Source organism: Notamacropus eugenii, chromosome 5, assembly GCF_028372415.1.
Source record: "Notamacropus eugenii isolate mMacEug1 chromosome 5, mMacEug1.pri_v2, whole genome shotgun sequence".
NCBI classification, from domain to species: domain Eukaryota; kingdom Metazoa; phylum Chordata; class Mammalia; order Diprotodontia; family Macropodidae; genus Notamacropus; species Notamacropus eugenii.
This window is the reverse complement of record NC_092876.1, coordinates 74,277,248-74,340,276: the sequence shown is the minus strand read 5'-3', so window position 1 is coordinate 74,340,276 and position 63,029 is coordinate 74,277,248. Positions and strand designations below refer to the sequence as shown.

At 43.2% G+C, this 63,029-nt stretch overlaps 1 protein-coding gene across 1 annotated transcript; it reads right to left on the bottom strand.

The window, feature by feature from the left end:
• Positions 1–24,713: 24,713 nt before the first annotated feature.
• On the bottom strand, positions 24,714–50,839 carry SLC2A1 (solute carrier family 2 member 1). Its single transcript, XM_072609704.1, has 10 exons — positions 50,446–50,839; positions 38,352–38,447; positions 29,641–29,801; positions 29,085–29,325; positions 28,290–28,452; positions 28,015–28,202; positions 27,592–27,696; positions 27,111–27,212; positions 26,154–26,357; positions 24,714–25,842 (listed from the first exon to the last, which is right to left on the bottom strand). Exons 1-10 carry the CDS (start codon positions 50,461–50,463, stop codon positions 25,645–25,647), a joined length of 1,476 nt encoding a protein of 491 aa, XP_072465805.1. The 5' UTR covers positions 50,464–50,839; the 3' UTR covers positions 24,714–25,644.
• Positions 50,840–63,029: the final 12,190 nt, after the last annotated feature.

Sequence of the window (63,029 nt, the reverse complement as noted above, 5' to 3'; positions counted from 1 at the left end):
TTAGTCTTTGAATAGGGGGTTTTGCTAAAACTGGGTGCCAAATTCTTTAAGGGGACTCCTTGCATCTACAATTCTAGAAGATTCTCTGGAGCAGTCAATATCCCAGAAACTAGACTTAGCTCAGGTAATAAACTATCAGACTGGCAGTCACATACACACAAGGTGCTGATTGATGGCAGAGGCTAATTTAACTCAGCCAACCCCAATCTGGGAAAAAAGCAGCTAAATCAGGAAGGATCAGATTTCCAACTAGGACAACTGTCAAAACCAAAGCCAACTGATCCTGAATGCCTTAACCAAGACAAGCAACATTAATACCTACCTAACTTCTAGAAGAATGCATTCACCATTCGCTCTGTACTTGCCTTATGTCCTACCCTCAGGTAGGTCTCCCATGGGCTAATTTGCCCCTTCTTAATTCTGAACCATGAACTTGGAGGCTTAGACAGAATCACTGCTAGGGCCATCTCACTTATTAGCTATATCTAGTAATACAAAACATAGGTAACGATGGAAACAAAATGTAGAAGTCTGTGATGGGGTCCATAGATCCCTTTCTCTCCTCCTCCATCATCCTTACATCTGATCTGAGGAGGAGGTTGTTGAGGAAAAGGATTGAATTTTGATTTCAGAGTGAAAATTCCCCCAGTATTGTGTTCTGGAAGAATAGGGAAGGGTTGGGAGGGTGGGGTGGAGGAGGGAATAGAGCTTTTGACTGGACTTCCCTTTCACCAGCTGTCATACAGCCCTAACTGCTGGCCTGGCCTGATCCCAGCTCTGGCTCAGACCTCTAATACTGCTGAGTACCTCTTTTTTCCTCTTCCTCTCCAATTTGTGCACTCGACTGATGAATCAGAGACTCATCATGGGAAAGGGTTAGCAGACTCTGTCCGGAGTGCTGAGTAGCACATACAACATTGCAAACTACTTCTGTCTCTCTGTATTGGACTGCTGGGGAAAGTTGTGGAGGCTCTCCTACAAAGGCAATGACTCTCTCTCTCTGACCTCTTTCCCTATTATTTTTCTCCTCTCTGAATAGGAGACCCTGCTCCCTCCTTCCACCTTTCAGATTATGGCTGAACAATAACCAAGTTTTCAATGTACAAATTAGCCATTCCGAAAAAAAAAATCTTGGTCTTTATCCAGGATCAACCAGAACTGAAGGGGGTTTTGTTTCAGCGCAAAAAAGCAAGTTGATAATTTTCAAACCCAGACCTGATGGAATAAATTTAATGTTGTTACCACAGTGTTACCTACTTCCCAGAGAAATGTCTCTCAATAAATGTTCCTAATGCAGGAAACATACTCAATACCTCATAATGAACCTCAGTGTCCCTGTGCATCCATCTGTGGATGGAGAGTGATAGGGGTAAAGGGGTGGAGATGTACTTTCTATAAGAGCCAGTTGCAAATCAATATATGTATAAATGTTCATTGATTCTTTTTGTTACTATGGTGGTGTAGAACAGTGGTGTGAAATTCAAATAGAAATGTAGCCACTAAACCAGGAATAGGAAACCCTATGGATCACATATTGACTTAATTTTAAAAAGTAATATTATCTATGTGTTATTATATCTTTATTAAATTATTAAATTCAGCAATTAAGTATGAAACAATGGTGTGCAACAACTAATTATTAAATAATTAAGTTTAATGAATAATTAAGCCCACAAATTATTAAATATTAAGTTTAATAATTAATTATTAAATGATTGGTTTTAATAATTTATTATTTTATAAGTTTCTTAATTATTCAGTAATTGAATCACATAAATGACTATTAAATAATTAGATTTAATCATTAAAATTTCATTGTATTTTATTAAATATTTCCCAGTTACATTTTAATCTAGTTCACATTCATTCTAAAATGTTGTGAGCTGCATCGGGTGTTTGACACCTGTAGTGTAGAGTCTATGCAAAGAAAATAGTGGTGAGCTTTGGTTTGTGAATTAATTCAGAGGACCTTAAGAGTCACTGCAAAAAGAGCTATAAATATTTTTGTACATCCTCAGAGTTCATTCTTCTTAGAACTAATCCCTTTCTTGATGTATTCACCCTCTATTTCTCCCTTCCCTCTTTTTCCCTTTCCCCATTTCCCTGTTGAGTAAAATGTATTTCTATACCCAATTCTGTGTGTGTGTGTGTGTGTGTGTGTGTGTGTGTGTGTGTTTATCTTCTTTGATGAGTTCAGATGAGGAGGAAGTTCAAGTGTCAGTTGCTGCCCCCACTCCTTGTTTGTATAGATGTCTACTTGTGTACTCCAATTATATTCCCTAACTTTCCTTTCTTGTCCCATTCCATCCCTTTCTCTAGTATATTCCTCTTCCCCTCTCTTTGATTCTTTCCTTAAGATTATCAAGACATTACAGATTTACTCTAAGGCCTGGTCTTATTAGATTCCCTTTTGGACCCCTGATAATGATAGGATTCAGAAGGTACATGCACCATCTCCTCATGTTTGCATGCTTGCAGTTTATTCACAGTCCTTTGTGATTGTTCATTTGTGTCTACCTTTTTATCCTTTCCTTATTTCCTGTGTTTGACCTTGAAAGTTTCTACACGACTCTGGTCTTTTCATCAAGAATGCTTGGAAATCCTCTATTTCATTAAAGAGTCATTTTTTTACCTGTAGAATTATACTCAGTTTTCCCAGGTGTACCATTCTTGACTGTAAGCCTATATCTATCTTTTCCTTTCTGGAATATCATATTACAAGTTGTAGGCTGGCTGCTAAATCATGGGTAATTCTGACTTTGGCTCCATGGGACTTGAATTCTTTCTTCTGGCTCTTTGTAATATTTTTTCTTTGACTTGAAAGCTCTAGTTTTTGGTTAGGATGCTTATGATGATATGGTTTTGGTCATGTTTCTGAGAATTTTCTATTTTTTTCAGGAGGTGATTAGTGAATTCTAATTTTACTTTGCCCTTTGGTTCTAAGAGATCAGGGTAGTTTTTTTATTCAAAATTTCCTTAAAATGACGCCCAGGCTTTTACAAGTCTTAATTTCCTCCTTCAATCTGTTTTCTAGATCAGTTGTTTTTGCTATGAGATACCTTACATTTTATTCTATTTTTTTCAGCCTTTTAATTTTGCTTTGACATTTCTTCTTGTCCCATGGAGTCATTGGCTTCTGTTTGGTCCATTCTAATTTAAAGGAAGTTTATTGTTTAGACAAGCTTGTGTATGTCTTTTTCCAAGCTGTTAATGCTCTTTCCAATTCTTTCTTCTATAACTCATTTGTTTTCCATTTTTTCTACTAGTACTCTCATTGCACTTATAAAAACATTTTCAAATTCTTTTTATAATACTTGCTTCATCTCTTCCAGGAATTCTAGTTGAATTAGTGCCCAAACTGTGTTTTTCTCTTAGACTTTACTTTGAGGTGTTTTGGAGTCATTCTCTTCTTCTGGATTTGGATCTTGAGCATGCCTATTATCATGATAGCGCATATGAAATATGGTGGGAGTTTTACTTCCCTTCTTCAAGTCCATTTCCTAACTTTGGACTTGATGTTAGGGCTGAGCTGTATACATCAGTGGAGTGAAGATCTGGGATGGTCCTGTTACAGCGTTTTTGTGGTATTGAATATTGTGTTGTACCAGGATTTCTGGGTGGGGCTAGAGACCTTGGAGCTTTCAGGGATCCCAAAGTGGTTTGATCCAAGGCAAAGTCTGATGGCTGACCCCCTGATCTCACCTTTGCAAGTACCTAACCTAGATTTGGGTCAGAGAAAGAGAAAATGCTGCTGGACTCAACCAGTTTCAGCCATCTGGGAATCTCTGTTGATTCAGAGTGATAGACCTACATGCTACCATTTGGTCTAGCATTCTTATCCTGGTTATTCCTCTGCAGGCTTCAGACTGGGCTGGAAGCTAGACCTGCTTCCTGGGTCTGAGATACGCTATAGCTACTGCTCACTTCTGAACTTGTCTACTACAAAAAGTCACCTCCTGGTGAAGAGCTCCTTCTCAATCCACCCTAGGTCTGTGACTCAGTACTGGATAGTGGAAGATGAAGTAGCCAGTTGGCAGTTGGTCCTTCACTTTGTATGTGTGCCTCAGTATGGGGCCTCCTCTTGCCCTGGTGCATAGCCTCTCCCTAGGTGTTAGAGTGTTCCATGCAGCATGCTTAGTACGAGGCCTGGTCCCAAGTATCCATAGACCTCTCTGTCTGTCGGTCTCTGCTCACCTGGGCTGGACAAATGACTCATCTTGACTTTTTTCCTTGGATTTTCCCATCAGGATTCAGTCTGGTGAGTTCTCTTGACCTGTTTGTAGGAGTTTTGAGGTAGGAGAGCTCACCATACTCTTCTTCCTGCTACTCTGTTATCTCAACTCCATCTCTTAGGTGTTATTATCCTTATTTTAGAACTGAGGAAAGTGAGGCAAAAAAAAATTAAATTATTTGTCCAGAGTCATATAGTCAGTAAGAATAATCTGAGACAGGAATCAAATTCAAGTCTTCTTGGCTTTGTGTGCTGTGCCACTTAATTTCCATGAAAAGATTTAATAAATAAACATTTGAGGCCCTTCTGCTAAAAATAAAAAGCCAGATATGAGCAGAGTATTTGATGTGCAAACACACCAAACAACAGAAAAAAAAGAAAGGTGAGTAATTATAACTACCTAGGAAATAATAAGTAATGACATAAATTGCCCCATCTCTAGAGAGTCTTCTAAAAAGAGAGAAAATAGAAGATAGTGCAACGTGTTAACAACAACAACAAAAGGTGCATCAAGAGATTTTTAAAAATTATACAAGGATTTGCATAAACAAAACCAATGTAACCAAAATTAGAAAGAAAGTAGAAAGGGGGAAAATTTTTTATAGCAAATATTTCTGATAAAGGCCTCATTTCTCAAATATACAGAGAAATGAGTAAAATGTATAAGAATACAAGTCATTCCCCAGTTGATAAACAGTCAAAGGATATGAGCAGGTACTTTTCAGACAAAGGAATCAAAGCTATAGTAATGTAAAAAAGGTTCTATATCATTAGTGATTAGAGAAATGCAAATTAAAACAACTCTGAACTACCACCCTATACCTATAAGATTGGCTTATATGACAGAAAAGGAAAATGATAAATGTTGCAGGGAATGTGGGAAAATTGGGACACTAATGCACTATTGGTAGAGCTGTGAACTGATCCAACCGTTCTGGAGAGCAATTTGGAATTATGCCCAAAGGGCTATAAGACTGCACACACCCTTTGATCCAGCAATGATACTACGGGGTCTGTATCCCAAAGAGATTTTTTTAAAAAAGGAAAGGAGCCTATTTGTACAAGGGTATTTATAAGCAGCTCTTTTTGTGGTGGCTATGAGTTGGAAATTGAAAGGGTGTTCATCAATTGGGGAATGGCTGAAAACGCTGTGGTATATAATTGTAATGGAATACTATTGTGCAATAAGAATGGTTAGCAGGGTGATTTCAGAAAAACCTGGAAAGACTTACATGAACTGCAGAGTGAACCTGGAGAACACTGTATACAGTAACAGCAACATTGTACGGTGAACAACTGTGAATTACTTAGCTCTTTTCAGCGATACAACAATCCAAGATAATTCCAAAGGACCCAGAGAAAGAACTGATAGCGTCTGAATACAGACTGAAGCATCCTGATTTTCTCTGTTGCATATTGCTCTTAGAATTATCGATTCATAAGAGAAGTAATGTGCCTAAAAGTAGTGTTACATGGCAGACACTACACCGAATTCCAAAGCTTCAAGTCAAGTTCTTCCTCCTGCCTTTCGTATAAGTATTCTTGTTCCCACTTACCACGTGATCTCTTCTCTGGTTCCATGTTTTCCCAAACATTTAGGTGCCAGTTTTTCCCAGGAGCTAGTCTCTCTCTCTCTCTCTCTTTCTCTCTCTCTCTCTCCTTCCTCTCTCTCTTTCCTTTTTTTCTTTCTTTCTTTCTTTCTTTCCCTTCCTTCCTCCCTCCCTCCCTCCCTCCCTCCCTCCCTCCCTCCCTTCCTTCCTTCCTTCCTTCCTTCCTTTCTTTCTTTCTTTCTTTCTTTCTTTCTTTCTTTCTTTCTTTCTTTCTTTCTTTCTTTCTTTCTTTCTTCCTTTCTTTCTCTCTTTCTTCTTCTCTCTCTCTTTCTTTCTTTCCTTCCTTCCTTTCTCTTCTTTCCCTCTCCCTCTCTTTCTTTGTTTGTTTCTCTTTTTCTCTCTTGCTTGCTTTCTTCCACAAAATTACTAATATGGAAGTGTTTTACATGATTGCACATGTAGAACATATATCAAATTGCTTACCTTCTCAGGAATGGAGGAAGGAGGGAGAGAGGGAATTTGGAACTCAAAATTTAAAGAAAAATGTTTATATGTGCAATTGGGGGAGAAATGGAATATTATTTTCAAAAATTACCCAAGGGAATAAAGATGAATGCAGAATTTAAAGAAATAACAGTTGTGAAAGTGGAGAACTTTAGTACCATGGACTAAACTCAATAATCAACCTACAGGCAAATCAATGTATTTTATAGGTCAAAATTGTAGAATTGGTGGGTACATAAATGGAGAGAAGGGTGAAGGACAGCAGAGAATGTGTGATATATCCTTTTAAAACCTATGGTTAGATATCAAATGGAAGATAATTTCAATAGTCTTTCAGTAAAAAGAGGGATTGCAGGAGAATGGGAGTACTAATGGAAGTAAGAGACTGAAAATGGAATGAAAAGGGAGATCTAAACCCAATGGGGGAAGGGGGTTCCCCTGAAGAGCACTTCCATGACAGAAGAGGTAGACTACTTCAGTGTGAGATGGGGACTTTACAACAGATTTAATCTGAGAGATATCAGTATACCAGGAGATCACCTCCTCTGGGATAGTATGGTGATTCCATGGACAACATTCATCTTGCTTCAGGAAAAAGGGAAGTGTAGCTCCCTACGGCAACTGGAAGACATGGTTCCAGAGAAGAGATGACATTTTTAACAGGAATGAAAATAATTGTAGGGAAGGCAGGGGGAAGAATTTGACTTCAAGCTTTGAGATTCAGGGCAGTTTCTGCCATAGGACACTGCTACTGTCCACATTACTTCTCTTAGGAATTAATAATTATAAAAGCTAGTTCAGAATAGACAAGGAAGAGAATTGATGAAGAAAGTAAGTAAGGAAATCCTTTTTTTAGAAAGGTGCATTAAAAAAACTAAAGGAAGGAGGGGGATTTTTAAATTAACCATTTGCTGAGATGGGAAAAAATGGGGGAACAAAAGAGAGGATGATAGCCAAATGAAAGAAAGAGAAATCAGTAATTGAGATAAAATCCCAAATTAGAGAAAAGGTTGACAAATAGAAGGGGAAAGGGGAAACTGAGGTGAGGAACAGAGCATATGGAAATAGGATTGATTCATATTCAGAGGAAGATAGTAAGATCAGAAAAACTATTCCTACACCAAAGAGTAACATCAAATGGTCATAAGGTTAAAAAGTTATTGGAAGAACTTAAAAAGAAATTCAAAAAATCAAATAAGAGAGATTGAGGAAAATTTAGGAAAAAAATAAAAGCATTCCAAAGAAATTATGAAAAGAAAGTTAACTAATTGGAAAAAGAGGTCCAAAGTCTTAAGGAAAAAATAACTCTTTGAAAACTAGAATTGGGCAAGAAAAATCAAATGATGTAATAAGGCAAATAATAAAAAATAGAAAAGAATCTGAAACATCTTATTAAAAAAACAACTGATCTGGATAACAGAACAAGGAGAGAAAATACAAGAATTATTCGACTACATGAGAGTTATGATAAAAAAAGAATCTGGATACAATATTACAAGAAATTATTAAGGAAAATTGCCCTGAAGTTTTAGAACAAGAGGGTCAAGTAGAAATAGAAAAAAATCTACCATTCACCACCTGAAAGAGATCCTAGGAGGAAAACTTATAGAAATATCATAGTCAAGTTTCAAAACTCCCAGGTTAAGGAGAAAATATTTCAAGCAACAAGGAAAAGAAAACATTTAAATACTGCAGAAATACAGTCAGGATTTCGCGAGCAGCTCCTACTCTAAAAGACCATAGGTCTTGGAACATTATATTTCAAAGAGCAAAAGAGCTGGGATTGTGTCCAAGAATAATTTATCCAGCAAAGTTGAACATAATCCTGAATGGAAAAAAAATGGACTTTTGACAAGCTGAAAGACTTTCAAGTATTTGTAACAAAAAGACCTGAACTCAATGGAAAGTTTTATATAAAAGATCCAGAAGAAATATAAGAAAACATTAAAGACTAACCGTAAGGCACTTCTTAAGGTCAAACTGTTTATTTATTATGTATACGAAAATGTTCTCTGTATTCTTAAAATTGCCATCAATCCTAAGGTAGATTGAAAGAAAAGTTAGAGCTGAGTTGTATATGAGGAAGTGCTTCTAAAAAAATCAAAATTATGTAGGAAAAGATAAAAGGCAGCAATTATATTATAAATGTGAGATGTGAAAGGAAGGGCAAATAGAGATAGCAAGTGTGGGTGAAGGGCTGGTAATGTTGGAACCTTACTCTCATCTGTGTTGAAGAGGAAACAACATGTACATCTGGAAAGGCGTAGAAGTCTTCTGAATATGTAGAGAGATGAGAAAACTGGGGCACAGGGTGGGGGAGAAACTTTTACAGGGGGTGTATGGATTGGGATTTAGGAGGGAGAGAAGAGGGAGCCTTTTGGAGGGGTGAGTGGATTGAGGTTGGGAGGGTAGGGGAAGGGGATGGGAGGGACTTTTGGAGGGATGGGTGAAGTGGGGGGAGTGAGAGGGTGCAGGGAGAAGATAAGGTAAGAGGGATAGGGTAAAAAGGGAGGCTGAGAAAAAAAATAGTGAATAAAAATAAGATGGAAGCGATGTGGATACAGTATGCAGTACCCTAGGGATTAAGTAGAATATTAATGGTTGCTTTTCCAGTACTTTGTGAGGCCCCTCCTGAGGGGCACTCATCCTGTAATTTGAGAGCATCCTAAAGTCCTTTCCTCCTTATCTTGAAACACAATAAAATTCCTCTTTATCCTGTCCTCCTTATCCTGGACCATAAAATTTCTTCTTTCTTCCTCATCCTGTACCAGAATTAATGGATATAATCTTTTCTTTTACAGTGCTAAGAGTATTGGGCCTTAGAAATTAAAATATTACCACTGGTGATTATGAATCCAGATCTGATTTGCTCATCCAACTCAATTAAGGTTGGGAATGATTGGTAATTAATTGGTTTTGTTTCAAGTTTTAAATATATGATGATTGCTTGTGGTATGGTTATGTTTCTACATTTTCTTCTATTGTGTAATTTGATTAACAATTGTATCACCTGTGTTGTTAGAAAAGCAACCCTTAATATTCTCCTTAACCTTTAGAGTGGCATATATTTGTATCCATATCAGAGGGAAATTCAATGTCTGAACAAGTTGTCATGTATCGGTGTGATAGAATACTATTGTACTGTAAGGAATTTATAGCTCACTGATCTTAGAAAGGCATGGAAAAACTTGCACAAAAGGATGAAGAGGAAATTGAACAGAAGCAAGAGGACATTGTACACAGTAATAGCAATACTATTTTAAGAATGACTGAGCAGCTAAATTATTTTGACTATTATAAATATACAAGTTAAAATAAAGGACATATAAAGAGGGATGCTATATGTATCCAGAGAAAGAACTGATAAATAGAAATATGGATAGAATAATTTTATTTTTATGTGTACACACACACATATGATGTAGATGCAGCATATGGTACCCTAGGGATTAAGGAGAATATTAAGGATTGCTTTTCCAACAACACAGGTGATACAATTGTTAACCAAATTACACAACTTAAGAAAATTTATACATATAACCATATCACAAGCAATTATCATATATTTAAAACTTGAAACAGAACCAAAAATATTGATAACCAGTCAGATGATCTTAATTTAGTTGAATGAGCAAATCAAATCTGGATTCATAATCACTAATGGTAATATTTTAATTTCTAAGGCCCAATACTCTTAGTACTTTAAAAGAAAAGATTATTATTCATAAATTCTGGTATAGGATAAGGAGGAATTTTATGGTGATTCAAGATATGAAGGAAAGGGCTTTAGATTGCTCTCAAATTACAGGGTGAGCCCTCAGAAAGGTCCTCACAAAGTATATCTGTCTATCTATCTATCCATCTATCTATCTATCTATCTATCTATCTATCTATCTATCTATCTATCTATCTATGTATCTATCTATCTATCATCTATCTATCTGTCTGTCTGTCTGTCTATCTATCTATCTATAGATATAGAGATATGGATATGGATATAGATATATATAGATAGATGTACACACATATGTATGTATATGTGTATGAATGTACATATATGTGTGTGTGTGTATATATGCATGTATGTATTTGTGTCTAATGGAAGCTATTGGAAGGGGAAGAAAAAAAGGAAAAAAAGAAATTCCCATGATAACTGTTGTATATTTGGAGGAATAGCAAATTGTACAAGGCAGATTTGCAGTTTCATGTGGAATCATCTTTTTTTATTATACTGTGTTATGGAAATGCTTTTTTTGTTTCTAGAATTGAAAATAAAATAATTTTTTTAAAAAAGAAAAAACAAAATAATTTAAGCAAAACTAATCATAGGGAAAATAGAAACAAAAAATCCTTTCAAAAAGCAATACTAGAAACACAAATGGAGGAAAACATAAACTTAATTCTCATGACTTCATTCTCATATGAAAGGATTAAACAATCCGATAAAATGAGAGTATCAAGAATGAATAAGAAAACAAAATTCCACAATTTGTTGTTTAAAAGAAATACATGTATAAAGCAAAGATAAAGGGGCTGGAAAAAAACTGACTGCATCTGATGAAGCCAAAAAAAAGTAAGACTTAAAGTCATGCCATTAGGTAAAATAAAAAATTAAAATGTACAATATCAAGATATACAAATAAATTACATTATGCTTCAAGGAAATACAAACAATGAAATTCAACATTAATGGCAAGCTTATATGCTCCAAATATCATAACATCTAAATCTATAAAGGGAAAACTTAGTAGATTGCAAAAAAATATAACAAAAGAAAATAGAAGAAGAGTTGGAAAATGTAGAGCTAAAAAATTAATGGTGCATTCCGAATGAATCTATTAAAAAAATTCCTATTTTCTTAGCACCACATGGTACTTTTAGACAAATAGACCGTATATTTGACTACAGAAAAATTGCCAATAAATGTTTTTAAAAAGACAAAAATGCTAAACGAATCCTTTATAGATCATAATAAATTCAAAACAGTAATCAATTCAAAGGCTATAAACAAAACACACAGATCTAAATGCAGAGTCTACTAGAATCCTAATGATCTAGTTGGTCAAAGAACAAATTACAAAAACAGTTACTATGAGAAAGACAATGAGGAAAGAAACCAACATGTCTGGGATACAGCTAAAGCAGTCTTTGGAGGAAAAATGACATTCCTGAAAAGATACAACAATGAAGTAGAAAAAGAGAAGATTAATGAGCTGAAATAAGGTAGCTAGATGGATAGTGGATAGAGCATGGGACTTGGAGTCAGGAAGACATGAATTTGATTCTTGCCTCACACACTTACTAGCTGTGCAACTGAACAGGTCTCAGTTTTCCTGCTTGTAAAATGGAGTTGACAATGTCACTTCCCTGGGTTGTTGTGAATATGAAATGAGATAAAAGATGTAAAGATACACAGATTTAAAGTACTTTGCAAACCTGCCACTGCTATAGAAATGCTGGTTATTTTTATTCTTAATAAGAAATTTAGAAAGTTAACAAATAAACCCAAAATAAGTACAGGATAAAAAAATTACAAGAAATCTTGAAAATTCAAGGAAAAATAGATAGATTGAGAAGTTAAATGGCTCTAGAATTGATAACATTAAAATTTGATTCTTTGAAAAGACAAATAAAATTCATAAAATTTTAGCCAACTTAATTAAAGTGTAAAAAATTAGATTAAAATTTAAAAATGACCAAGATAAGAGTCTAGCATTTAGAAGCCACTACTAGGGATTTACAAGGGCTGGGCACCTACCTGTCTCTGTCATTTATCAAACCATTTTGTCCTGTACTAGGTTCAATGTTATGGAAAGCCCGACATCATCTTAGGAGACTGAGCTTCCCATTCCCGTAGTTGTGGGCTCATCACCCCTACTCTAGCTGTTTAAGGCACACATTTATCTTTAGTTCTTGTCTAGACTTTCTCCCACCAAAGGGAAAAGCCAAAGAGATACCCAATGTGCAGTGTGATTTAGGTGTGGTAAAGGTTACTTACTCACACACAGAAAACAGTTATAACTATAAGGAAGTCACAGTGGGAATTACAGTATAATTAGAACTGAAACTCAGCAGCTTAAATGAATTGCTGTGGAGATGTAAACTGGTCCAGCCATTCTGGAAAGCAATTTGGAACTATGCCTCAAAGGCAACTATTCTGTGTATACCCTTTGATCCAATAATATCATCACTAGGCATACAAGAGGAAATGAGCATGTATGAAGTGCCTACTATGAATAGGCACTAGGCTAAGTACTTTACAAAGTTTATCTCATTTGATCCTTACAACAACCCTCAGAGGTAGAAGCTCTTATTAACCTCATTTTACAGTTGAGGAAACTGAGGCAGACTGAGAGGTAAGGTGATTTGCCCAGGTCATATAACTGGTAAGTGTCTGAGGCTGAATTTGAACTCTAGTCTTTCCAGCTCTAAGTCCAGTGTCTATCCAATGTGTCACCTGTTACCTAAAAAGACCAAAGAAAGAGACAAAACACCCATATGTACAAAACTATTTAAAGAAATTGTTTTTGTAAGAGTTAAAAACTGGCAACTAAGTGTGGAGGATGGGGTGTGGTTCTACCTATTGGGAAATGGTTAAATAAACTGTGGTATGTGAACAGGATGGAATATTATTAGTCATAAGAAATGACAAAAAGGAGAGTTTCACAGGAAATTGAGAATATCTGATGCAAAGTGAAAGGAGTAGAACTAGGGGGGTTGTTGTGGTTTGTCTTGGCTCTCAAAGAGGACCATGACATCAGGGAGGTGATATAATGACTTGCAAGTGAATTGAATTTAAGTGAGGGAGAACTGTGCAAAGTTACCAGCCTCACTTTCTCCTCTGGAGCTATCTGGGTCCAGTGGCCAGATATAGATCAAGAGGACTGGAAGTAGCCAGAATTAAGGGGAAGAATTTGACAAGGACCTAGCAGAGACTTTTGAACCTGAATGCCAGGATAAATCCAGATTACTAAAAATGAAGAGTACTACTTATCTCCTGGTAGGGAAGCGATGGACTTAAAATCCTGGAGACATGAGCAATTAGGAGTTTATTTTACTGGATGATATGTATTTATTGCGAAGATTTTTAAAAAATTGTTCTACTGGGGAGTGATGGGAGGGAAAGATAATAAACAAAAAATTAAATTTGTTCCACATCAAAATGTTTATATAGAGTATGCACTTGTGATCCACTCTGCTCTGCATATATATGAAAACATATATATATATGTTTATATATATAAATATATATATACATTTTATACATGTATATGTATTTTATATATATACATAGATATGTTTTATATATATGTAAAAACAAATATGTTTATTTTAAAAACATTTTTAAAGCCCCATTAAAAAAAAAGTTCAGCAGTTTAATCCATACCTACTTTTGCTATAAAAGTCATCTTATCAAAACATAAAACAGCAGTTCTACTAATTAGTCATTTAACATTTCATCTCTCTAGAAGCATATTTAAAACCTCCTTTGAAAAAAATCTGGAAATATTAATAAATACTATACTTTCTGGCTTAAAACCTTTCTAGACATTTCTCTTTCAGAAAGTGGGTAGAAGAAAAGATGAAACCTTTCTTGGGAAATGTATTAAGGGTGATAACAAGTTGTCGTTGTTCAAATATGTCTGACTCTTTATGACCCCATTTGAATTTTTCTTGGTAGAGATACTGGAACAGTTTGCCATTTCCTTCTCCACCTCATTTTACATGTGAGGAAACTGAGGCAAACAGGGTAAAGTGACTTGGCTCTAGTCACACAGCTAGTAAGTGTCTGAGGCTAGATTTGAACTCAGGAAGATAATTTTTCCATACTCTATCCACTACATCATCCAGCTACCCCATAATAACAAGATATCTAGGCAAATAAGATCCTAACCTTCTGGATTCCAGAAGTGATTGGGATATTAACTTATCTAAAAGCAGGCTCCCACTTTATCCCAGAAGGGACTGGCCTATGAAATACCCACTGGAATTCCATTCAAAGAGAGGGACCTTCTACTATTTAAAAGAATTCTTCACTGGTATCTTTGGCTAGAGATTAAAAGACTAGGGGCAAGAGGAAGGTGTCCTCCAGGGAATGGGAAAATGACTGGAATGACTAAACTACTCAGGAATGTTAACCCCAAACTGTATTTTTACATATTGTGATTTTCTTCTTGGAGGATTCCAATAAATGTTACCTTAAATTGTCTTGGGAAAGGGGAAGACTGTTAGTTTGGGCATCTCTCTCTTTAAACAAGAAACAGCTTAGATAGGATATTAACATGAAATAAAATTATTTCTGGAAGATTTGTGTCTAGATCACAGAAATGAATATTAATATTTGTTTTTCAGCCTCTGGGGGGGGGGGGGGGTTGTCTAATCTGCAGCAGCTGAAGCCACTTAGATGGGTGCTGCCCCTTGCTGCTAGCAAACCTCCAGGCCTTTCCAGCTCATCAGGCCACCTATCAAAGGGATGGATGGAACCATAAAAAGAAGCAGCTAGCCAGGGGCCCTGGTGCAGGTTTTCCTGATTAAACTTTCCAACTCTACTTACTAAGTAGGTAGAATCTAAACAATTCCTCAAGGTACTCACTCCCCAACTAGAATTGTATCTTATCTTGAGCACCAAGAGCCAAGAGCTAGCTGGTAAATGGCCTTTTAGAAAGGTCCCCTGGGTCCTCAGTTCTTGTTTCAGCAATGGGTTAAGGAACTCTCAGTGAATGAGTCTGAGGAGCCAGAAGCTGGTCCCCAAAGTGCCTTCATGGTTGATACCTGCACACACTCGAGGGGACAGTGGGAGTTCCTCATTAATAGTGACTAGCACTTGTATTTTGCGTTGAGGTTTGCAAAGCGCTTTACAGATATTCTCTCAGTTTATTCTCATAACAACCCTGCGAGGTAGGTGCTATGATTATCTCCATTTTACAGATGAAGAAACTGAGACCGATATTAGTTAAGTGGCTTGCCCAGGCTGCCCAGCTAGTAAGTATTACAGACTGGAATCGAACCCAGGTCTTCCTGACTCCAGGCCTAGCCCTCTATCCCCTGTGTCATCTAACTGCCCCTACAGAGAGGTTGAGGATAGTTATTAGAAAAGATTATCAGTGTGAATGATGAAGTTGCCAAAAAATAATCACGCAAGATGAGATGCAGAGAACAACTACTAAAGACTGTGAAAAAACGAGTTGGAGGTCAGTACAGAGTGTCACTGAGGACTGGGAGAGAGTTCTATAATCAGTCGCATGAGGTCATCTTCCAAGGTGTTCAGGTTGTTGAGGGATAGCAAGCTGGCAAGGTCTTGAATTGGCAGTGGGAAACAAGAAGTGTTCTGCCACATCCTTCTGGTCCTGGAGATAGGGTATTGAAGGGTTGGGCATCCTCAAGGGACTGACAGATTTAAGTTAGTTTGAGGAAAGAGGGGTGTAGAAGGAGAAAAAGTGGAGAGAATTTCTAGTAGGAACCAGGGGTGGGGAAATTGCAGCCTCAAGGTCACATATGGCCCTCTAGGTTCTCAAGTGTAGCTCTTTGACCGAATCCAAACTTCACAGAACAAATCCCCTAAAGAAAAAGATTTGTTTGGTAAAGCTTGGACTCAGTCAAAAGGACACACCCAAGGACCTAGAAGGCCACATGTGGCCTCCAGGTCAAAGGTTTCCCACACCTGGATTGTTAAGGAAGAACTATTTTCTTTCTTGCAGGAGTCCTTAACAGAAGAAGGGAGAGTGGCTGTGTGATGGGAAGGAGATTTGAGGACCTGTTTTCTGAAATATTTTGATAACTGTATTTCAATAGGATGGATTTCCTTTGCACTCCTTTGTATTTTATACGTTTAAAATATAATTCTGAAGAGTCTTCCCCAGACTGCCAGGTGGGGGAGGGGGTGGTGGTTTATGATACAAAAAAGGCCAAGAACCCTTAGTGTATTGCACTGAGCCCAAGGCAGTGGGTGTACTACTGCAGAAGATCTTGCTTCCCATAAAGCCATGGTACATGTGTAATAGGAAGTATAGCAAGGGCTTGGCAGAAGAAAAAGCACAGGCATGTATCAGGAATGCAGAGACTTCTGAAGGTCACCTGTGGAGTAGGCCATGGACTCACCCTGGTGAGCCGAGTAGATTTCCAGACAAGCAGCAGCAAGTGGGGGAAAACTGTGGCCATCTGTGTGCTGCCATGCAGAGAGTATGGCTGCTACAGGAGTCAGGGCTGATGCAGGTACAGCAAGGTTCCACAAAGATCCCTGAACAAGTTGGTTTTCACGGCTTTTCTTGATTTCCCCCATTTTTAGTCTGAGATTAAATCTCACATATGGAATGTAGATTCCCCTTTTCCTTAGTCACTTCCCACAAGCTATGAATGTATATAGTCAGGAGGCCTCACCAGCCTCACCCAAAGAAGTCCACCACCTAATGATTTAGGAAATGACTAGATGTGGGTGCTTCCATAGGGAAGCATTCAATCTATTTCCTTTCTATTTTATTGAATGTCGAATAAACTATATTGTTATAGCAGTCGAATTGAATTTGAGGGATACAGTGCATTGAAAAAAGGGAAGCCCAGACAGAATGGGGTTTCTTCCACTAAGTACAGGCAGATTTCATACTGAAATTCTTAAAAAGATCATTAAAGAGATGGTTGATTAATATCTAATTAAGGAAAGGAAAGCAGTGATCACAAAGAGTTAGGATGACTTCATCAAGAACCGGGCATGTCAGACTAAACTCAGTCCCATATTTGAAAGGATTTCTTAACCAGTGGAAGAGGGAAATTCTGTGGATATAGTTAGCTTGATTTTTAGCAAAGTTGTTGATAATGTGTCTTAACAGTTCCTTTGGAGTTGTGGACCAACAATAATATAATCAGATGGTTTCAGAATTGGTTGGATGGCCAGAATCAAAAAGTGGATTGGCTTTTGAATCTGACCAGTGAGTGCTTATCTAAGCAATAAAACACCGGTATTGAAGTGTGGGCTTGGCTATGCAGGAAAGCAGTCTATATATTTGTGGGCTGAGCTATTTAGGGTTACTGTAGCCTCTTAGGAAGGCTATCCCATGCTTGTGTCAGACAGAAACTGAAGAGACCCCTGGCTTTTGCCTTAACTAAAGTACCATCTGGTGTACTACACACATTTTGCCTTATCTTAATTGGATAATTACCATAATGACAAGCTATTTTCTTGTGGCCTTCAGGAAGGCATTTCTGTAGCCCTATAACTCAAGGGCACCAGGAAAAGGGCCAAGAGATCACAATTATAACATTGGAATGTGAACTAACTTTCTGGAGAAGGGCAGGGAAGAAAAACAGCCCTACTCCTTTACTAATTGGGTTTGGGGCCATGTCCCATTTCTGTTCTTTATATATTTTGTAATAAATATACTTTATGAATGACAGACAAACATGGAATCCAGAGAGAAATAGAAAGATGGGTGTATGATGAATAGGAGCAGACTTCAACAGATAACAAAAGAGGAACTTCAAAGAACAAGAATAAAAGATTTAATTAAGGAAATGTATGACAGGGAGAGAAGATGGGATGGTCATGAGAAGGACAGTCAGAATGTTCCACTAGTATCTTCTCCCTCAGAAGGAACTGAAGATTTCTAGCATGTTTGATGGACCTCTGCTGGCAAACTTCCAAGAGGATACAGGCAAAAGTCACCCAGTATGGGCAGACACCAATGGACAATTATTAGGGATATAAAGAAAGTAAAAAAACCAAGCAAACAAAAACAGTTCCTGCTCCCAAGGAACTTACTGTCTAATGGGAAAGATGACCCACAAGTAACTGTATGAACAAGAGATATCCAAGATAAATTGGGGGTAGTTTTAGAGGGAAGCTGCTGAGATTAAGCAGGACAGGGAAAGACCTTGGAGAAGGACTCTAGCTGAAACCTGAAGGAAGCCCAGGAAGCCCGGAGGCAGAGAAGAGAAAGAATAATATTCCAGGCATGAGACAGCCAGAGAAAATGCTTTTTAACTTTAAAAAATGATTTTTATTATTATTTTCTGTTTCTTACATCACCATAAATATCCCAAGTATTCCTCCTTTCGCCTCTCCCAAAGAAACAGCCCATGTGACAGACAGCATTTTTTAGAGATCAAAAAAAATCAGCACAATTGACTGATACTTTGAAAAAGTCAGAAAATATCTGTAGTGTGTAACACCTGTGGACTTCTGACCTCCATCAAAGGTTAGACTGGAGAGATTTCCTCATATGGTTTCATGTGAGTCTCGCTTGATCTTTATAATTTTGTTACATTTATTTTTTTGGTGTGATCTTTGCATTTACTTTGTTGCAATTACTGTGTACATTGTTTTCTTAGCTCTGCATACTTCACTCTGCATCAGTTCATACAGATCTTTCCATGCTTCTCTGTATTCATCACACATTGTTTCTTACAGAGCAGAAATATTCCATTACATTCATGCTCCATAATTTATTTCACCATTTCCCAATTGATGAACATCTGCTTTGTTTTCAATTTTTTAGCTATCACAGAAAGAACCACTATAAATATTTTAGAGTATAAGGGAAATTTCTTATTAATGATTTCTTCTTTCTGGGTATAAGCACAGTAATGGACTCTTTGGTTCAAAGAGTATGGACATTTTAGTCACTTTATTCGCATAATTCCAAATTGCTTTCCAAAATGGTCCTACCATCATTTTACAGCTCCATCATCTGCATCTATTGAGATGATCATATGGTACACTTTTCTTTTTTTGTTTAATATGAGTTATTAACTTTTTCTCCACCATTTTCTTAAGTCTAGGGGATTAATAAAACAGTAAATCAAGCCCTGACTTGTAGTGATTGCTGATTTTTGAGGTGTAAATGCTCACAATGAAAATTTAACAATAGACTCTCTGGAGTAGATCTGGCCATGGAAAAACTATAAACCAGAGACACTCTCCCCAAGACGGAGATCTCTGGGAGGGTTCTCATGGATTTCTTAGGGGATAATGGTCCAGGGCTTGGTGGTATGGAACCTATGGCCCTTGAGGCCACATCCTTTTATTACAGAGATTTGTTCTATGAAGTTTGAATTCAGTTAAAGGCTGTACTTGAGGACCTAGAGGGCCACATGTGGTCTCTAGGCTGTTGGTTTCCCATTCCTGACAGGGGATATGGGTTAGTAAATCAGTTGTTCAATTTCCATAATGTTAATCCTTCATTGTTACAAACTGTAACAATTTTTAAGATGCCTATAAATGTTACCTGAAATCTTGGGGCAAAGAGTCACAAAACAGGACATGGGGAACTATGACAGTTTGGAAGTGGATTGGATATAGATGAAAAATATATTATTTGAAAAGGACCATAATTTGATGAATTCACTCCTTGCCTTTTCATGTAGATCTGAGCAGGCTCTTTTTGATTGCACTTAAAGTGATCAACAGACTTCTGCCTGAAGCTATCAGCCTTGGTCTCCACAACAGAACCAATTTCTGTGAAATCAAGATTTTCTAAATTATACTTGGTTTTAGTGTTTGGTATGTAGTAGACAGCAAAATCAGATAATTATATGGCAATTTATTAATTCTCCTTCTGATATTTTGTTTAGAAAGTCCAAAACACAGAATACAGTATTAGTATAAGTATTATACAGGGTTTTGCTGAATCCAAATCCAGCACTCTACCTTCTCAACAGTATGGGTGGGGAGAGATGGGAAAGTACAAGGAATAAGCATATAAAATATATATATATATATATATATATATATATATATATATATATATATATATATATATATATATATATATATATATATATATATATATAGTTCCTAGTGCGTGTTAGCTGTTGTGCTAACCACTTTACAAATATCATGTCATTTGATGGTAGAGTGGGTTTTCCAAACATCATAATGAAGATGGGGTTAGAGGAGGACAGGTAGTGACTGGTAGAGAGGGAATTTTGAACTTGGAAAGGATGAGAGTATTGGGGGGAGGTGTTTACATCTGGAGTATCATTTGTTTAAATTAGGGGAGCAGGAGGATTAATGGACAGGCTGTAGGGACTTGCTAATCAATAGGGCTGTACTGGAGAAGGTGATGGGGATATAGATGGGGTGGAACTGAGACAGACAGGAGGTGGCAAGTGAAATGAATATATACCTATATGTTAATGACAAGATTCAGAGAAGCAGGAGGTTGGTAAATGATAAGGTAAAAGGGTGCTTGGCAAGTGCAGAAGATACTGAGGCAAGAGTGCCCTGGAATGCATCAGGGAGTTAGAGGGACTTAGCCATAAGGCGGGGAGAGACTAGAGGAGGCCGAAGCTAAGAAAATCAACCAACCTCAGCCTCATTTTACAGATAAGGAAACTGAGACCCAGAGAAGTAGAATATGTTAGGAACCTCAAGAAGTGTGTGAGTGTGTGTGTGTGTGTGTGTGTGTGTGTGTGTGTGTGTGTGTATCAGAAATCCTGGGTTGGAACCAGGGGTGTGCTAGAGTCAGCTTAAAGCTGATTGTTAAATTTTCAGTGTGATCATTTCCACATGGGAAATTGGCAAACTACAAATTAGGGCTTGATTTATTGTTTTGTCTATTGTCTGGAAACAAGAAAGTGAAGAAGAAAATGTCAATAATGCAGATTAAATTTAAATTTATAAGTGTTATCTTGCTTTTCATTCATCCCCCTACCCTTACTCAAGCTGCTGTTAAACATTTATCAGGTTGGAGCCTTGGAGCGCAACCTCTTCCTGGCTTATGTGATAGTGGACATTGCCTTACCTAAGTAGACAGGATAGGCAACCACTTACAGAGGGGCATGCCTATGACTGATGAGGGAAGCTTTTCAGCATTTTCTACATTTCAATCGATCTATCCATGGGAGACCACAATTCATATTTGCAGGTCAAGACCTGATACCTTCTCCTGTGTGCTTTTCATCCATATCTTTCCACAGATCCTTCAGAAAAGTTTGACTGGTGGTGATGGTGGTGGTTATTTTAAATATTTTGCAGCTATTCATGTGAGCACTAGGGCTGTTCATTTGTTTTTCCTCACTCTCATGATCTTTTCCATTCATATGCGTCCAGGTTAAAGTCCAAAAATAAAGCTATCTTTCACAATGAACTTATTTTAATGCTAATGATTCCCCTCTCTATAACCTGTGGGTATTCATTTTCTTCTAAGTCATTTTACATGTGCTACAGCATTTAGAACTGGGAGGATACCTTAGAGATAATTTATTTCAACCACCTCATTTTACAGATGGAGAAACACTGGCCTAAGGAAGTGAACTAAGTGGCAGAGCCTGGATTGGAATTATATGTCTTCTAATTCCCAATTTGGCAGGCTTCCCTCCACACTTTAGCCACTGCAGTAAATTTAATTCAACAAGAATTTATTAAACATTTACTATATGCAAGGTACTGATACAAAGGAAAAACATAAAAACTAACTTTGTCCTTAAGAATTTCATATTTTACCAGCATGCGTAACATAGACACTAAGAAGTAAATGCAAAGTAGGGAGTGAATATGGGTGGGGTTTGCATATTTTATTGGGATAGATAACAGACACAAGAAGTAAATGCAAAGTAGGGAGTGAATACAGGTGAGGCTTTCGTATTTTATTGGGATACATAACATAGACGCAAGATGTAAAGGCAAAGAAGGGAGTGATTAGGGAGTGGTGGGTGGGGAGTAGTCAAAGGAAAGAGCCAAAATGGAAGAGAGCCCGGAGCCTTCTGTGGACCAGCCAGGCACATGGGACACCATTTTCCAAAAAAATGCCTTTTCCACGGACTTGCTGATTTAGCGCTGGGATCTAACTCCTCTGATTGGGCACTGAAGGAGACCGAATCCCAGGGACGTCTAAAAGCGGCTTCCCATCCGCACAGAAGTGGGATTGAAGTCAGGCCTTCCAGTTCCAAACCCAGCTTCTCTCCATCCTCACCACGCTGCCGGCCACTTAACCTCTGAGCGTCGTTTTCCACTTCGCACTGCCTCCCATTCAGGGGTATCGGGAGGAAATTGCTTCCTAAGGTTTTAAGCATCATAGAAATACGAGCTGCTGTAATGACTAGTATTATCTTGAACTCGCTCGTGGAAACTTCCGGACGCCAGAGGTCCAGTTCATAGGCTCGAGTGGGCAGCTTTCCACTACACCCGTGGAAATCACCCCAAGTTGCCCGAACTACGGGTCCCAGCAGTCCTTCTGCTCCATTCCAGCCGAACTACAACTCCCAGAAGGCTGAGGGCGCTAATAGACGCAGTCACGGCGGGTCACGAAGCGTTGGGTAGGGATTGGTGGAGAAGTGCGGTTTGTTTCCCCCGAGTCCTAGTTCTGTCTGCACATGCGTGGGATCTGGTGAACAACGGGATTGGTGGAGAGATCTCGCCACACGAGCCCTGGCTGTCTGCGCATGCGTGCGTGGGGGGGGAGGGGAAGAGAGATATCAATGGAGTTTCTGTTCGTAGAAGTAACCGGGTCGGTGCTTCTCTTACGTATATCATGGAGGCGGGGCACGGAACCGAAAGCGGAAGTGATATGCCTCTTGGGGAACGAAGTCCCCCCACCCAGGCTTTGGCTGCGCTTGCGCAGTGCTGATCCTCTATATATGTAGGTGTTGGGTGGAAGATTGGGCGGGGCAGCCATTTCCGGCTCCACGTGGGAAGTGGAAGCGCTCAGGTTTCCCACCGGTAAATATCACAGCCCCTAGGTAGGGCTGAATGACTGGGAGACCGTGGGGTTCGAACCCCGAGCCACTTTCATAGTGACAATAGCCAACATTTCCATAGCACTCTGAGGTTTGCAGTGCACTTGTCCTTGTTCTTGGATCCGTACCACCCAGAGCTTTGTGCTGTGACCATTCCCATTATCCAGACGAAGAAACGGAGGCACACAGTCAAGCGACTTAGCCTAAGGTCAGAGGTAGTAAGGGTCTGGGGCAAGATTCGAACTCGAGTCTTTAAAGACTGCCAAGCCCAGGGCTCTCTGCACAGGGGCTCCCCCGCACCACCCTTTGCCCATGGGGTCATCTACAGAACCTCGAAAAGAAAGGGAGCCCTCAGCTTGGTGAAGACTGTGGGAGAAATTCCTGGGGGAATCCGTCTCTTTGGGCCCTCTGCTTCATCTGTAAAATGGGTGCAAAAAGATCTCTTCCTTCCCTTAATCCCTCCTCCCTATGAGGACGAAGGTCCTCGGAGTGTTTGGTAACTGGGAAGGCGGTTCAGATTTTATCACCCAGTTGATCCTGGGGCAAATAATCTCCCTGTGCCTCATTTTCCTCACTTGTAAAATGAAGGGTTCTCAGGTCCTCAAACACCTGTGTATAAAAGGCACATCTGGACTAACACATTTTGGAGTAAAACACTTGTACCTCCTATGCTCATAAGCGACCATCTCCATCCTGCAGGGTGATATACATGCCCAGATAACGGTAACAATGTTACCATTTCCCATTCACACCCATCATCCATTTCATTTCCCTGAGGCCCATTGTCCTGCTTCTACTGCCCACCTCCCTCTACACGTTTATCCTGAGGATGAGGCCAGAATGAGCACAGAACACCTGAGCTGTTAAGGATGGATTGAAGAGGGCATGGCTGAGACTGCCCAAATGTTCAAGGGCATGTCTCAGCCAGATCCCAGTGGGGAGCGGACGGGACCAGGGATAGCCAAGTTAAAAGGTGAGGGGCTGGATTTGGAGTCAGAATTTGGGATTCAAATTTCGTCTGCCATTTTATGACTTCTGTGATGTTGGGCACAATCCTTTCCTCTTCCTGGGCCTTTCAATTTCATCTGTGAATGACAGATTTGAACTAAATGATCTAAGGAATGGGGAGGTTCAGAGGATCATGTGCTTTTCAAGCTGAAAGGGGCCCAAGTCCCTTTCAAACCAGTACTCTTTCCAATGTACTTGGAGATCAGCCCTTAGACTGGGCCTTGTCCATAATTATTAAAATTAAAATCTATGGACTTTCCTTCTCTTCCTTCTCCTAGCTTCATCTTGGCTCCCAGTCCCATAGCCAGTTAGCACCATGGTGCCTTAGATTACATGACTTTTCAGGTCCTTTCCAGCTCTCTTCACATTCTGTAACTGGCTCTGTTGCCCCGCCTCTAGGTATGTGAAGGATCTCATAGGATAATAGATCGAGGTGGAATGACTATAAAATCTGGCAGGAAGGGACCTTGATTCAACCTCATCTTATAATGAAAGCACTGAGGCCTGGGAAAGGAAGGGATTTGCCCGACATCACCCAAGTAGCAGGCTCAAGTGTGAGGATTTGAATCCAGGCCTTCTGGACTCCAGGTGCCAGTGCTGGCACATAGATTGATGCCATATTTGACACTGGTTTTCTAGAGCCAGAGTCAACTGAAGCAAGGGACCCAAGATGTAGGAGAAAGGATAGCTTCGCTTGTGAAAAACAAAAATTTCATGCATGTCGCCGGACTGATGGACGGACAGACAGCCAATGTAGAAATCAGGCTTTATAAGTGCACCTTTCGGCTCTGGATACTGGGGAATGGATGTGCAGGGTTATTTACAGGTTGTCCTATCCACCAGAAATACTATAACTTACAACAAACAAAATATATATATAATACATATAAATATCTTCTGATCTATACACGACAGGCTAGACATAGCCATGTCCCCTGACACTGTCAGCGCCCTCAGGCAGCTAGTTCTGTATGTCACCCCTCCCTCCAAGGTTCCATTTGGCAACCACCTTCTGGTTTGGGGCTGCTGGTGGCAAGGTGGCAGCCTGGGAGCCTGTGCCCCTCCTCCCAACCCTTCCCTGCTCCCCAGAGTGTGTCCAGCCAGCCCCTGAACAGAGAGATTCTTCTGGGGGTGGAGGTGGGGAGTGGGAGAAGAGAGCCTGTTTGGAAGGCTGTAGCAGGGAAGGGGGGAACTCATGCTGGGTTAGTGTGTCTGTTCTTGGTTGTAGATCCAGCCCTATAGATTAGTGTAGTGGATAAGAAAGGAATAGGTCTGAGAATATCTCCTCCACCCCCCTGCCACAGGCACTCTAGTTCACATGTCCCATTGTGGCCCAGTTAGGGTGGGGGACTCAAGTGGATTTAATGTTTAAAAAATTAAAGTTTTTTTTTTTTTAAAGTTTGCTAAAGATTCAGCTCTGACTTTTTTCCTCCTGTGCACAATCTTGAAGGAGAGAGCTCCAGCCCTAGCTTGTCCTTGGCCAGTGCTTCTGGCCGGATTTTTATGCCTGGAGATCCAGGGCAGGAGGGCAGAGAAGAGGAGCCCCAGTAATCTGTTCTTGTCCAGAATGGTGAGGCTGGGGAGGGCCAGAGAGGGATGGGGAGGAGAGAGAAAAGTCCTGGGGCTCAGGAAGTCCAGCAGGCAAACCCTTGGCCAAGAGACGATAGACTGCCATCCCACTCCTCACACTTGGGAATCAGCTCCCAGGCTATGGAACTCATCAGGTGTCTTGTCACTCTGGCTGGCTCCACCTTGCCGGAAGCCAGAGGCAATTTCATCAAAGGTCCGGCCCCTTGTCTCAGGGACTTTGAAGTAGGTGAAGATGAAGAAGAGGACAAGCAACACAGTGAAGATGATGAAGACGTAGGGGCCACACAGTTGCTGAAATGCACAAAGGGTGTCTGTGAGAGGCCTGGCCTTGGAGAAGGAGGGGTTGGCCATAAGCTAAGGGGAGAGCATTGTGGGGAGAGGGGTAGCTCAGCTGGTTGGAGAGATGCTTGTTCTGGTTTGGTGGGTCACCCTGAGCAAGCCAAGCTCCTCTCTAGGCCTTAGCTGCCTGATTTCTAGGTTATGGGAAGACTGAATGTAGCCATAGATTCAGAGAACAAAGAACAGGTCTGTGACCTCTACATCTGAGAAGGCATGGGGTGATGGCAGGAGGTGGGGGAGTGACAGGGCACAAAAGGACTCACCTCTACATACTGGAAGCACATTCCCACAATAAAGTTGGAGGACCAATTAGACAGGCCAGCCACAGCAAAGGCGGCTGGGCGAGGGCCCTGGCTGAAGAGCTCAGCTACAATGAACCATGGGATGGGGCCAGGGCCGATCTCAAAGAAAGCCACAAAGCCAAAGATAGCAACAATGCTTATGTAGGACATCCAGGGGAGCTGGTCCTGTTCAGAAGAAGAGGGAAAAAGGGCTGCTCTAGTGACCTTTGCTTATAAATCACCACACAGAGACTTGGAGCTGGGAGACTCTGCAGAGATTGACCTCCTCAAAGTCCCAAACAGGGTCAGGAAGTTTCATTCCTATACTCTTTTCATCTTGTCATTCCCACCAGTCATGTTCCCCACACTTGTCAGTCTGGCCATAGAGAGGACACTTGGTCCTTATGTACAAGCCCAGCGTTGGTTGGTTAGTTGAGGGATACCTTCCCTATACCTCCCCTTTCTCCATGGTCCATAACCATGTGGGAGGTTGGAGGGTAGTTGCCTGGTAAGAACCCTACCCTTCAAGGACTAGTTGAGGACATGGTCTAGCCAGCACATTTCCCCAGGCCTATCACAGAGGGCTCAGCCTTTCTGGCTTTCCATCCCTTGGAGATGGGGAAGGACCTTCCTGGGCTGTTATTGAGAAGGACTCTTGCTGTCTGTGGGATGAGGAATCCCTGCCAAGCAGCAGGACAGAATCTGGCTCTGTGCCATCACAGGACTTGGGTAAGAGCTTGTTTCTAATGCAGAGAACTGCCACTTGATGTCCGTAGAATCTTGGGCAAGTCAGTTTCTCTAGGCCTCTGCAAAATGAGGTCCCTCCCTAATCAAAATCTCTTCTAAGGGGACCCTGACCGGGGACTCAGGAAATCTCGATTTCCATACTGGGGGCTTTGATCCCCATCCCTCCTCAGGGGTAGGTAGAGCCTGACTCACCAGCAGGGCCAGGGCGATCGTCATGAGCACAGCACAGACTGCCATGCCTGCTAGGCCAATGAGGTGCAAAGTCCGGCGTCCAGCCCGCTCTACCACAAACAGCTGCAGGCAGAGTAGAGGCATCAGAATCATGTTGTCCCACATCTTTCATCCTATCCCACTTCTGTGGTTCCATACCAGCCATAGCCCTCGACCCCCCTTTCAGTCTAGTAGGGCCATTAATCCCAAGTTCAGGACCCCCAGATAGTGCAGGGAGACATAGCTTCCTGTTGCTGTCACACCATTATCCTGTATTGGGGATGGGGGATAATGTTAGGCTTCTGGGCTGGTGCTGGGAAGATGGAGGAGAGGGATAGGGAAATAGGATCCCTTCTCCTTGGAACAAGCAAAGCTCCCAGTAGAAATATCCATTGGGAAAAGGTCCTGTGGGGCCAACCCTGGGATAGAAAGATTCCAAGAATGGGCTGGCTTGGAAACTCACCGACACAACAGTGAATGCAGTATTGACCACCCCGGAACCAATGGTGGCGTAGACTGGCTGTTCCACTCCAGACTTCTCAAAGATGCTGGTGGAGTAATAGAAGACCTGAAAAACAGAGAGCAGCCATGTAGGTCATTCCACTACAATCCCCTGCCTCTATACAGCAGGGTCTGAGACTGTCACACAAAGAGGGGAAGAACAAAGATAAAAGGGAAGCCCAGACTGCCAGGAAAGGAGTCAGGCTTAAATTTCACTTGAATCCTTTCTGGCCAAGTTGGATCAGTGTAGTTGGTTTTGGGATTCAGCAAGCCCACATGCACTGTTCCAGTGTTGGGCTCATGGTACCATTCAAGGTCCTACAAGGGAGCCTGGGAAAGAGGTCACTGAGGCTAGCTACTGTATTCAAGGTGGGTGACCACTCACAGCATTGATCCCAGACAGCTGCTGGGACAGTTGGAGCACCACGGCGATGAGGACTGGCTGCCGGTACATGGGTGAGCGGAACAACTCCAGAATGGTCACTTTCTTCTCACGCATCATCTGCCGGCTTTCCTCCTTCATCTCCTGAAGGTCACTACTCACATCAGTGGTTCCTCGAAGTTTTTTCAGGACTAGGAAGAGAGGTTAGAACTATGAGTACGCAAGCAAGGTCCGGAAGGGCAGGCAAAGGAGAAAGATGGCAGCAGGTGGCTACTGACCGCTCTTGGCCTTGTTCTCTTCATTGCGGTTGATGAGCAGGAAGCGTGGGCTCTCAGGACAGAAGGGAAGTATGGCGCACTGGATCACTGATGGGATGAAGATGAAACTCAAGAGAAGGGGCCACAGTTCTTCATTACCCATGATGGAGTCCAAGCCAAACACCTAGGGGAACCAAGAATCCAGACCTGAGACACAGGATCAGCTAGAAGGGCCCATCAGAGACCATTTGGTCCCATCCCTTCATTTTACAGGTGAGGAAATAAATCTGAGAGGTGTCACTTCTCTGGGGTCACATAGTGAGTCAATGTCCTTACTGGGCAAATCTTGCCCTCTACTCCCAAGTACTTGGAAATAGCTGGGAGGAGGAGAGGAAAGGCCTTTGTTAACTTTATGCGGCTTCTGCTCTAGCCAGGTCATTTCATCCTTCCTTCTGGGAATACAGCCTAACTCCCAAGCTGTGCTCAGATTTGAGCTCCCCTCCCTACCTAGAGAGAAGGTCTTATCCTTTTCTCTAATATATCCAAATCTTACTTACCTTAAAGGCCCAGCCCCAGTCCCACTTTCAGGAAGCTCACTGACCAGTCCCAGCCCTTGGGTCTAGACTGGTTTTGGAGTAATACTTAAAAGTCCATAAAGGACAAAAAAGTTGAAATGGAACTGGAAGGATTCAGATTAGATTTTAGCAAGAGTTACCTGGCTCAAGGGGTTAGGTGAGATAGGATTGTGTTTCTAGGGAAGGCTCAGAGGCAGAGGGATGGATAGGGAAGAGGTAATCCCACCAAAGAAGGACTTACCTGAGCGATGAGGATGCCAATGACAATGCCTAGCTGGTGAAGGGTGCCCAAGGCTCCACGCAGGGCTGTGGGTGACACTTCTCCTACATACATGGGCACAAAGCCTGTGGTGAGGCCACAGTACAAGCCAATAATGAAGCGCCCCAAGATCAGCATCTCAAAAGACTTGGCCATTTTGGAGAAGCCCATGAGCACAGCAGCAATAAAGGCCAGACTGTTCATCATTAGCATGGAGTTCCGCCTGGGAGACAAGAGATCAGGGGTCTGGGGTTATGAGGGTAAGGGGACGAGGTGGGGCACAAAGGGTCAAAGTCTAGGATAGAGGCCATCAAAGGGAGTGATTCTCACAGAGGTGGTGGAATATGGGTGGGGAATGGGGCATACGTTGTCAATCATGGTCAATTTCTTGTTTTCCTCTATTACTCTGTTACAAGGGAAGATTCTATGGAATGGGAGAAGTTATTAGAAGTATCCATGAAAGGTTTAAAAAGAAAGCAATAGGCAGACAGGGAAGGGGATAGAACTGGGGTGTCTTAAGTGGATATTATTTTCTTACCGGCCAAAACGATTGACAAAGAGACCCACGGAGAAGGAGCCGATCATACCACCGACGGAGAAGATGGCCACAGAGAGGGACCACAAAGTGGTCAGGGTAGTGGATGGAATGGGTTCATTATATCGATTCACCCAAGTATTATTGTAAAATTCCTCTATCACCTGTGAAGAAAACATCCCAGTCCTTTGAAGGAGAGCCTTGGCTAGGAACTAGAACAGGTAAGCCACTCCCCCTTTCCAAAACCCCAAGTTTCTTTCATCTTTTCTAAAGTAAGAGTATTGGTCCCTTCTAGCAGTGACATCCCGCCATCATCTAGAGTGGTTCAATCAGTGAGGTTTTCCTGATGTACACCAGGTTCTGAGATTCAAGTTGCTGGTGCTAGGTGACTAATGGTGGAATTTCAGAGATCAGGGAAAGTCTTGCGGAGGAGGAACTTTGAGAAATAGCCCTTCTTTTGTGACTGTGGTGGGAAGGAAAGTGTCTGTTAGATGATGGGACACAGACCACAAGTGGCCCGGGAGTGAGAGCTTGGTCCGTCGGGAGTCTTCTGAAGCCCCCATGAATTGTCTCATGGTCTTGTAGTTGGGTGGCGTAACTTAGCAAGCAGGACTCAAAGCCCCTCCCACCACCTGGGTTTTGGCAGTGACAACAGCTTTGTCAGCCCAGCCGAGAGGTAAAGCAGAAAGACAGGTTCTTCCATTCAGATGGCTTCCACTCAAGGCCAGGAGGAGGGGGTGGGAGGAAAAGGAGGGTGTGTGTGGGGTGTGTGTGTGTATATGTTTTCAGGTCCAGCTACATGGGAGTGACACCCAAGAGCCTAGGTTCCAAATCCTTCCTCTCCCTACTGCCAGCTCACCCCAAAGCTCCCCCACTCCACTTCACCCACCAATACAGCTTTCCCCAAAGAACAGGAAAAAGGAGGCAAGAGAATCCTGGCTTGCAGTTGGAGGATGGAGAATGGAGGTTGCACAGAGTAGGGGAGGGGAACAAGGGAGTGGGTGTAGAACAAGGAAGAAGGATTCCAGGAAATGCAAACACCTGAGTGCAGGGCTGAGTCTCCAAGATAGTAACGCCCACCCCTCCAGGCTCAGTTGCCCCACCAAGTCAGGTGAGATGAAGCCAGGTTAGGAACTGAAGTTGGCAGGAGTACAGTGTGGTATGCAGTAGGCGGTGCCCGCTTGTGCCCCAATGCAGGAAGCTATGACTGACAAGTGGACACAAAGGACCTACATTTAAGAGCTAGTGACTGGAAAACCCCACCTGTAGGTACACAAAGTGTAGGTACACTCTGATCCTGGGGATCAGAGAGGGGACTTGGGATCAGCCAGATCCAGCAGATGAGGAAAGGCAGAGAGGGAAGTCTTTAAGAGTGGACACCTTTTTCTCTTTGCTTCTGGGGCTACAAGTGGAAAATCCCTAGTTATCTTACCTCACACACACCCTTCCCCACCCTAGCCTTTGGGGTAAAAGTTGGGAAGGTGGTCTAATGGATTTGAGGAGGGCCAAGGGACTCAAGCTATGGCTGAGTTGTACCCACTTCGACAGAGGTGGGGAAGCTGAGGCACAAGGAAAGGATGAAAGATAGACCATAAGCTCCTTGAGGGCAGGGATTGTGTCTGGCATATAGAAAGTGCTGATGCTTGTTGACTGACTGGTTGAGGGACACTCTAAGTTAAGTAACCAAGACACAAGGAAGCACTAAGGCAGATATCTTAGCTCCTGGCCTGGCCCAGCCCTCTTCCCTATGACATCACCTAGGTCTGGTTAGAACTGGAAACCGTAGCCTGATTTCCGCTCCTCCCCAGAGCTGCCTTAGGGAGGTAGTTCACCAATTCCCCTCCTCTCCTGTACACACACTACTCACTTCTCTTGGGACTGAATGGGGACAAGAGGGAGCAGTGTTGGGTGCCTTTGGAGGAGCGGGCATTGAAGACCACCTCCAATGCACCAAGTGACCTCTGATTTCACCTTGTTTCTCAGTCTGTCCAACATGAGGGTAGACTCAAATATTCTAGTAGGAAGGTCCTGGGGCATTTCTCCCCAAAGGAGCTCATAATTCAACCTCCTTAGCTTTATTAAGTTAGGGTGGGGAGGATGCTAGGAGAATTCAGTGGCCAAGGATGAGTTTCTCTTGTGCACACAGGAACAAGGAAGCCATCCCCATCCACAATGCCCATGTCTACAGCCATTCATTTCTTTAGGCTCTAAGTACTGAGAAATGACTTCCCCCAAAACCATTTACAGAAACATGGAATCTCAGGGCAACTAGGTCTGATCTATAATTGGAGTATAAATATTTCTGAATACTTCTACATTATCTGGGAAGTTTGTAAGGAGGTCTGGCATGGGGTGGGAAGGGAAAGGTGAGGGAGAGAGGCAGAAGGTCCACTTTGGAGTGAAGCCTTGAGGTTCCCAGGGGGTCACTTGTGTGTAGAACAGAGACAAGGAATCCATGAAGGAGGAAAACCAATGCATTTCCATCTCCTTGGGTCAAAAGGGCTGGGGACTAGTCGAGTGGAAATCTGTATGGGGCAACTAGGCTGTATATAAATGCTCATTCTTACCTAAGGTCAAGCCTCCCACATCACCCATTATGTACCACCACATGATATGTATCTCATGTTCAAGCCTAAGCAAAGTGGCCAATTCACCATCCCCAAGAGGGATGCCTGAAATGCCCTTTCTGTGGGGCTAGTTGAGGCGGCTTGATGTCATCATGGACAGAATTCTGGAGCCAGGAAGACCCAAGTTCAAATCCAAACTCAGATACTTACTAGCTATGTCACCCTGGGCAAATCTCTTAAACATTGCCTGCCTCAGTTTCCCATCTGTAAAATGGGGATAATAAGAGCACCTGCTTTCCAGGGTTGTTCTGAGAATCAAATGAGATGACATGAAAGTGCTTAAAGCCCTATATAAAAATGTTAGCTAATTATTACTAGTTCTCCTGCTACTACTACTACTACTACTACCAGTTAGTACTACCACCTATAGCCTTTCCTTCAGTGCTCAACTCAACTGCTACCTCCTTTGAAGAACTCTAGATTCTCAGAGTTAATAATGACCTCTAGTCCATAAAGTGAAAGATCTAGGACTAGGAAGGACCCCAGAGGTCATCCGATCCAAGCCTCTCATTCAGGGATAACGTAGCTAAGTACAGGAGAACGTACATGACTTGCGCCAAGTCACACATGCATCTCTTCTTAAATATTCCTAACAAACAGATGGTCTGGTTGTTACCCACAGTGCCGAGGAACTCACTACCCTACCATGCATGGCAACCCATCCCACTTCTGGATAACTCTAACAGGTATCATTTTCCCTTATATTGAAACAAATTTTATCACCATTACCAATCCTTCCAGGTTTTTGGCTTTACTTTGGACAGGGAAAACTACTGGCAGAAGATGGGAGTTATCCTAATCATATACTAAGAGAGGCTCAAAATCAGAATCAGAGTCTGGAGTTGCTCCCAGCTCTCTTGGTCTGTTCTCTTCCTTCACCCTGGACCAATTCAAGTCAATTCAAGAGGAGGGTAAGAAGCAGGCCTCACCCAATGATGCCTCTTCTCAGCATCACCATAAATGCACATAAGTGAGGTTCCCAGACAGCAGTTTAGCCTGTTAAATAGCAGGAGTTCTTTTAACTGTTTAGGTTGAAAACCTTACTGAAATGTATCTGAGGTACCAGACAGAAGACATCACCCTTCTACCTATTTCTCCAAGACTCAAGCTCATTAATAGATAGTGAGTTACTCCCCTGGGCTTGGAGAGGTTTGAGTAGGGAGGTGGGGTATGCTGGAGCCAGCTTGAACCTGCCTCTATAACCTATTATTGTTAGGGAAATGGGAAAATTACAAATCAGTGTTTGATTTGTTTTGTAGAAAGTGACGGAGAAGCATGTTAACAATGCTAATTCAAACTTAAGTGATGGAGAAGCATGTTAACAATGCTAATTCAAACTTAAGTGATGGAGAAGCATGTTAACAATGCTAATTCAAACTTAAGTGAGTCACGAGCATACCTCTTTCTCTTTTTCAGAGAATGGGATGGGGAGTGTGTATACATGCGTGCTCCTGGGACAACTTTTTGTCACTATGCCCAATAGCCCCATAATGCTTTGGGAATTCTACATCTCCCTTTTACACTTTCTCTTTTCTTTACATGTCAACTGTTACACCTTGCTCTCATCATGTTTTCCTTCCTCTTTCTCTAATACTAACACTGTCTAGCTGGCTCAGACTCCGAGACTAAATCTGTTTTTTCCTAATCCATTATGGCCTTGAAAGTCAGGCAAACAAGTCTAGCCAAGTCATGTGTCACTAAGAGTAATTGAGATCAGAGGCACTAGCTTAGAAGTTTTAAGGGATAGTGATGGGAGGGAGCTACTCGAAGACTTAGAATCTTAGATCTGTAGTTGAAAGGGTCTCAGGGGTCATCTGCTTCAAGCTGCTTCATTTTACAGGTGAGGAGAGTAAGCCCTATGGAGATTAAGGGATTTGCCCAAGATCACTGAAGGTAGTAGTAAGTGTCCTAGGGAAGAACCAAACCCAGTTCCCTGGACTCCACAGTTAATGCTTTTCCGGGCATACCAGAGCAACTAAAGGAAAGCAATCCTTCCTGGTTCTTGGCTTCACTTTGAGTAGATGAAGCTACTGGCTAAGTGAGACTGTTTGGAGTTATTCCAGTTTCACAGATAACTAAACTGAATCTCAATATCAGAATCAGAGTCTGGAATTGAAAAGGGCCCTTAGGTGCCATTTGGTCCAGCCTACATGAAATCTGAACAAGAATCACAGTTCCTTCCCCTCCCAACATTATCTGAGAAATCCAGCTTTTGTCTGAAAACTTACTACCCATAGAGGCAGCTCATTCGGCATGGCACAAATCTAATTGTTAGGAATTTGACCAAATTCTCCTCTTTGTAACTTCAACATTTTTCTCCTTTGTTCAGTTCTGGGGGAACCAAGGAGAAGACAAATCCTTCCCCCCATGAAAGCCCTTCAAATACTTGAAGACAGCCATCATCTCTACTCTAACTCCCAACCCTTAGCAGGTGTTCCTGTAGGAAAGGCACCCAGGAAGTCAGTAATAAGAGTGGATACCAGGCTGGACTCAGAGGACAAGACCATTTCCATTTCAGGGTGTTTGCCCCTTCTCTTGATCTGATCTGGGGGGCTGGGTGGAATGAGAAAGGGAGATAGACTGATCCTGGGCTCCTTGACCCGGGGGGGGGGCCTCCAGAGAAACTGGCAGATTTTCAAACCTACACTTGGAAGATTTCTTAGCTTTGGGGTCTGACTGAGGGTCCCAACAAGGGAGGGATGGAGGTATGTGGAGGAAGGTGTATGAAGAGGGCCCTCCAAAGGGGGTTCTCAAAAGAAGTCCTTTGAGGGCTGAGCCTGAATGTGTAGTAGAGGATTTCAGGCCCCAGCTGGGACCCTTCCTGCCATCCCAAAGACCCTCAGAGCTGGAAGGGAACTTAGAGCCTCTTTCATCTGAGCTTTTCATTAAATGGAGGAAGAAACCAAGGGGAAGAGAAAAAGGACTTGCTAAGGTCACAAAGCAAGTTGGTGGAACAACAGGGACTCACCCAGGTGTCCCATCACTCCAGTGTTCATTCTGCGACAACACACTGCCTTGGGGGATGGGAGGTGAGAGGGACAAGCGGAACTGTCTCTATTTCCTCACTACTCTACTCCAGTCATAAAATCTGGGAGGAGCTCAGAGTTCATCTCATCTTAATCCTCTACAATCAGGCTTCTGTCTCCACCATTTCACTGACTGTTCTGAGGTCACCAACAACTCCCTATTTGCCAAATCCAACAGGGCTTTTTCTCAGTCCTTGTTCTTTTGATCTTAGTCAAATGTGACACTGTTGCCTACCTTTTCCTCCTCCCTCTGATGTCTTTGACTTCAGTCTCCTTCTCTGGCCCCTCTTCTACCTAAGGACCTCCAGTCCCCTATTGGACATTTCCCCACCTGGATGTGGTCCATGACTCTGTCCCCTGTACTGGTGTCTTTGCCAGGTTCAGTGCTTTGGGAAATGGTCAAAGCTTTCTGGATGGGAGCTCAGTGCTCTTTAAGATTCAGAAGGGATGGTCAATAGAAATGAGCTGTTTCCCATGGGGCCTGGCTTTCCCCTCCCCCACTGGTCTTTCTTTTGTCTCCTTGGGGGAATCAGGGCAGATTAAGCTAGTCCCTGTGCAAGGACAGCTCAGGTAGACAAGAGCCGTGGGTTGGGAACGTGCCTGTGCTTGTGTCACCTTCTGGTAACTAGTTCTGAGGATCATAGTTGTAGAGCTAGAGGGAACTCTAGAATCTTAGATCCTTCATTTTAGAGATGAAGAAATCCAGGGAGGCTAAGAGACTCACCTAGGGCCAAATTACTAGCAACTGTCTAAGGCAAGATTTGAGCCCAGATCCCCTGACTCTGTCCAATTGTATTAGGGATGCCTGCTTTGTCAGCAGCTAGGCCTAATGATAGCAGTGATTTATTTTAATTCACTTTGCAGTGATTCCTCCCCCCACCCCCTTGAAATTTCTAGATACTGCCAAACTTGGAGTCAGAAAGTCATTTAGTAATTTTCAGTCATGTCTGACTCTCTGTAACCCCATTTGGGGTTTCCTTGTCAAAGATACTGGAGTGATTTGTCATTTCCTTTTCCAGATCATTTTACAAATTCAGAAACTGAGGCAAACAGGGCGAAGTGACTCGCCCAGGGTCACACAGCTGGTAAGTGTCTGAGGACAGATTTGAACTTATGAAGATAAAGTCTTCCTGACTCAAAATCTGGCGCACTCTAATTAGCTGCCCCTGGAGTCAGTTCCGAGTTTAAGTCCTATCTCTTATTCTTAACTCGATATGTGATTATGGGCCACTCTGTAAGCTTCTTTGTTTCCTCATCTGTGAAATGGGAGGTAATGATATATGCGGTACCTCCCTCCCTCCCAGGGTTGTTGTGTATGAGTGCCTTTGAGGTAACACCCACATCTGCAAAGAAAGCAGTGTCCTGTGGCTTAGGCTGACCTGGGACAGAGGTGGGAGACACAGGCAGCTCTAGAAAGCTCTCTGTAAATCTTGGATGAATGAATCAATGGACTTTATGATGTCTGTTTCAGAATTCTCCAGCTTACTTCCTGGTTCTCAGCCAGGAGAGGGGCCAGGCATCTCTAATACATAATTAGGAAAATATCCTCATATGTATGAGTAGAGTGTTCCTCAGAAGTACAAAGGGTGGAGTAGCAGTAAGCAAATTCTGAGGCCACAGTCCAACGTCATTAGCTAAACACTGTGGCCACGTCACTTGGTTAAAAGACTGAGTCTTGGTTTCCTTTTTTATAAAAGAGGAGACAAAAATACTTTGTGCTACCTGCCTTCTATGATTATTTCAAGGAATGAGTTATAAACCAGAAAGCGCTATAGAAATCCAAGTTATTAGTCTTCCTATAACATGTCTTGGGGTACCCAACTTTACATGGCAAAGACAGATACATCACCATGGATCCTTCTCACTAGTCAGGATCCTAGAAAGTCCTGGTATTTCCTAGAGAAAGGGAAAACTATTCCTAACCCCAAGATAGGACAGAAATATGCTCTAATACCATGGCTACCAGCATAGGTTAGGTCCTAGTCACTCCAGCCTGGTCTAAGACAATTCCTCCTAATGCCTCTTCTTTCTGCCCTAGACAAATCCATTCTTTGTTTGTGTGCTGTCTACTGGACTAATCTTCCAAATCCCTGAAGGTAGTCATGTTAGTCCTCAAAAGCTCTCAGGGAATCCCTATTGCCTAGACATTAAAATCCGAGCTCCTCTTCCTGGCATTTAAGGCTACTATGATCTGCTACCATTCTCTTTTCTAACCTTATCTTACCCTCTTTCCCCCTGCACAAGATTATATTCTAGCAAAACTGATCCACTTGAGGTCCCTGGACCTACCACATGCCCATGCTTCCAAGCTGGGCCTTTGTCTCCACTGTTTCTTATATCTGAAATGTCCTTATTACCTTGGTAAATTCCTATCTGCCTTTTAAAGTTGAACCCAAATGCCATCTCCTGTAGGAAAGTCGCTGAACCAGTCTGGGCCTTGATTCTGAATCAGCCGTGAGGGGGTTGGATGAGAAGACCTGAGGTCCCTATGAACCTTCCCTGGTCTTTTGTCAGTAATGACCTCCTTCCAAAAGGCCCCTCCTTGGACTTAGGATCATCGGGTCTTGTCCATTACAGTGGCCTGAGTGTGTGTCTTGTCCCTCTCCTAGACTGTAGGCAAAGACTAGGTTTTCCCTAAATGCTGCTTTGGATGCCAAGCAGTTCAAGGTGCCCAATAGAAGTTTGGTGAACTAGACTGAACTTCTGTCACCCCCGTTAAAGATCCCTGCTGCTAATGGAGGATGACTCAGCATCCCAGACTGCTTGTGACCTGCCTCCCTCCCAGAGGGTGTGGCCTGCCAGGCACCCACATTCCAAACACAGATTGACCCTGGACACAGCCGTTTCCCTTCTGCAGTTCTGGAGAGGCTCTCGAGCCCCCTCAATCAGAGTTCTTGGATCCCACTGTGTTGGGAGAGAGATCAGAAACTTGAGAGTTAGTCACCCTGGGGGTTTCTGAGAACAGTGTGTTGGTGGTAGTCAGGGTGTGTACAGGGATGAAGGGAGGGTGTGTGTGTGTGTGTGTGTGTGGCGGTGGGGGAGGGAGGGTGTTAGTACTTACCTTCTGTGGGGCATTGATGACTCCAGTGTTGTAGCCGAATTGTAGGGATCCCAGTACAGCACCACCCACAGCCAGCATGAGGGAGGCCGTAACCCGCTGTGGGGAGAGAAGACAGAGGAGTCAGCGAGGTTCTGGGTTGTATTCAGAGCCCCTGAGGGGAAAGGTTGTAATCAGAACAGACATGGCGACTGTCCCTTAACATTTTCTATTCTCAGTCAGGGAGGCAGATGCAGGGTAAACTCTGAGAGGTACAAGATGAAGACAAGCAGGGGTTGCTGGGGGGAGGGTGTGTGTGCAGAGAGAAAGGAATGGGCATTTATTTTTTTTAAATTTTTATTCAGTCCCAAATTGTCTCCTTTCTTGTACTCCTAGCTATCAAGGCAAGAGATACTATACATTGCATATATGAAGTCACATAAAACATTTCCATGGAACATACATTAATCAAGGGACTATGCTAAACATTTATCTCATTTGATAAGACTGCTTAGGTGTGATAAAGTGAAGAGCTGGGATAGGAGTGGAAAGGCAGGGACAAATGGGGGTGCCTCTCCCCCCTCCCCAGCTCCTCCATTTGCATAGGAGAAGCAGGACACTAGTGAGGCCACTGACTGACAATGCCGGGCCCAGTTTCCCAGGACAGTGGCCTCTCGGCCAAGGCCAAAGCCTCAACTTTTTATTTCACATTATTCCCCTTTATGCACTCGCCGTTCCAGCCAAATTGGCTGACTCCTCATTCTCCAGATCTCCAGTCTTTGTACATGCTGGTCTAACATGGAAGGGACTCTTTCCCTCCTAACCCTCACCTCTTAAAGGCTCTTTCTTTTACTTTAAGGATCAGTTCTAGGAGTCACCTACTAGAAATATTTCTTTACCACCCCCCACATCCGTTTGGGGTCTCTCTCTCCTCCCTCAATAATCATGAATGCTTAAATTTTATCTCCTTAGCATTGGCATAGTTGGGTACTTGTTGGTTTGCAAACCTGGAAAGTCCCTTGGACAGACCCTCATGGCCTTGGTTCCCCAATCGAGTAACCTGAAGTTCTCAGTGGGAACAAAGGGAGAGAGAGGGGAGAGGAATGAAGGAGAGAGCCCTAGGGAAGCCCTGACCTTGTGGATACACAGCTTCATCTCTCTGGAGAAATGCAGAGCATAGTTTCCGGGCTGCGGAAACAAAGCTGGTGAAGTATGAGGAAAGATCAATTTTCATTTAACTGTTGGTACTGTACTTGTAAAGGGCAAGGTGGGGTGGGCCTGCCAGGGTCATCCCCAGGCACTACCCCAGAAGGGCCCGCCCTCCTGCTCCCCTCATTCCCTTGGTTCTATCTTGAGGCTGCACTCAGGGAACAAGTTTATCAAGCATGTTCTTCATGGCCTTTTGCAAAATGAAGGGACTGGATTCTTAGTTTCCCTTTAAATTCAAAAGTCTAAACTAATCCTTCTCCTCTGCTAGGGGTGAAGGAAGGGCAGTGGGGCTGAGAAGCTTTTTATTGTGAGGCAGAGAAACAATAGTGGAAAAGGTTCTGGATCCAGTTCAAATCCAGGCTCTGACACTTACTGTCTTTTGTGACCTTGAAACTAATATCACTTTATTTTTCTGAGGCTCAGTTTCCTCATTTGTAAAAGAGGGATAATACTTACACCTACATCAACTATACCCTACTCTCAAAGGGGGTGGAAACTGAGACTCACAAAAGTGATTTGTCCAAGGTCATTCATTGTCAGTATCTTTTCTACTGTACTACAGTGCCTCTCAATAAACCTTTCTTAGACCAAGAAGAATCATATATAGGCTTTTCAGCTGGATTTGGCAGATAAGAAAACGCATGGATAGGGGGCGACAGAGTTTGAACTCACATACTCTGACTCCAAATCTCTGTGCCACCCTGGAAAAGTCTCTATGCTATCAAGCTCTCTAGATTTTGAGCTGTGGTTTGGGCCCCAGCCAACAGCTTCCCTCCCCCTACAAGCATTTGATCACACGGATCCTACTTCCCTTCCCTAGAAGACCCTAAGAGTCTTGCCTAACTTGGGGGCCAGGGCTGGATTTCAGTTTGGAGTCCTGGGTTTATATCCCTTACTCTGTGTGTCCTTGGGCACTGGTGACCTCACTTTTCTGGGGACCTGTAAAACCCAAGGGGCCAGACTACATAACCTGCTTGATGTCCCTTCCTGCTTTGGGTCCATTCTAGCTCAGCTCCAAGTTCTCCAGGAAACCTTCCTAAAGGCCAGGAGCTCTCCTCCAGTCCTTTCTACAGCTCAGGGTAGCAGTCACAATCAAACAATCGGCCCATAATTGTTCTATGCAGTGCGGGTCTTATCTCCCAAATTCTCAACTCCCAGAGGGCAAGGCCAGGGGTTACAGACAGAAAAGTGGTGCCAGATAAATACTGGTTTCCAGATTAGGGAAAACAGGCTCTGGGACAGGGCTGGGGAACATGTGGCCTTCTAGGTCCTTAGGTGAGGCCTTTTGATTGAATCCAAGTTTTACAGAACAAATCTTTTTATTAAGGGGATTTATTCTGTGAAGTTTGGATTCAAAGGGCTGCACTTGAGGACCTAGAGAGCCACATGGGGCCTGGAGGCTGCAGGTTCCCTATCCCTGCTGGGTTTTGAAACAACACAGATCTGAGCCTGACTGAAAAGCAGGGTTGTCACCCTTCCGAGGATGATAACAGATCCCATCACTCTACTGGCATTTTCCCAGATGCCATAATTGATACAGCCTTTATAAGACAAGCAGTGGCAAGTGGTATTAATGCCCATTTCACAGATGATCAAACTGATGCTCAGGGAAAAAAATGAAGTGCACCATGTCCCTGAGGAATGTAGATAACCTACCAAGAAAGGTTACCAGCTTGGAGCAACTGGGCTAGATTTATCAGCTTCAGCTGATAACCTTAGCAAACAGCCTTCAGAGAGAGGGGTGGAGGGAAGGAGATAGGAGCTGGGTGGAGCTGAACTGAAGTCGACTGTCCATCCCGGAGAAATATTTGAACAGCAGAGGGGTTGTATTTCTAAGTCCCCATTGGACTCTGGGAGGTGCAGCTCTTTTAGGGGTAGAAAAAGTGGGAAGGAGGTAAGTAGCAAGCAGCTTTGACCCAGTTATAGAGCAGATTTAGTGAGCTAGAACCGACCACTGCTTGCAGACAAAAGGTGAACGGTTTCCAATTTCAGTTCTGTGTGACCTTGGGTAACCACTTTCTATTTCAAAGCCTCAGTTTCTTTTATCTGGAAAATAATGATAAAACATCACATTGTAAACCTTAAGTGCTGCCGAAAGATGAGTCATTTACAATTCCTAGCCTTCCCTGCCCATTTCCGCCTTAATTCCAAGGAACCATCCCCTGAGAAGGGAAAGATCGGAATATCAGGTTCAAGGCCCAGCTCAAACTCTCTCCTTTTCTTGCCAGAACCCCTAAGTCCAACTCCTAGGGGGAAGTAGGCTGCCTTTTGACAGGAACCTAGTCACATAGTTACCTGGCCTTCACCTGAATACCTCCAGTGATGAGAATGTTACTGCCTATCTACCTACACAAGCAGCCTGCTCCACTGTTGGGAGCCTGGAGTCGTTAGAAATGTTTTCCTCAGAAGAACTCTGTACAAACATTCACCCTAGCTCTACCTTCTCATCCTAGGTTTTTATAACTCTGCATCTTAGGATCAGGCTGTTTTTTTCTTGATTCTGGGCTGTCCAGAGCTGAAGTTTGTCAGTCAATCTTCCTCTGGCCCTTGTCCTGAAAAGTGCTAAGGCAGGGACAGGTCTTGGATTGCCTTTTTAGTAAGGGCATGTGAGTCTGGTTTCAATTAGAACTTTCCCCAGGTAGGGCTGACTCTTCTGTTTCTGCTCCCTCCTCTCCCCCATCCCCATCTCCCAGCTAAGTACAGTAGGAGAGGAATGAATATGAGGGACCATCTTGGGCAAGAGAGATCAGGACTCTTTCTGCTCCTGAGGGTTCCCAGCTGAACCAGAAATAATGATGCTGTACATCAGGGAAGACTTTCTAGCAATGAAAAACACCATCCTCAGATGGCATGAGCTAGTGGCCTTGGGAAGTAACTCTGGGGAGGTTGCCAAATGAGGGCTGGATGGATCATTTGTCAGGTGGGATGATGCAGAGAGCATCTGCCCCACATACACGCTGACCTCGATGGCACCAAATGTCCCTTCCACCTCTGAGTGAATGATGCCTTATCTGACAGGCCTTTGAGAGACCTCACAGGCCCAGAGTAGAAGCATTTTATAAAGATAAGGGTTAGAAAGAAAACTGGGGGGCCCCAAAAGCCTATCTTAGTTTCTACTTCTTTTCCTTCTGGATTTGCAAATTTTTTTTAATCACATAATTTCAGAGAGGGAAGTCTACTTAGTCCAACCCAGATGCCTATTTTACAGATGAGGAAACTGAGGCTCCAAATGATAAAAAGGGACTTGCCCTGGGTCAAGCATGTTGCAAGTACAAGATTAGAACCCAGGCCTCCTAATTCCTACTCCTAAACATTGTGTTGGGCAGCAGTCCATAACTTAATCTGTCAGAAAGCCTCTCAGTCAGGAACTGGCCCGGTAGGGCAGACATCATACACCTGGATGACCTTCACGTGACCTCTGGGTGTTAGGTTCTCATTATCCTGAAATCAAATGACTTCTTCCTGGGTTCTGGTGTTTGGCTTCAGGATCAGCTCTGACTGAGTCTTCTCCCTCTGCTCCAGGGAGATCTCATCCCATTCTAGCTTCCACAAACAGGCAGACAGATCAAAGAATCAAATGTTTCCAGGTATTTCCCTCTGCCAACACATGCAGAGATTGGGGATTTAGGAACCTGGAAGCTCTGAGATACAGAAATTTGGTGGCCCTGGCTTCAGGGCTAGCAAAGGGCTCTCCTTTGGAATTTTCTTGTATAAATGAATTTTGTGTAAACAGAAATCTTGTTTTAACTGCACTAGGACAGTCTGGTCTGGAAGGAATCCTTTTTCTATACCCTAGCTCAATGACTAGTCTCTCATGAAGGAGAGATAGGAGATGAGCACAGGACCTGGAGTCAGGAAGATGCTGAGTTCAAATCTAGGCCCAGGCACTTAATAGCTGTATGGCCTGGGTTAGTCACTAAAATAATAAAAAAAAAAAAACAAAAGAACCCCCAAAACTGTTTTCTTATCTGTAAAATGACATTGATAACAGTCACTTCCATCATAAGGTTGCCATAAAGATCAAAGGAGATACCCTAGGAGATATACATCGACAAATGTTACTATTATTATTAAATGAGATAGGAGGTTAGAAGTCAGGGGCTTTTTACTGAGGCAGGAACATCTCTAGATACTCAACCCCCTTGGGAGCTCAGCTGAAGCTGATTGTTAACAGACCAGCTACACTGATTTCAAGGCTGGGCTCTCCTGTTCCGTCCCTTGGTGGCATCTGCCCTGTCAGATGATGGGTATGATGGAATGCATGACAGGATTAGGTTCATTTCACTGGCTCTCTAACTTTGTATTCCCCCCCAGCACTCAAGAAAGGGCCCCTTGGTGTTCAAAGGAAGCTCTGAGCTTACATCTCATGACCAGGTATCTTGGGGAAGGCTGGAATCAGCTGCAGTTACAATCTGATTAATAAGGATCTGGAACTGGCTCAGGCTTGGGGTGAGCAGGACCCGGTCCCAGGCAGGCCCAGAACGAGTAGGCACAAGGCCACATTTTTTACATTCAATCTGAAATGGGCAACTTTGCTTCAGAGTCCACTTTTTTCAGTTCTAAATCTTTAGCTCCCCACAACTTTTTTCTTTGATTAGCAGACTGTGAGGAGGTAATGTTTGAAAGTGAGCAGAAGAGAGAAAGAGAAAGAGAGAGAGAGAGAGAGAGAGAGAGAGTGTGTGTGTGTGTGTGTGTGTGTGTGTGTGTGTGTGTGTGTGTGTGTGTGTGTGTGTTGGCAGGCTGTCTTGTAGGTGCAGAAGATGGAGGTAAAATGCAGCAAGGGAAAGAAAAGGGATACAGAAGCACCTAAGAAGCATTTGCTGATTGCCTTTCATTAGGTCACTTCCTTTTCTCAGGGTCTTAGTTTTCCCATCAGTAAAATGAGGTAGGTGGGCTAAATGGTCTTCATAGTTCTACCAGTCTATGCGTGAGGTCTCTAGCAGCTCCAGATATTCTAAGTTTCCTCTCTCCCAATCCTTTCGTTCTATGTTCTAAGAGCCCTGTCTGATGACACCCTGTATCTCTGCTGAATTTATGATATACTTAAAAGGAAAAGCAAACTGTACATGATAGAAATTCATAGTTTCACAATCCCCCCTTTGTACCATGTATATTCAAAGTCCTCATTTTACTTGGTATTTGTTAAGATCAGAAGAAACTACATCCTGAGATTCCTTCCAGCTCAGATATTGAATGAGTCTGTGCCCTAATCTGCAACATTCTACATTCTAAGATCTCTCCCAGTGTGAGTACTGGGTGTTCTCAGGTCCCTCCCAGTCCTAATCCAGGATGTTCTCTACTTCCTCTCAGCTCTGACATTATGTTCTAAGGTCCCTCCTAGCTCTGATATTTTATGACCTTAAGGTTCTAAAGTATTTGAGTATCTCTCTCAAAGAGCAGGACAGAGTTAGTCTCTGGTGCTGTCAAAATGGTAGCCCAGTGCGAAGACAGAACTTTCTCTCTTTCTCCCTTAACAGGTATATAGGAGTGAACAAGGGAAAGGACGTCCAGGAGACCATCTGCAAGGATATAACTAGCTTTCAGGGAAATTGGGCAGGGGAGAATTTCTCTAGCAGAGAACATGAAATGATTTACCAGGTCAAGCAGGCTAGGTAAATTCTCAGAATGTCAGACCTCTAGGTATTCAAGATCTTGCGTTTTCCCTTCCCTTTCCCAATAAATGTTTGATTTCTTCTCTGGGTCTCAGTTTACCTTTCTCTAAAATGAAGGGGTTAAACAGAATAATTCTTGAAAGAATAAATAAATAAACAGAATAAATTCTCTAAAGTCCTTTCCCTCTTTGTTACAGATTACATGTATATATTCTCACTTGAGTCCCAGAATCACTGGATAAAAGAGTAACCCTTACTTTACAGATGGAAAAACAAGTTCAGAGTGGGAAACTAATATAGATAAAGTCACAAAGTGAATAAGGACAGAAGTAGGAACCCTAGTCTCCTGATTCTACTAACAGCTGAGACTAATTTAATTCCTAGTCCCTGAAAAAGCACAAAAAAGTATGGGTCATTCTACAAGGCAAATACAGGAATGAAGAAACAAAGAAGTTCTTGTCTCAGGGTTCGCGCCAGCCTCTCTGGTACTAGCAGTTTAAATGAAAACTAACATTTATGACAAATAGTCTTCCCCCCAACAGATTCCCCCAGCTAAGCTGTTATACTGAAGGCCTTGGCCTTTACGGACACATAGAAAGAGCCAGGTAGAAGCCTGGATGAAAGGTCTGAACCCTAGATGGGAGGCACCCTCCCTTCCTCTCATCATCAGGAAGGGCTCATTCCCCATACAATCTTAAATTCTTAAGTAACTACTGAATCACCTCAATCACCATTTCCCTAAATTTAACTCCAAGGGGCCCACTGTCCAGAAGGCTTGGTTGCAGCCCTTAAATTTGGTCACTTACTCTGGGTGAAGCTGCCATATCAGGATGGGACCTGCTCCCTGCAACTTTCTAGATCAGGTCTCAAGTCTATTTTTTCTAGATCAAACTAACCAGTGGTTTATCTACTTCCCGTCCCCCCCCCCAAAAAAAATAGTTCCTCAATTTTGCTTATTAGTTCAATGTTTTTTTCTTTCAATTTTATTAATCCCTCCTTTGATTTTCTAGGATTTCCATTTTGGTGTTTAATTAGGGATTTTTAATTTGTTCTTTTTCTATTTTTAAAAATTGCATGCCCAATTAATGCGTTTTTTTCTATTTCATTGACATATTTAGGGATTCCTCAACGTACTGCTGCTTCCTATAAATTTTGTTATGTTATCTCATTGCCATTCTCTAATGAAAGTATTGATTGTTTTTATGATTCATTTGACTCATTTATTTTGGGGGTTAGATTTAGTTTCCAATTAATTCTTAATCTATGTTTGCAAGGACCATTATTGAATGTAACTTTTTATTCTATTATGATCTGAAAAGGATACATTTAATATTTCTTCGTTTCTGCATTTGATCGTGATATTTTTATGCCCTAATGCATCGTCAGTTTTTGTGTACATGTCATGTACAACTGAGAAGGTATACTTCTACTATTCTCATTCAGTTTTCTCCAGAGGTCTACCATATCTAACTTTTCTAAAATTCTATTCCTCTCCTTAATATCTTGTTTACTTTGTGGTTGGATTTGTCTAGTTCTGAGAGGGGAAAGTTGAGACCCTTTACTGTCTATTTCCGCCTATAACTCATTTAACTTTTCCTTTAAGAATTTGGATGGTATGCCATTTAGTACATATATGTTTAGTACTAATATTATTTCATTGTAGTACCTTTTAATAAAATGCAGTTCTCCTGCTTATCTTTTAAAATTAGATCTTTTTTTTTTGCTTTTGCTTTGTCTGAGATCATGATTGTTACCCTCTCCCTGCCCTTCTTTTTTGCCTCATCTGAATAAGAGATTCTGCCCCTTATTTTTACTGTATTTCTTTGTTCCAAAAGTGTTTCCTGTAAATGTATTGTTGGATTCTGGTTTTTAATCCATTTTGCTATCTAGTCTGTTTTATGGGTAAGTTCATCACATTCATGAGTTATGATTACTGTCTTATTTTTTTCCCCCTGCTTATCCTTCTCTTTTTACCCTCATCAAAAGTCTTTGGCTTCTGGCTACTGCCTCCCTTAATCCATCCTGTCTTCAATCAGCCCCTCACCTTATCCCCTTCCCCTCCTACTTCCCTGTAGGATAAGATGATTTCTATACCCAACTATGTATTCCCTCTTTGAGCCAATTCCAGTGATTAAGGTGCAAGCATTGCTACCCCCCCATCTATTTCTCCGCTATAATAGCTCTTTCATACCTATCTTATGTGAGATAATTTACCCCACTCCACCTCTCCCTTCCCCCTTCTCCTAGCACAGCTCTCATTTTCAAAAAATCATCCCATCATAGTCAACTCACATGGTACCCTCTGTCTACTTTCAAATACAAGCCTTAATAATGATAAAGTTCTTAAGAGTTACAAGTATCACCTTCCCATGTAGGAATATAAACAGTTTAACCTCATTAAAACCCTATTTCTCTTGAGTCATATTGAAAGTAGCCCTCATGTTTAGATAATATAATAAAGCAGGATGGTATAATGGAGAGAGGGCTGGAATTTGGAGTTAAAGTCCTGATTCAAATCCTGGCTCTGATATGTAAATCCTGGTATGACTTTAGGCAAGTTATACCTCCTCTCTCTTTGAGCCTCGGTTTACCCATCTGTAAAATGAGAGCACTAGAACTTGGATTTTCCTTCTAGTTCTAAACTGAAGAACCTATGGCCTGAGGAAGAGGGAGGTACTGTAACCTTATTCAGTTCATGGATGTGTGTAGAAACAGACACACACGTAGAGCATGGTATAGAGAGGGGGGCATTGTAGGGCCTGAGGGCTCATGGGAAAGAGCTGAAGTAGATATCAGAAGATTGAGGTTCTAATCCTAACCTCGATCCTTCCTCTGGGCCTCTTAATTCTCCCACTACGTACAAAATAAATAGATCACAAAACGTTAGAGGTAAGAAGGTACCTTGGTAGCACCTGTTCCCATCCCCTTCACTTCAGGAGGTAACTTCAGAAGGTGGCCCTAAGGTTATATTGCCAACAAGTGGTAGAGATAGGAACTCAAGGTGTTGTGTCTCCAAGTCCAATGTTCCCTCCACAAAGCTTTGTGAAAACCTTTTCCCCACACTAGTGATATGCTCTAGGTTGTAATTTGTTCCTGATTGAGAGGGTCCTCAGTGCTTCCCCCCCTCCCCAACCTGAAAGGTGAAGAGAAAAGGAATTAACCTGGAGATGAAGCATGTGAGAGTATTCGGAGGGGTAGATTTGTCTAGGTATCCCTAGGAAAAACTACGCCAGTCGTTCCCGGGAAGTGCTCTCCCTAAGATGGGTGGGGTTCAATCTGAGAGTCCTGGTAAACCAGATCCTGACACTTTGGCCTCCCTGCTGCCCCTCTGGGTGCCCACCTAGACTGAGCTGTGCTTGGTGTGGGGTTCAGATCCTTCCAGGACCTATGAGGGGAAGAGAGATGAGACTGTCTCTTTACTCCTCTCCCATCCCCCTTTCCCCTTCTGCCAGGAAGCTAGAACTCACTCAGCCTTCAACTTTCTCCTTTTTGTATCTTTCCAGTCCCTCAGACAAGAAGCAAGAGAAGGACAGGGGGTAGGGAGTTGAGGTGTGTCCCTGCCTCCCCCGGACTATGATTCCTTCTCCCAAGAGACCACCCGGTCTTGTGAATGTCTGGATCTGCAGTCGGGCAGCTTCGGGGCTGTAGTTGAAGGTGGGAGAGGGGGCTCGGCCTGTGTGGCCAATCCGAAGCAAACTCTGGGAAGCCCCTCCCCCCCTAGCCCCTCACCCCAATTTCCGGTAGCTACAGAGCTCAGGAGGGAGAGGAGGGTGGGAGAGTTGGGGGAGGGCTCTGCCAGGGAGAGGCCAGCCCCAGAGAGAAGGCTTAGTGCGTGCGGAACGTGCAACTTCGGCTCGCCCGCCCCCTCTCCCTCCTCCCCGACACAGCCACATTAGCTAAAAGTCCTTCCCCTTGGAGTCTAGGACCGGAGTCCTAGAGCATCTTTTCTCCTTCGGCTCCTGGGGAGAGGTGAGGCGAAGTCAGGAGCCCGAGCCCCACCAAGGCCCAGCAAGGAGGGAGTTGCGGTGTAGCTGAGGAATCTTGGACCACCGAGGTCAGAGATGGGGGAGTGCCTCGCGCTTAGGAATCCCTATAGGACCCTTTGTTCCCTGCTGACCATGAGGGTCTCCAAACTTCCCGCCACCTCCCTAAACTTGGGGGTGGCAGTGAGAGGGACTGGAACTGTTTCCCTGCTAGTTCACAGTCCCACGTACGCGCCCTCCCCTTTCACAACTGTAATTTGGTTTCTTTCAATCAGTTTATAAATTTCCACTCGCCAGATGTGCCTTTTCGAGAGGCTTGTTTGCCCAGCTGACATCACCAGGGCCCCCACCCAGCCCCAGGTCTCTCCTTTGCCCAGGGCTGACTCCGAGACAAGATCTTCCATTCCAAGGTTTAGTGTCAGCCCTCGCCCACCCAGCCGGCCCCCCGCTTGGAGCGCTTGCGCCCTGCGCCGATCACACAGCAGGAGAGGGAAAAGGGACCTAAGGGATCTTACTCTAGCTCCCTTATTTCACATGACCAGAGAGAGGGGAAGCGACTTGCCCACAGTCACACGGCCAGGAATTGGCAGAGGCAGAACTCGACCTCAGAATGACGGCCTCGGCTCTCCACTGTGCCAGAAGAGGCCTGGCGGTCAAACTGGTGGCTTCCAGGGAGTGGGGGGAGTGCAGCCGCCAGACTGGGCCGGGGGCGCAGATTCCCTCAAATTCCCGCCGGCGGCTGGCCCCTAGCCAGTCCGGAGAGGCGGGGACAGGGGCGGAGGCACCACGCCTCGGGAAGCGAAGGAAGGCGCGCGCGCTCCGCACCTTTCTAGCCCGGGGCCCTTCGACCCCCGCCACGGCCCCAAGTCCCCACTTCCCCGGACATTCCCTGGGCATGCAGGTCTCGGCACCGGATCACGTTAGGCGTCAGGAGCCCAAGAGGGCCTTCTACGCACACACCACGCGGCTGGGCCGGACTGGGGGCGCCACGCCACGCTCCCCTCGGCGATGCCCCGAATCTCCAGGCTCGGCCGGACTGGGGAACAGCCACCTGCTGCGTAGGCCCCCCATGCTCCTTCGCCTCCACCCCCAGAGCCTTCTGGGGCCCCCGGCAGTCCCCGGGGGGTGGGGTACTGCTGGGCACTCCGGGATCTGAGCCCGCGGAGCCGGAAGCCGCCGGTGACTCAGCCCCTCCCCTCGCATCACTAGCCGAGCACGCCGCTCGCCTAGCCTGGGGCCGGGGGCGGGAGAGCGGCATGGCCCGCGGCCTCTCGGTGGGGACTTAGTTCTTAGTTCTCTAAGCGCGGTTCTTACCTTGCCTCCGGAGTCCATGTTTCTCGCCGTGCGCTCGACTCCGCCGCCGCTGCCTAGGCTGCCACCGCTCTCTGCACTCCGGTTCCGGCTCCGGCTCGGATCCCCAGGGCTCTCGGGAGGGAAGCCGGGGCGCGCTGCTTTCCCCTGCGCTCTGCTTTTCTCCCTACTCTTTTATACTTTTTTCTTCTCCTCTCTTTTCTTTCCTTACCTCTCTGCCTTTTTCTTTTCTCCTCTCCTTTCCCTCAACTACTTTTTCTCCTTTCTTTCCTTCCCCCTTTTCCCCTCTCTGGTACTGCGCTCCCGGGGCCTGGCTGATTAAGTCCACCCCACTGGAGCCGTCCCGCTCTCGCTCTTGCCGGGAATGCCGAGCCTGTGGTTTATAGAGGCAATGTGTGGCCGGGTCTCTCTTTCTCTGATTGGCTGTGGGAGCCAGGGGGTGTGTTGGGGGTGTGTTGGCCTCTTAACTAAGAGGCCCAGCTCTAAGCTCCTCCTCCGCGGGGGAGGGTTGGGGGGGCCGAAATCTGGTTGCCGGACCCTAGGATGCTGCCTCTGTCTGCCTAGGAAGAAGAAACACCCTGGTCTCAGGGTGCTGGAGTCCATTCATTTCTGGTGTCCAAGACAGGTCCTGCTTCTTCCATAACCCCGCGGAAAGAGCTACCCTAAGACAGTCAGGGACCATTTCCAAGCCATCCCTACGAAAGGACTGGGATGATAGTGGAAACAAGAAGGGGCACAGCCATTTGACCCCTGGCTGGGTCAGTTACAACCCCTGGGTTGTAACTATTCAGGTATTACTCTAGCGCAGCAAAGAAACATGAGGGATGTAGGGGCACCAAAGGACTTCGGGGAAAGAGAGATGGCTCGAGTACCTGGATTCAAACCCCAGTTCTGATGCTTACTATCCATGTGACCTTGGGTAAGTCACTAAATATTGGGCCTCAGTTTCTTCAGTTGTAAAATGAGGAGTTTGGATTAGCTGGCCTCTGATGTCCCTTCCAGCGCCGGATCTATCCATCTATCAGTGCTATCTATCATTTAATCTCTCCATTTGACAACTGAGGAAACTGGGATTCAGTGAGAAGTGGCTTGCTCTTAAAATAATACCTTACTTTTTTCTACAGCTTTATTATATATTACTTTTCCATTCAAATCAAATCTACTCTGTTAGGTGGGAGTTGAGGGAGCTACAAAGACAAAAATGGAAGTCTCTGCTCTGTGTGTGTATGTGTGGGTGAGCAACATATCTACATCTATATCATGTATATATAAATACACACACACATATATATATGTAAAAAAATATGTACTAAGTAACTCAGGATGTCATGAAGACAATTGGTCTGTGAGGTTATGAGAGCAGGGAGAGGGTCTCCCTCTTTTAAAGAAGGAGGAAACAAGTTCACTGTGTGGTTACTTACTCTAGGTCAAACAGAGAGTTAGTGACATACAGGACTACAACCAGAATCTCCCTGGTAGCATCATCCTGCCTTCTTACAGAATCATGCCAGGTCATCCCTCTCTCCCTTGAAGCAAACCCTAACAATAAACTCTGAGCTGACTCTGTGACTTGGGGGATGGTGTGAGGGTTGTATTGAGGGGAGCCAGATAGCTCTTTGAGATCCCAAGGAACATGCAGGCTGAGATGCAGAAACTTTCTCACATTCCTCCTGGCTGGACTCACACTGGACACTTTGTCTTGGAAGAGCTGAGTTATCCGTGGCTTGAACCCGAATCTATTCCTAGAGATTCAGTTGATTTCAAAAGACCAACAAAGGAAGGGAAACCTTTGGGGTTGGTGGAGCAGAGCTTGGTGTCGGGCAGGCAGAGTAAAGGTCCATGCTATGCTGGTGCCTGTGTGAGCACATGTGGGTAGTGGGGGAAGCGGGGGGAGGGAAATGTGTGTGGACAGAGGCAATTTACTCTCTGGAGCCTGGGAGCAGGCAGGGAGAGGCTGGGTGTGTGCTTCTCATGCTGAGCTGAGTCTGATGAGTAAGTCTCCGGAGCAGCCTATTTTACCTTTAAAGGAAAGTCCTTTTCATCTGCCTCTCCTACTTTTCCCTTTCCTCTCTTTTCCCTCTCCTTCTCTTGCCTTCTCTCCTCCATTTCCTTTTCCTCTCCTTTTCATCATCTTTCCTTTCTCTTTCCTCTTCTCCCTCTTCCTCTTTTTTTTCCCTTTCCTTTCTCTATCCCTTTTACTTCCTCTGTTCTCTGTCTCTGTCTCTTTTTTTCTCAAAGTAGATCCTCTGAGAGGTCCCTCAGAGACTAGGGGAGAGCCAAACAGCTAGGGATTTAGGGGTGTTTTCCAACACACAAATCCTTCCAGGCTTCAAGTAAACAAGATATTAGATGAGTTTATAAAGGCTATTAAAGACCTTATAGACTGACAGGGACCTTTGGATTTGCCTAATTACTGTCCCCCTTTGTCCCAGTGCCTCAAGCTTATCATCAGTCTTCCCCTCCTCTTTCATTATTTACCCATCAAATATGAAATCTATATACAACTATATACAGCTCTGTGGTGGGGGAGTTGTGCAGTTGTAATGGAATAGCCAAGAATATGTCCATATGGGGAGGAAGCACATGAAATCATGAAATGTCATGCTTGGAAGGGGACTTACCTAATGAAATATAGAACTAGAAAGGATCCTAGAACACAGAATGTAAGAGCCAGAAGGAACCTTAGAACATAAACAAAACAGATGCCAGAAATGGAGGAAGTCTTAGAGACTGTCGATTTATCAAGTCCTCTCATTTTACAGAAGAGGAAACAAACTCAGAGGAAGAAAATGATTTTCCCAAGGTTAATAAATTTATAAATAAAAGAAATAATAAACTACGTTCCCAAGTTAATAAAGATGAATAACTGGTCCTTAACCTCAAGCAAGGAAAGAAGCATTTATTAAGCTTACATATAGTTTTTATTAAGGATATGCAATAGTGTCAGACACTGTGATAAGTGCTACTGATACAAATATAAACAGAAAGGAAGAGCCCTTGTCTTCAGGAAACTTATATTCTAATATAGGAACACACACACACACACACACACACACACACACACACACACACGAGGTGAAAAAGGTGTGTGTGGTGGGGAATGAAGATAGGCAGCACAGGGGCATGATTGTGAAGTCCAGGAGCCAGGAATAGGCCCAGGAGGGAAATGAAAGGCACCCTCTGACCCTTCACAAAATGGAGGGTACTAGAGGAACTCATCACTGAGAGGAAAGGATGGGCCTTCCAGAGGAACATTCTGGGTTGAGAAGGCTTTGAGGATGGTAGGGTGATGAAGCCCCAGACATCTAAGATGAGCTAGCAGCAGCAGCTAGTTTGGGGAGTCTAGAAACCAGGGGCAGGGCTCCTCAGGAGTTCATACTCTAGTATAGAGAATTGTGTTAAGATTTTGATTGGCTGCCCAGCTTAACAAGGTTAACTAACCCTAACTGTTGCCACAGTGGGGACTCTGATAATATCTCTAATCCAGTCTAATTTACCATGTATCATCTACCTGACAAAACAAAAAACCATTCCTTGCCCTGAAGGAGCTTATGTTCTGTCTGGGGTGAGAGGGGTGGGTTTGTGGGGAGAAAAAGAGGTAAGCAGACAAGTATATACAGGAAATTGAGCAAGGAGAGGGTATTAGGAAGAGTTTATGTTTCCATCCTTCAGAGGGGCAGAGGGTATTGATGTGGTATGAATATCAAGGGTTATTGGATCTTGCAAGGTTATAAGATTTCCCAGTGATGAAGTTATAGGGGCATGGTAGAAAAGCCAAAATGAGTGCAGCTGGGCAGGAAATGAGTTTTCTGAGGAGATGGAATGCTGAATTCTAGAACAGCAAATAGGTCAGTTTAGCTAGAATGCTGGTAAAGTGTGAAGGGTAATAATGTGTGATAAGCCAAGAAAGGTAGGCTGGAACCAGATGGTGAAGAGCTAAAATGGTTATTTCTAGAACTATTCTGCAAGGGGAACATCTGCAGATGAGTGACCTCTGGGGTCAGCCCATAATGAAATTTGCAGTTTGCCATCAATGATCCTCATGCTCATCACCTTTTCACCCTGACCCCCTACCCCCACTTCTGTTCTAGATTTTAGGTACTTAGTGCCCTCCTTTGATCAAGGCTACAGGACAAAGAGCCAGGACTAGGAGGCTACACATCTGGGTTCTGACTCAGGTTCTGACATGATCTCCCCATATGATCTTGGGCAAGCCCCTTTCTATTGTAGTCCTCTGCTTTTCCATCTGTAAAGTGACCTAACATGATCAAGAAGGTCCCTTATAGTAGGACTAGCTTATGAGTCTATGATGTTTCCTACTATTAGAAAGGGGCAGGCTGACATTTTTAACTATGGATCAAGTTCCATTCTTTCACAACCTTCCTCCAATTCTAAACTGGTTTCTCCCCAAGAGGAATGAAAAACTGGCCCTTAGGAAAAGGAGTCAAAATTGTAGTACATCCTTTATCTTCAGGAGGACCAATGACATCATAAGGGTGGAGTCTTGACTTGCTAATAAACTGGATTTAAGTGAGGCAGAGCTGTGTAAAATCATCAGCCTCACTCTCCTCCAGTCACCAGAGTTCAACGGCAAGACAAAAGTCAGACAACTGGCAATTGCCCAGGATACAGTGGGTGATCTTGGCCTTTTTAAACTAAGGTCTCAAGTCTCAGTTTGTCTGAGGCAACACCCATTAAATGATCAAGGGCTAGGTAAGAATTGAGACAGAGAAGATGACCTAGTTTGCCATTACAAAGGAATCAACCTGGGAGGAGAAGACCCTTAGAGTTTTTGGCCAGAATAGAAAACAATTGGTACTCGCTTTCATTCTTAGCCATTAAAACCCAAAAATGGTCAAGAGAGGTTTGGATTGGGGAACTGTTATTGGTCAGTTAATGAAACCCAGAGTAATTTGGGTTTAAAGGCCTAGTCAGGTAGCTCCATTTGAATCATAATGGGATTTTCAAAGCCTGTTTTTTCAGATTTATATTTCAAGGAATCATAAATGCAAACTATATAAGACAAAGCGTTAACTGTCCCAGCTTCCTGAAAAAATGATAAAAGAAACCGAAAATTGTATTCCTTTGGATAGAGCACCCACATGTAAGGGTATGACTCCTCATGTGGACAGAGGGACCACATATGATAAAGGAAGAAGGAAGAGGAGGAGGAGAAGAAATAGAAACATTGCTCAACTTGACTAACAAGTTGGATCCCCAGAAGGTAGCTACTATTACTCACAACTATATTTCAAGAAATCATAAATGAAAACTGTGTAAGACAAAGAGTTAATTGTCCCAGCTTTTTGAAAAAATAAATTATGAAATACATAGGAAATTTTAAAAATTCTAGCTCCCAAGCCCCAAGACATCTTATAAAATATAAGTGAAATCATATTCCTTTGGAAAGAGCATTCATTCCCACATGGACAGAGAGACCATATGTGATGAAGGAGAAAGAAAAAAAAGGAGGAGGAAGATGATACAGTTTCTTCAATCATAGATTGTAAATTCTGAATCAAGTTGGATTTATACCAGTATTACAAGAATGGTTCAGTATTACAGAAACAACTAACATAATTGTATAACCCCCCCCACAAAAGTTCAAGCCATATGATTATATCAATAGGGATAGGATTAGACCTCTGATTTCATTGGTATATGTAACCCTAGGGTGAGGAAATTCCCTCTGCTGATTCAAGTTGGCAACTTCTCTGAATCTTATCGACTTGGAGAGTTGCCTGTAGCACTGAGAGCTTAAGTGATTTGCCCAGTATGTATCAAAGGCAGGACTTGAACCCAAGTCTTCTAAGCTTCAGGGATAACTCTATTACTACACCAAGCTGCCTCTAATTAAAATAAAAATAGTAGCCAATATTTATAAAGTGCTTTAAGGTTTTCAAAGCACTTTATTATATTTTTCTAATCAATCAATAAATATTTATTAATCACCTATTATGTGGCAGACACTGTGCTGAGCTGGAGGGAAACAAAGAAGGAAAAAGGACCTTTGAAGAACTCACAATCTAATGAGGGAGATAACATGCAAAGAGTACAAACTATGTACAGGATAAATTAGAAATTGTTGTTTGTCCTTCATTCTTGAAGAGGACCATGACATCAGGAAGGACCATGACATGCAAGTAAATTAGTTTTAAGTGAAGTCACCAGCCTCACTTTCTCCTCTCGAACCATCTGGGACCAGTGGCCAGATAAAGATCAGGACAACTGGTGATGGTCCAGGATGCAATGGGGGACCTTGGCCTTTTCAAGCTAAGTTTTTTAACAAGTCTTAGTTTGACTGAAGCAATGTCCAATCAGTGATTAGGCTAGGTAAGAAATGAGGCAGAGAGTGGTCTCTTTACCTAGTTAAAAAAAAAACCCCGGAAATAATCAATAGAAGGAAAGCACTAGGATTAAGAAGGGTTAGGAAAGGCTTCCTGTAGAAGATAGGATTTTAGCTTGTACTTGGAGGAGAGTGAGGGAAGCCAGGAAGAAGAGATGAAGAAGGAGAACATTCCAAGTGTGGGGGATAGCTAGCAAAATACTTGTTTTAGTAACAAGAAGGCAGTCAATGTCCTTGAATAGAAGAGCTCAGGAAAATGTATAAGGTGTGAAAAGATTGGAAAAGTAGGGGGTCAGTTTGTTGAGTAAGGAGGCAGGAAGTGTGCATGACGTGGTTGGATTTTGATGACTGAGTGGCAGGTGGACTGGACTAGGGAGATCTCATGACAGTCTGTAAATCTTAAAGATAATATGTATAGAGGCAGAGCAATCAGTAGGCAATTATAGTAATCTAGGTGTGAGGAGATAAAGGCCTGTGTTAGGGTAGTAGCAGCATCAGAGGAGAGAAGGAAAATATACCAAGATGTTACAAAGATAAAACCAATAGACCTTGGCAACAGGGGTGAGGAACTGATGACGACACCTAGGTTGTGAACTTGGGGAACAGAGAATGATGGTATCCTATACAGCAATAAGGAAGTCTGGAAGCAGGGCACAGTTTAGAGGGAAAGATGAAATGAGTTCATTTTTGGACATATTGAATTTAAGATGTCTACAGCATCTCTGGTTGGAGATGTCTAATAGATAGAGATGCAGACTGAGGGTCAGCAGAGAGATTAGGGCTGGATGTGTAGATTTGAGAATTATTAGCATAGATATGATATCAGAATCCATGGGAACTAATGAGATCACCAATAGTGCAGTAGGAGAAAAGAAGAAGACCTTAGGACAGACATTGTGGGTAGCAGGTAGAATTGGTACCCTCGTGTTCTGAATGATGACACTGAAGTAGACAGAAGTTAAGTGACTTGCCCAGGGTCTCACAGCTAGTATGTATCTGAGGCCAGATTTGAACTTGTCTTCCTGACTACAAATTCAGCTCTCTATCTGCTTCATCTATATTAAAACCTTTACTAAACATAGAGTGCATAGAAGAATCATTTTAATATAATAAAAAGTATATAATTAAAATATGATGAAATGGTACATGAGCAGTAGTGAGAAGGCTTTGGAGGGAATGACTGGAGAAGAGGCTCTCTTCTTTGCTGCCAGAGGTCCCACTCCTTGAAACACTTTCCTAACTTATGGTCTATGTCCTTCTCTGTCTGAAAAAGTAGAGGTATTTTTCCTATTTCCTTTTAGGAAGGAGAAAGAAATTCCCTCTAGTGAAGAATGATTTCAGGATTTATCTCCTAGAATGATAGGCATTTGAGCTCGAATGGACCTTGGAGGTCATCTAAGGCTAACTTCACCATTTTGCAGATGAGGAAACTTCAGTTCACACTGATTGAGGGATATATGTGTGTATATATTTGGAGAAAACAAAGGCTCAGGAAAAGTGAGTTATTCACATAGTTAAGTGAGCAGTGGAGCAAGGGAGTTATTCATGGAAATCAGCAACTCCCTAGTTAACTAATTAACGGATTCACTTGGAAATCCAGCAGGCTGGACACAGGGAGTGTGGGTCCTGACAGGCCTCCAGGTCCTGCTAGGCTCCCAGAAGCTCTCACTGTTCTTCCCCCGGGAAAGACTAAGTCAGAGTAAGAAGGTGAAAGGGGAAATGAGTCACCTAGCCCTGCCACCTGCTTGCCCATGTGACAGGCAGGTGGAGCCTGGGTCCATGGCAGAAAGAGGGCATGACTGGCACTCAGCTATAGCTGTTTCTCCCTTTATCCCCCATGCCCTGTACTTGGGCCCTCACCAACCACTTAATGTAATCCAATCCAAGTTGGCAAATTTTTTTTAAAATAGCCTACTGTGTTTTAAACATTATGTTAGGCACTAAATGGTCACCTGCAAGACCCTATGCCTGGGACAGATGCACAGACAAAGGTGGGCATAGACAGGTTCTGTTTTCCCCTTCTTTTACTAATCTTTTTAGACATCTTGGGGAGGTTGACAGGGTAAATATCACCATTTTATAGATCGGAGAAGGAGAATATTCAATTTTAAGCGTACAGAAAAAATGCCCAAGGTCATAGAGTTAAGGGTGGGGCTGTGAGGGAGAGGAGGAAGCTCTCCACAAGAGGATTACAGAAAGAGCCCTCTGGCTTTGTTTTCTCCTCCTCTCTTCACTTTCCCTCCCTTCTTTTACTTTTGACTTTCTTTTCTATTTAAAATATGGGATATACGTATGCTGTAAGATGTCACCCTGTACACTGGGTAGCATGGGAGCATATAGACAAAGACTGGCACAAGACTGGCAGGCATGGGTGAGTTGCTATCTCTAACATGAGAGGGACTGTCCACATGACTGAGATCACTGGTCAGTCAGAGGACTGAGGTAAGACATTCTAGAACCCTTTGAAGGTTGACAAAATGCTTTCCTTAACATTGGAGCCTCAAGGTAACTTTTCCAGGCTTATTTTGTATTGCTTACCTTTACCACTTTCCATTGCCCCTCCTGTTGCAATGCCTTTACCACCTCTGTGTCTTTGGACAAATGGTCTTCTATTGTGTGGCAGGAACTGCCATCACTCTCTTTCACCCCCTCTGGGAGAACTGGCTGGAAAATGGTCTCACTGTTCCTCATACGTAACCTAGCTCTCTTCCCTCCCCTGTAGCCTGTTAGAATCCATCTTTCTTCAAAGTTCAGCTCATATACCATGTCCTACATGAGGCCTTTCTCTATTCTTCCTAGATGATTGTGCCAGGGGTGGAGGAGGGGCCCTTAGTTCTGGGGAGAAAATCAATTGGGCATCTAGATGGGGCCATGGATAGAATATTCTTGGAGCCAGGAAGACCTGAGTTTAAATTCCACTTCCAGCACTTATTGTGACCCTTGGCAAGTCATTTAATGTCTTGCAGCCTCAGTTTCCTCATTTGTAAAATGAGGCTAATAAAAATAATCCCCTATCTTCCAGAGTGTTGTGAGAATCAAATGAGACCACTTAGGTAGAGTGCTTTGCAAATCTTAATGTGCTAGCTATTAACACTGATGACCTTGTACAGTGTTTTTTCTTCGAATATGTTTTGTTTTTATTTTACACATGTAATGTTGTCTCCCCACAATGGAATATAAGTTCCTTGAGGGCAGGCATCTTTTTCTGTTTGCCTTTATGCCCCTAGGACCTAGTACTTTGTTTGCACATAGTAGGCACTTAACAATATTTATTAATTGATTTAGTACTCTTTTAGGGGCCATCTCCAGTCATCTTGATCTATATCTGACCACTGAACCCAGATGACTCCAGAGGAGGAAGTGACTTTGCACTGCACTCCCTCACTTACATCCAATTCATTTGCAAGTCACAGAATCATCTTCCTGATGTCCTGGTCCTCCTTCGAGAAGAAAGGAGAAACCACAAACTAAGAGTAGTTGGCGCTGTCCTCTCCTCTCCCCCTCTTCCCTCTCCCCTCCACTCCCCTCCCTTCCTTTCCTCTTTACTTTTCCCTTCTCTCCTTTCCTCTCCTTTCTTCTCTTTGGGAAAATACCATCCCTATTTGGGGCCTTGGTTTTATCCTTTCTAAAATGAAGGTGATAATCCCCATCCTTTCCCCCCCTCCAGGATTCTTGGGAGGATGGAATGAAAGGAGGAATGTGAAAGGGCTTTGAAAATTCCAGAAGAGATCATTAACTCAGCTCTGGGGAGAAATTCAATTGTAGAAACTAAACAAAGGCCTGTTTCTCCACCAGGGCCAGGTATGAAGCCAGTGTCCTAGGGAATCTCTTACCCCATCTTCTGACAGACTCCTGACTCCATCCTCCCCAGATCTCTGCAAAAAAGTCAAAATGCTCCGGAAGCTGGGCAGGGACTGGAATTCCCACTGTCAGTCGCTCAGCTAGGGGCTCCCATATTCCGTATCATCCATGGGATCTACCTTAGTTCCTTTAATGAAAGAAGTTCAACTCAACTGGAATCCTAGGATTCTAGAGCTGGAAGAGACCCTGCAGATTATCAACATTCAAAAGGCACCTGAACAAGAATCAGTCAACAAGTATTTATTAAGCACCTACTATGTGCCAGGATCTGTGTTGGGTGCTGAAATTTCTCTTTAGAGAAAAAGGAAAAAGACCTTTGCCTCAAGGAGCTTGGTCCTTCATCTGCTTCCCCCACAAATGCCCATTCAGCTTTTACACGAAAGTCTTCACTGATGGAGGATCCCACCATCTCTCCTAAAGCAGCCTAGTCATTCCACATTTGAATTGTTCTAATTGTTAGGAAGCTTTTCCTTACATTGAGTCTAAATCTACCAATTTGCCTTTCGGCAACTTCCAGCTGTTGCTCATTTGGGCCTATGTGGCCAAGCATAACATGTCTGAATCTTTTCCCACATGACAGTACTTGAAAACTACTATTATCATGAAGTCTTTTCTCCTCCTCCTCCTCCTCTTCTATCTGTTTCTCTCCCCTCTTCCTCCTCCTCCTAATTTAAAGAAGACTTTGTAGTAGCTTTCCCAGATGAAGTTTACAATAGAATTTAAACACATAAACAGTTAACCATGATAGATTGTAATAGACTAGAGACAGTGTAACAGTGATACATGAGTAAGTATAAGGGGGGAAACAAGGAGCTGGGTTTGAGATCTTTTGGGGGAGTTTGAGTTGAGGTGTCATCTTATCCAACCTGCTCATCACGAAGATGAGGGAACACGTTCAGAGAGATTAATTAATTTAACCAAGATCACACAAGTAGTCAATAACAGCTTGATTAATTAATTAATTAATTAATCTGATTAAAACTGATTCCATGTGCTTAGCAGTGAGGGGAAAAAGAGAAGGGAGAAGGAGAGAGAGAAGATGATCAAAGAACCTGGTCCAGAACCTGGGCCTTCTGACTCCCAGGCCAGCATTTCCTCCCTTGCTACACCATCTCTTCATATGGCAGTATATTTGGAGCATGGGCTATATAGTCAGATGTCTGTCACCTGGCTAGGTTCCTCTGTATATAGAAAGCCAGAAAAAGCCCTGAGGACTTGTTACTTCCAGTCTGGAGTTTGGGTCAATTTCTCATCCTGTCAGGGGAAAACCGGTAGACTAATCTCTGACTATGGGTATTTTTGAATAAATGAATGAAAAGGATTTATTAAATGCTTACTAGGTGCCAAACCTAAGGTCTTAGGATACAAATATAAGAGCAAAGACAGACCTTACCCTCAAGAAGCTCATGCTTGTGTGTGTTTGTATATGGGTATAGAGGGAAAACACAAAGAAGAGTGGACAGGAAGGAACAATTTGGACTCATTTTGGACTTGTTCAACTTTTCCCTACTAGGGCCCTCTTAGTCAGGCCACATTTCAAGTTCTGTGTTCAGTGCTGGGTGTAGACTGACACACTCCATCCAGGAATAGTGGCAGAGTTGGTCTGGTCCTGGTTTGTGGTTCCAGAAGTGATAGGTGGGGAGGGGAATATAGGGAAGGAAAAGTTACTTGATGCACTGAGGCTTTTGGGGAGGAGGCTCTGGAGGAGGTAGCTAGAGAAGGAGGAATGAAGAGAAGCATGGGTGACCTTTTCCTGAATAGTAGACCTAGTGACTCTGTCACCAAACAGGGGAATGAGACCTCAGGTCAGAAGCACTTCCACGTCATGGCCTCTGGAACAGGTTGTAAGGGAGGCTTGGGTCAGGGGGCTGAGAAGAAGGCTTGCATGCAAGAGATATTGCCTGCCATTTGTCTCTATGTCTGGGCAAGGTTACTATAATAATTGAAGGACCCCCACTCCCCCATAGTGCAGGGTATTCCTTTTCATCCCGGCTGACTCAGGCTTTTTAAAGGGCCACTCCTGGACTCTAAGGGTGATCTAAAAAAACCTAGAACTGGCTGGCTGCAGAGATGAGGTCATCATGTGTTGTAATTTTCGTCAGGGACAGGCCTTCCTTGGATAAACCAGAGATCAGTGTTCTCAAGGTTTCTTGCAGCACTAGACACCCAACAGGAACAAGGAAGCCTCTTGTCCAAGGAGGGACCCAGATGGTCAGAGAAAACTTAAATAACTCCTCCCTGTCTCCCCGTCTCTGTCCTAGTCTGGTGGGCCAGGTTCAGAGTTCCAGTGCTGGCCAGTCTGTGACTCATTAAGGGATAGGGTGTCAACGTCTGAATTCCTGTGTGCTGGAAACGTGTGTGTGTGTGTGTGTGTGTGTGT

Excerpts from the sequence above, each read along its gene's own strand:
- SLC2A1 (XM_072609704.1), bottom strand. Across the intron at positions 29,802-38,351 it reads TCATCAATGCCCCACAGAAG|GTGATAGAGGAATTTTACAA; the intron begins GTAAGTACTAAC and ends TTTTCTTCACAG. Across the intron at positions 28,203-28,289 it reads AGAGAACAAGGCCAAGAGCG|TCCTGAAAAAACTTCGAGGA; the intron begins GTCAGTAGCCAC and ends CTCTCTTCCTAG.